This window comes from Lygodium microphyllum, chromosome 1 (genome assembly GCF_053477565.2).
Source record: "Lygodium microphyllum isolate KBCC chromosome 1, Lygodium_microphyllum_v1.1.10, whole genome shotgun sequence".
NCBI classification, from domain to species: Eukaryota; Viridiplantae; Streptophyta; class Polypodiopsida; order Schizaeales; family Lygodiaceae; genus Lygodium; species Lygodium microphyllum.
The window spans coordinates 9714501-9786589 of record NC_141135.1 but is presented as its reverse complement, the minus strand read 5'-3'; the positions used below and the strand labels follow the sequence as shown (position 1 = coordinate 9786589).

The 72089-nt window shown below is 41.0% G+C and overlaps 1 protein-coding gene across 3 annotated transcripts; it reads right to left on the bottom strand.

The window, feature by feature from the left end:
- Nucleotides 1-43509: 43509 nt before the first annotated feature.
- LOC148040829 (uncharacterized) lies at nucleotides 43510-69874 on the bottom strand. Of its 3 annotated transcripts, none has more exons than XM_087667971.1 (12): nucleotides 69568-69874; nucleotides 68475-69093; nucleotides 68334-68381; nucleotides 68195-68248; nucleotides 47243-47347; nucleotides 46937-47140; nucleotides 46681-46766; nucleotides 44770-46592; nucleotides 44644-44693; nucleotides 44121-44542; nucleotides 43931-44024; nucleotides 43510-43850 (listed from the first exon to the last, which is right to left on the bottom strand). In XM_087667971.1, the coding sequence occupies exons 2-10, from the start codon at nucleotides 69060-69062 to the stop codon at nucleotides 44291-44293; spliced, it is 3210 nt and encodes a 1069-aa protein (XP_087524097.1). In that variant the 5' UTR covers nucleotides 69063-69093; nucleotides 69568-69874; the 3' UTR covers nucleotides 43510-43850; nucleotides 43931-44024; nucleotides 44121-44290. The 3 variants fall into 3 exon arrangements, with proteins under 3 accessions (XP_087524097.1, XP_087524043.1, XP_087524005.1); XM_087667917.1 differs by having other exon boundaries at nucleotides 43510-43844; XM_087667879.1 differs by having other exon boundaries at nucleotides 43510-43834.
- Nucleotides 69875-72089: the final 2215 nt, after the last annotated feature.

Here is a 72089-nt window from a genome sequence, read left to right as displayed (position 1 = left end):
ATATTGCATGTATGTCAAGTGAAGATGATAAGTATCCTTTCTGCAGACAATAACCAGCAAAAAAATAGTCCAAACTTTGGACTTTTAGCACTCACAATATCCAAAAAGCATTGACCACTCAAGTGGTATGATCCAAGCATTTGTCAGTAGCAAATAAGCATCACAGATACTTCAACCCTGTAGGTATATTGTTTCCAAATTCAGAACAGCAACCAGTTCACTGTTTCCAACCTGCAAATAAGCGCCGAAATTGAGCATTTAACACTCCAGTATCATGCTCAAATGCATGATAATAAGGGCATATACATTGCTAGGATGAAAGCCACTAGTGCCTTAGAATCACCTGTTGTTTACTGCAATAAATAGCCAATCTGCAAATGTCTCTGCTGAATATCTCATAATCTGTGATGAATTTGACAAAACTTTCTTTTGCAAAGTTGTAGATCATGTCAAAATGGTTAGATACAATGAGCCGTTTCTCCAAAAATCATTTTTGTAGCAAGATATAGCTTCTGCAAAGAAATGGGCTAGAGGCACAATCTTCGTTGATGATGTTTTCTTTAGATCTAATGTCTTGATGTCAAATGACCACTACTAAGCCTTCAGGCTTCAAGCGTTCAAGATCTGATACTATGTTGGAAGAGAGGGAGAGAGACAGAGTGGAGCAAAAGATGAGCCTCAACTCATTGTTGTTCTTCTTCCAATATTCTTCCATCATACTAACTGAAAGAGACTTACACACATAGGTATGACTAACCAAGACTAACTGTGGTTAAGTCACTGACTACATCGACTTATTGAATGTCACACACGTGTACAGCTAAATCCGGTCACACACATAAAGATAGACTAACTAAAGAGTAATGGGAGCTTGATATTCTAACAATACGGCTATGTGAGAGGTAGCCATTAGCATTTGGCTTGAAACGTTTGAGCAATAAATGGTCAGTGGGTCTTGGCAATCGAGCGAAGTCTCCCACAGCAACATTGCCATGGTACATCAAAAACGGAAATAGTTTGGCATTACAAGAAGCTAAGAACCATATACAATTAGAGTTCTATGTTGTAGGAACATATGAGACTAATACACAAGCACATGTCCAAGATTCACATGATCTTCTTTAAGTAAACGAATCTTAGAAAAGGAGAGCACATTTGAGGATATATTTTGGCAAACTTTTGATTTTCAAGAGAAGGACTTGGAGGATAGCTCTTAGTAATCTACTTGTTGGCATAAGTTATTTTTTGGACAATCACAAATTGTTGTTCCTTTAGAGCTACAAGTCTAGACTAATGAAAAATATTGGCTGCCTGGGCCTATGGCTCTCTATACTATTGTTTTGAGTCACTTTACGTTCCCACACAACTTTATTTGGGAGAAGGACAAGCTTGTTGGAAGAGAGGGAGAGAGACAGAGTGGAGCGAAGATGAGCCTCAACTCATTGTTGTTCTTCTTCCATTATTCTTCCATCATACTAACTGAAAGAGACTTGCACACATAGGTATGAGTAACTAATACTAACTGTGGTTAAGTCACTAACTACACCAACTTATTGAATGTCACACACATGTACAGCTGTATCCAGCTAATGTCAGCCACACACATAAAGATAGACTACTGACTGAAGAGTAATGGGAGCTTGATGTTCTAAAACTCTCCGCAAGCTCAAGTTGCTTGCTAAGGCCTTGTAGAGTTTCTCACTTTAAATTCCGTTTATAAACACTATGGAGACCGCTCTTTTGTTGGGTCATTCATTAGATGGCATTCTCTTAAAGAGACTCTGCACATGGGTAATGCAATCCCTAATGTCCTCCTTGTTCTTCTGCCTTGACATTCATCAGTCGCACTATGAGATTGTCGAAATACCCATCCTTGGAGAACCTCTTAGTGAAGAGATCCTTGAGGTCATTGAAGTTATTCCGTTCCACTGTATCTAAGCTAGTGTACAATGCCCTACCCTTGTCGCCTAGGCAAAGGACGAAGGCTTGTGAGTGTAGGACAAGATCCATGAGACCGTTGGCCTCGCAGACTTGCTCAAACTGCTCTATGAAGCTATATGGATCATTACTGTCGGATTGGTATTTTTCTAACTGCTTTGCGATTGTGGGGATCTTTGATTGGCTCTTGGAGCCTTGGTTGATTCCTAGCCCTACGAGCAACGAGGTTGCTAGGGTTGCTGCATTCTGCCCTGAGGCCATATTATCTATGAGCCACTTCGTGAGAAGCTTGCTCAACATCAAGTCTGCTTCTAGCGCTCTCTCCCTTTTTGCGTTAGGTCTTGTCCGATTCCTATTGGCTAGACCTAGCACACATTGGACTTCCCACATCTCTATATCTTGCTACAAATTCCTAGCCTATTAATCGTGGTTATACGTTGTTGTGTGTTATAGTGCTTGCCATGCTAATCTCCTCTCCTCCTCGAGATCTGCTATGATGTCCTCTGCTAGTCTACCATGATGCTCCATCTTGGTTTGTAAGTTGTAGCAATTTATCATTTGTTGGATATTGGTCGGAAATTCTCCCACATTGAGCTAGTCACTATCATTGTTAGTGCTTGGTCGTGACATCTTGTCAACCTCTTGGTCTTATAGGTCATTGATCAAACTGGTCGACTCATGTAGGGTCGAATCCCTAATCGCGCTAGTCTTCTCACTCTTTTGCGATTTGAGGGTTTACTCCTATCAGTGGGTTCATTAAAGTCACTTATCTTTCATGTGAATTCCTTATTAGTTCAACCACTCCTTAAATTTAAGTTCACCCAAGTGTTCGTGGGGTGCTTCTCTTCGTGTGCAATATAATCAAGCTTTCTACTTTTTGAGTGCACTTTAAGTGATTATCCCATGCAGTGTGTGACCATGACAAAAATAATGTGATGCAATGCATGGGGCTTTTTCAAGGTTGCTTCCTAAACAACTTAATCATGATCTTGACACTTGGAGGCTCTATGAGCCGTTCAACAACGTGTCTTGGTGCCTACAGGGGGGGTGTTGCCTTCCTCGGGACTGAGATCAACCTGGCTTGGGGAGTGCTAGATAAGTCAGTTTTTGGGTTTTGGTTAGTGAGTCTGATTCTCAGAGGTCTGAGTCCTAGAATCTGATGTCCAATTCTGGGCTTGTCCGATTGCAAAAATTGAATGGTCCTGAGGTGCTCAAATTGGCTTTCCAAATTGGCCGTCCGAATCGACTATCCAACTCAGACATTTCAATCTTGGCTATCTAAGTCTAAGTTTGAGTCGGGGACCAACCAATGATGTCCAATCAGACGTATATTATGGGTGTCTATCTGAGTTTGAGTGTCTACCTCTGGGAATTGGACTGCGCGATGATGGGTGTCCGATTCTGGTAGTGCAAACGACCCACGAGGCGCAATTTTGATTTGTATGGCTCCTGTGGTTGCCACCAAATGTTAAAAACTTCTACAATCAATGCTTAGATGCAGAGAAAGGTTTGTATATACTTGGAATAGCTAAAAACCTTTGAATCAATGTGCTCGATCTCTTCTTCACCTTGAAGCTCAAACACATATACACTCTCTCTCTCTCTCAAAGTTCAAAAACTGAAAATGAGCTCATTTCTCCCTTCCTCAGGGTTTTAGACCCTCTCCAACACTCCTTATATGTCTTTTCCTCTTCTTTTCCAGATTACAACGCCGCTTTCATTTGATTTAGGCCCATTGTTACACAAAACCCTGCTGTGGTTTTCTTCCTTTCCTTTATTTTTCCTACCTAAATGCCTACAAATCCCTACAAATCACAAGCAAATGCTAATGCTAATCAAACCAACTCATTCAAACTTCAAAAATCCAAAACACTTGCTTGCATCGAAGATCAAATGACCTTTCTTCCTACCTATCCACCTCAAGCACCGATTTGGGGGAAAATCCTCCAATGCTCGATTCAGAGCACGCAAGCACTCAAGGCTCAAATTTGTTGGTCCCGGCAATGAAACCAAAATGTGCGAGCCTTCATTCAACCACCAAGACCCACGGACCGCTTATTGCTCAAGCATTTCAAGCCGATTGCTAATGGCTACCTCTCACATAGCCGTACGCGCTCTCAAGCCTAGGAATGTAGTGAGCTTACTCTGATGCTTGAATGAGTAGCCTCCTCTCTCAAGCACTCTAGTAGCTCCATGTTAGGGGCACTTTTACATTTCAAAATGCGCATTTGCCTTCGCCTAGACTTTCAAGGCTACCCTTGTACTTTTGGCCTCTTCTTTTCTTATTCTTCAATCGGTCGAGGCCGCCTTGCTTCGTATTTTTGAGTTTTCTTGAATTTTCTTTTGCTTCCTTTTTCTCTTTCTTACATTGGGATTAATAGTTGTTTTGTTGATTGTCCTTTCACTCGAGGCTTCTTGCTAGTGAGTGATGCACTCAATTTCTTTCTCCTTAGCAACTTGTTCTACTTTCTTTTGCTGATCTTTTGTTGAATTCTTCCTCCCCCTGCTCTTCTATTGACAATGAAACAGAAGGGCTCATTGGAGTGGGGAGCGATGATTCTCTTGGATTGGTGATGGTTTAGGGGTTTCCTCTACTATTCCTTCTCTTTTCACCTCCCCCATGGCTTCCTAGATTATAGCTATTAATACCACTCCAAACCCTATGATTCGTGCCTTCGATACTAGTTTTTTTCTTTTTGACTCCACTGTGCTGGCTGGAGACTCTCCCCTTACAACCCTTGGTGTTGTTGCTAGTACCTTTACTGACACCTGGATTGTTTTTCAGTAGGCATAAGCATTCTAGTTCACCTCATCCAGTGCATTTGTTGTAAGGCTCTCAAGCAATAGCACTCCAATTCTATTCATGAGAACTTTATTCCTTTGACTTGAGAAGAGGGTGTGGACCATCTTCACTTGCAATCGGATGGTGGGATTGAGGATATCAACCAAGCTGATTCTGTCAACCATATAGACTTTCTTCTTGTCCATTTCTAGCATCCTATAAGCAGGGTAGCCTCTCCTTGTCTATTTATTATCGTGCCATTGTTATTCTAGGCATCAAAGGTCTTTAGGGACTCTGTGCATTTGCTATGGTCGATGTCCTACCCACCTTCTCTAGGTACTTGGCAAGATTGTGTAGTTCTATTGTCTGCCTAACTACCTCTTCAGATGTCACCAACCCCGCAGGTTGTGGATATTGTGGTATTTTAGTTGGTTGAATGCACATATCTCCATGGCTAAGCCGTATCTTCTATGTTCCTCCTTTGAGAATGGGATCCTATTGACTTTATCCTACTACCTTGCTATCTGGGTTATTGTCACCTCACAACAATCCACAATTAGTTCTCCTTAAAGGACGCTTATTGCACAGAAGGTAAAGTGACAAGAAAGATCAGTATATCTGATGATGAAAGATATAAATCACGAAATGAAAATTTCCACATCAACCAATCTCTACATTTTACACAAGAACTTCATGGAGCATGTTTACTAAAAGAAGAAGAACCATTCATCCTTTTCTTTGAAGTTCAACTCCTATTTTGATTTTTCATTCATCTTTCCCTTTATCCCCACCCCCTTGGAAATGATGAAAATTCTTCCTAGGATTGTGAAAGTAAAGGTGTAAGGGCCTTTAATGCATTCTTGGTGCACCTTATTGGTTCAAGAGCTAGTCATAAAACTTTGGACTATACTCCAATGTCACATGACAGTCCATATCTTGTGGACGAATGTCCACTTGTGTGATGTAAGTCAATACGTCGATCAAGAGGTCATCTGAGTTGATTTGGCTTGCAATGTGGAGTTCCTCCTCGGTTAGGATTCTATCCAAGTATGGATGTAGCATGATATTGACGTCTAACGGCCGATTTCTTGTCATGGCTAATACCCTAAATGAAGTTGGGGCCACATATGTCTAGTCATACTCGAAAGTCTTGATGAGACATCATTGCTCCGCATTGGTTATGATCTGACCTTGTTGTACCCATTGAATGTGCAGAGTATACCACTTGCGTAAGAAATTGGACTCAGACTCAACTAATCATTAAAGCTCAACACGTTCCTATGGTGGTAGGGAAATTTTACTCTTTTTGTAGGATGTGACTAAGCATTGGCTTAAGGCCTGTTCTCTCAAAATTTCATTAGCAATCATCTCTTCTACAATAATGAAAGCCTTAGTGAAGATTAATTCATATTTTTTCCAATAACGTGGCAAGGAACATACCTCGTTTACTATGGGTTCATCAAGTAGACCAAGGTCCAAATGTTTGTAACTTCTAGCAAACAATGTGAAAGTTGATTCCAATCATCGGATGCATATTACTAAGTCATCCCTTGTGTCCATGGCCATGTTGGGAGCCGCTTCAAGAATGGATCATTGTAACTGCAATGGCTCAAGTTTTGTTGGTGGCTTTGGTTTAGTTGGATTGGACAAGTTGGTACATGGTATTTCCACCTTGGGATTCTCATTGGGTTTGGTGAGCTTGGGTTGAGAAGTTTGGGGTTCGGTTGGACTCTATGTTGTTGATTTTTGTAGAGGTGATCATATCAAAGTCATTATGCCAGAGCTCATTAACAACTGGGAGCACATTGGGGCTTGGTTGAGGTTTTGGTCGATAGACCATTGGAGCACTCATAGATTGAGCACCCTATCTCTTAGTATTTCTCCTACCCCATTTTGATTTGCATTTACGGACCTTAGTTTTTAGAGTATGAGATTGAGGATCATACATGCCACTTGAGAGCTTAGGCAGCCACACCTAGGTGTTACCTTCTTCATACTAACCTTGGGCACATAATAATGCTTTGGGACCCAGTGTAGCCTAGTCACTTTTGAGTTAAAGGAGTGCCAACTCCTCCATTTAGATCTATAGCGTGAGGCATGGAAACTATGAGTCCCAAATGATTGACCTTTGTAAGGTTGTGGTCTATGATTGGAAATCCACGTGAGTGTTTGGTCCATAGCTTTGGGTGTGGTTTCTATATGGTGATGGGACTTTGCAATGGGTGTACATTGTGGTGCACTACCCCCTCCTTAGGGTTGACACTAGGTTTAACTATTGGTGGCATTACAGGCTCTTAGATGGCCATGGTGCCTTTGCTAAAAGTCATTTCTAACATTGCATGTAGCAAGGTGGATGCACTGTGAGTCATAGTCAACATTACAGTGAACTTGTTTTTTGAATGCACGACCCAATAGTGATTCCTTAACAACACTTTGCTTATTAGATAGCACATAAAAAATGATTGGTAGGCTCTCAATCTCGATAGAAACCATTAGACTACATTCCCCAAGAGTAGTTAGAACTGCCTCCCAAATGGGCTAAGTTTTGCATTAGTTGGTTACAATTGGGGTTGACCCATAACGATCCAGTGTTCACATACATTTAAGATGTTAGAGTCAGCTCCCTCATCAATTAGTGTGTCAAAGGTATATGCCTTTTTAGTGGTCACTATTATACACAGGTAGGGTAGTGCTATTGCTTCCTCATCCTCATCCTCTAATTCAGTGATGATTGCAATGCTTCATGGAGTGGATGTGACAGAGGTTAATATTTTTTTATGTGACTTCCATTGAAGAAACCTATGCCCTCCCCCTCTAGGGTTTTGAGTTTAGCATTGCCTACTCTGCTAATATTGTGAACCTTGAAAGGCCCCAATTCCCTAAATTTCATCTTCTGCTTGTGTCCCTTAACAGAGTATAGCAAGACTAGGTCTCCTTGCTTGAAGTCTCATTGTTTGACATTCTTGTCAAACCAACTCTTGCATTGCACCTTCTCATAGATCATCAGGGCATGGGTTGCAATGAGATGAGTCTTAGATAGAGGAATTCTAGCTCTATCAACCGATTTGTCCATGCTTCCTAGCCCTCCCATCTTTCTTAGAATGCTCTTCTCAAGCTTGGAAAAAAGAATTCTATTGGTTGAATTGCTTCAGTTCTGTAGGTCAACTTGAATGGGTTCTATCCTATGGTCATTTTGTAGGCCATCATATATGCCCATAAAGATGTCATGAGCTTGTTGTCCTAGTCACTATGTGAAGTAGAGAGTACCTTTATTGGGACATTCACCAAGATCTTGTTCATGGATTCAGCTTGACCATTAGTTTGAGGATCATATGGTGAGGATTTTCTGTGGATTGCCAAGAAGGTGGATAACAAGTGAGCAATCACCTCATTGATGAAGTCTGTGCCTTGGTCACTAACCAACTCTATGGGACAACCATTATTTTCTCCCAAAAAAAATTAGTTGTGGTCCTAGCATCATTTTTGCGAGTTGCTCAACCTTCTGCCCACTTAGTGAGATAGTCTGCAGCAACAATGATGTACTTGGCTTGTGAGCATTATACCGCAACACTAATTGGACCAATGAAGTCAATTTTCTATTTCTCAAATGGTTGGTGTGCAATCACTAGGGTCAACTCCATTTTGTCCTTACGAATAGGAACTTTGGTCTCTTAAAACTCCTCACAATGTTTCACAAACTTAGATGCATCGCAGAATAGCATTAGCCACCACAATTGAGACTAGAGCACCTTGCATGTTGTAGTATCTCCATTGAAATTTCCTCTAGCAATCTCGCTATATGTTTCTATGAGCACATCATGCATTTCATGTTCATAGACACATCTCCTTAAGACTCCATCCTGTCCTAATTGATATAATTGACCGGCAATCAATTGATAGGGTTGGATCTTCAAGATTAGTATTTTTAGTCGAGCTTTTTCTATGGGTCATTCAGGCAATCCATTCTCTAGGATGTAACGATAACATCCACCCAATATAGTGCGAGGTCTGCTCTAAACAAGTCTCATTTGCTAGACATTCTAAAAAGATGTGTATCTAGTAGGTCATCAATGATGCCCTATCTAGCTACTTCACCTATGGGTTGTTGAGATATCGAGCTCCACTCGTGATATGCTAGGGTGACCGTTGTTCATTTATGTCACCGACTTGTCAGTTGCAGATGCGGTTGATACACTGCCCATGAATAATAGCTACATGACAGCTATCCTTATCTACTCTAGTTCGTGGCTCAGTTAGTATGCCACCTTAGTTAGTTGAGTTTGGTTTGAGACCCATATATAGGGTTCTTCTATTTCTTTGTATGAGAGTTCTTTTGGCTTATACAACTAAGAAGAGGAAAACTGTTTTCAGCCTCCACCTCTATGTGTATTCCCCCATTGTGCAAGCAAGAAAGCTACAAGTGAGACTCCTTCCTTCTCTCCCACAATCTTGACATGGTATCAGAGCCTTGTTCGTGGTAAGGAGATCAAGAAAGCAAGCCAAGCTCGCAGTGTTCTGGTAAGAGGAGCAGTGTTGCTTTCATTTTTTCTGGTTTGGGAGCAAGTCTCTGCAGGTAGCACAGCTGGAAAGTGCAGGAGTGCATTGTCTCAGGTTGAGATGCCCTTCGCGGTGAAGCAAGAGGGCGGTATATGCTGTGGGCAAGGGCTTTAGCCCTTGGTGACCCTGTTTTTTTTATTTGAGGCCATTTCGGGGCCTATTTTGGAGGCGGAAGTTGTATGCATGCACTCAGGAAAAGGCCCTGTTTTATGCTGTGCGACCACTGTTCTATAGGTCGGTGAAAAGTTACCACAAAAATTGCATCATATGCTTGTGTGCAGAGACATTGGGAGTTAAAGAATCATCTTTGGTTCCTGTTTATGCAAAATCGTCACTAGGAAGTGACTGTGTGGTCAAATACCACTTTCCCCAGTTTTGCAGATTTGCCCTTGTGAGAGTGAAGCTGTGTTTTTTGCAGTGACAGAATTTTTTGTAGTGTTCTGTAATGGCGTCTGATTCTCTTTCACAGATTGTAACTGAAAAGATTGACAAGAACGACTTCCAAGCATGGAAGTTTAGAATGACGAATTTCCTTATGGGAAAAGGATATTGGAAATTTGTTGCAGGAAATGAAGAAGAACCAGTTCTTCCTGATGTGCCCAATCAACAGCAAATGCAGGCATTTAAAGCATGGCATGAGAGAGCCAGGAAAGTTATGTATTGGCTGTCTATCAGCATTTCAGACTCTATGATTGTGCATATTCAGGATGCAAGTACGCCAAAGGAGACATGGGATACTTTGTCAAAAATGTATAGCACAAATACACAAGCCAAGAAAATGCAGCTCAGGCAAGAGTTGCACAATGTGCAAAGAGAAAATATGAGCATCAATGACTACCACATGAAGGTGAAGAAGATTGCAGATGCACTTGTTTTCATTGGGTCGCCAGTGGAAGATGATGATTTAGTTTCTGTGACCTTGAATGGTCTAGGAAAGGATTATGCACAGTTCCGAACATCCATTTCCATCCGTGAAAGATTTTCTGATTTTGAGGAGTTGATTGCTCTTCTAATTTCTGAGGAGCAGAGAAATGGTGGTGCATCTTCTTTAGGAGGAACTTCAAAAGAAGCTGTCTTCTACTCAAATGCTGGAAGAGGTAGAGGCAGAGGTAGAGGAGGCCGATCTGGAGGCCGTGGTAGAAATCAGAATATGCAGCAAACTCAAGAAAACCAGTCCTATGGAGGAGGACGTGGTAACTCTAGAGGTAGAGGGAGCCAAAGAGGACATGGTGGATGGCAAAGAGGCCAAAATGCAAACAGCAATGTTGAATGCTACTACTGTGGTAAAATGGGTCATATGGCTAAAGACTGCTATAAAAAGCAGAATGACATCATGAATGGAAAACTGCAAGAAGGGAATTATGCATCTTCTAGTAGACAGGGTGATGACAGAAATGAGCATTTGTTTATGGTGCAGCACATGAATAATTTAGTGACAAGTGCAGAAGAAAGCAATGATGTATGGTATGTTGACTCAGGTGCATCAAACCACATGACAGGTCATGTAGAATGGATGGAGGATGCAAGGAAAATGGAAAAACCAGGATTTGTGGAGACTAGTGATGATACTGCACATCCTATTGTGCAGATTGGAAAAATCCCTTTGTCTATGCAGGATGGGAAAAAGAAATACTTGTCTGATGTATTTCATGTCCCGAATATCACCAAGAATCTGGTTTCTGTTGGTCAAATGGTTGAGCAGGGCTTGCAGGTCAGATTTAATCCTCATGGATGCTTTGTTGAGGATATGAAAAATAAAGATCGCTTGATAGCAAAAGGAAAGAAGAAGGGCAGAATGTTTACGTTGGATACAAACATGTCTGAATTGAGTGCAGCAATGTTTGCACATGGGACCGGTGTAGTTGCAGATATTGATATCTGGCATAAACGCATTGGTCATGTTAATGTACAGCAACCTAAATCAATGCAGGCCCAAAATATTGTTGCAGGATTGCCTAAATTCAAGGTTTCAGAAATGCGTAAGGTATGTGAAGCCTTTCAGTTTGGAAAACAGGCAAGGAAACCATTTCCTAGACATGTTCAAGAGAGTAAGAAGCCATTGGAATTAATCCACTCTGATGTGTGGACTACTAAAGCTGCATCTCTTGCAGGCTGTCATTATTTTGTCACTTTTATTGATGACTATAACAGAAAAGTTTGGGTGTATTTTATGAAAAAGAAAAGTGACGTTTTTGGGCATTTCAAAACTCTTAAAGCTATGGTTGAAAAAGAAACAGGCCTGCAAATAAAATGCCTAAGGTCAGATGGAGGGGGAGAGTACCTCTCAAATGAGTTTACAAGGTTCCTGCAAGAGCATGGCATAAAGCAGTAATATTCATGCAGTCATACCCCACAGCAAAATGGAATTGTAGAAAGGAAAAACAAGCATATTGGAGAGGTATCTCGTGCCATGCTCAACGAAAAAGACTTGCCAGATTTTTACTGGGCTAAAGCAGTTGCTACAGCAGTCTACATAATGAACAGGACTCCCACTGCAGCAATACATGGCATGACTCCAGAGGAGAGGTATACTGGTAGGAAACCAGATATTTCTCATTTAAAGATTTTTGGTTGTATTGCCTATGTTCATGTGCCAGATGAGTTGAGATCCAAGTTGGATCCAAAAGCTGAGAAGTGCATCTTTATTGGTTATTCTCTACAGCAAAAAGGGTATAGATGCTATAACCCTTCTACTCGTAAGTTTACAGTGAGCAGAGATGTTTTTGATGAGATGAGTACCTGGTATAAACCAGTAAATATGATTGATAATGTAGATGCACAAAATGGTAAAGCTGCACAGAATCCACAGCAGCAGTCACAAGATATTAGTGGACCTGGAGCGTCCTCTAGCAGTGGTTCACATTCTTCGCCATGGACAGGCAGATTGAAATTTGTAACTACCTTACAATATATCCCTTAAATCATTAATTTATCACTAGCGAAAAAAAATCCTTTTGTTTTAAGAATTTATAAGCAAGGACTAGGTGCCATCACTCATGAGATGGTAATTTCTATTTGAATTTCCTCTTAAGCATCTATAACTTCTTATCTATCTACTTGAGACTTCAAGTATCCACAAGGATCCCACAACACTCAATAGTTGTGATCTAGATTATCGACATTGTTTATCAAATTTCCTATCATTAATTCATCAAGATTGCTTTGAAATATGAAGAAAAAACTTGAAGTTGGAGTTGCACGAGAAGGATGTCAACCATATCTACTATCTCTCATTGAGCTCCAATGTTTCTTTGTTTTGGGGCCATCTTGTCAATGGTATGTTTCTTACTTTCCTTCTCCCTTCAATCTTCATCACACTTGTATTCCTCAAGCTGAGTCTCATTGAGGTATAAGAACAAGTTCAAAGTGTTTATAGGTTGGGTTGGATAGAGAGAAGTTCAACTAAAGAGAGTAGGCTTATGGGCAAGGTGAGAGGGGGTATATGGGGTTTCTATGGAGAGACGAGGTATAAGAGTAGCCTGTAGGGTTTAATCTTGGAGTGCGTAAAGTGAGATGTGGCAAAAGAGTTCTTATTAAAAGAGACTGATGAAGGCTCCAAGAACACGACTCTCTCTCTCTCTCTCTCTCTCTACAGACACACCCCTCGCTCTCTCTCTCTCTACACACTCTCCTTCTATATCTCACTCTCTCGTCCTATTTTAATCTCTCTCTCTTCTTACTTTCTCCTTCTATATATCACTCTCTCGTTCTCTCTATCTCACTCTCTCGTTCTTTCTTCTCTCTCACTCTCTCCCCCTCTATCTCTTACGCTGCTTGTGTCTGATCTGCATGATCATGAGCGTTTCGTCACAGACTAATCTCGATGCGAGCTTTGTGGATGCAAATGCTGCTTGGAGATCAACGTGCCTTTCGCAACAAAGATGATGACCGGATGCCGGCGACGTTTCGGGCTGACAGACGAGATGAGGATGACGAGGATGACATCTTGAGCACGGTGGATTAATCAGATGACGGCCATGCGATAAAAGCTTTTAAGCTTTTTTGAAAAGAAAATCTGAGGTTATTTATTTTCAAGGTTAAGCCATTACACTTTCTAATGGAGTAGATGCACAAATCCATTAGATACACAAACATTCACCTTAATTAGCAAGTAGTTTTTCTAAGGATTTAATACAAATTGATTGGTACAGTAGATGTTTTCTAAGGATTTAATACAAATTGATTGGTGCAGTAGATGAGGTGATACCAACTTGGATTGGTTTCTTCCATGAGTAAATTGTCAATAGAAAGATCAAAGGCATAAACAACTTGGATTGATTTCTTGCATGATCGCACTATTAATAGAAAGATCAAAAGCATCAACAAAAATATGAAATTCTTTCTTCTAGCCAAGGGGAATCAAATGGGGTGGTGGTGACATTAGCTAGAGTCATTAGTAGGGAAGCTTACATTTATCAGACTACTAGAACACATTCTCCAATGAATGGACTATCTGATTTAGGTATATTGTGTTTGGAGCAAGGCAATAAAGATACCAATGAATTTGATTTAAGAATTGGGCCACTGTCATTGGTGACAAAGGAAAAGGCACCTACATGTGACTTTGTTGGTGGCAAAGGAAAAGGGGCCTAATGAGCATGACCTAAGAATTGGGCCACTATCATTAGTGATAAAGGAAAATGTAATGTGCATGTTCAGACACGCTTTTAGCAGCCATACCGCACTTAGTGTAAAGAGAATGGAAAACGAGAGGGATGTGCCACTCAGCCTCTCTGCCTATAGGACATAGTCCCATTTCGATCCCCTAAAACGATATGAATCGGGTTCTAACTTAACAATACCTAAAGTCAAACAGTGATAAATCCTTGTGAGAAGCCTCCCAGTTCTCTGGGACCACCCTACTATAAGACGAACCTGTCGGGGATTCCATCCATGCGCTTTTCTTGATAGTTTTAGTTTTCTAATTAGATCCTATCACATTTGTGTGCAACATTTAAAATCAACTTCATTCATTAAGCATAGACATGAAAACAAAACAAGTAGTCCTTTTGACAAACAAGTTCCTTAACTTATCTTCAAGTTAATCTTTGTCTCCTACCCATACAGGAGAATTATATATCCCTTCTGTCCAACATAAGTACTCGGTCCAAATCACATAGCACCTAAATTTTCATCATTTATCTAGAATAGGATCTTCCAACGTCCCAGACGTTAGGCTCACGGCAGTCTACAATTCCGTTCCGGTCTAGCAAGGGATGTCTAGAGCTCCACTAACCCCAAGTGACCTAGGAGTGAGACACAACTTCCATGGTTGGCCTTTTTACCACTCGACCTTCAGCCCGTGAACCGAGTAGTACCCTCTCAGGGTAATCCGTGGTGCGATCTTGGAGATGATCCACTTGTGCAAAATATCCTTCCTTAATTAATCCAATTAAAAATCAAGCATAATCGGACAATCAGTCTAATATCATCTTCCAATGAAACATTCCTTTCTTTTCCATGGCTACTTGTCATTACTGACCTTTGCCATGCTTTTACCATCAAACACAAGCACTTGGAGTATTTATCCAAATCATAATGCAACAATCAGTTGATTGTAAAAAGCATTGTTGTTTAATCAACCAACAAAACTAATTGTATTTTTTTTCCAAACAATACAAGAATAGACGTGATAATAATTCCATCGTATATTCGCTTTCCCCTTTGGGATCAAAGAGTGATTCTATACAAAATTTAATTAATACATGTATGCACAATTCTTAATGTTATTCTTTTTTTATGCTAGGAGGCATATTCCACGGTGGATTTCGTGAGGTTTTGCGGTGGATTCCGTAAAATTTTATTACCGGGGCTCATACACAAGGTGGATTCTTTGTGCGAAAAGTCGATGATGGTAATTTAATGTGTAAATGGGTAATTCCATAGCGGGTGATTCCGCAAAATACATATTTAAATTAATAAACTTTTATGAGTTTAAAGTGCTCACTTGTAATAGATTAAGGTCAGGATTGATTTCTAACCAATTTATTTTTGTAGCTGAAAATTGCTAGGTATTCACTTTTGTCGGTTTAATTGTATTATTTTTCTAACAATTGTGAATGCTTCAGTTGATGTGTAGAGCAAGGAGCGGTGGCATTGGGAAGCATTGGAGGATAGCGTGTATTCAAATTATCATCAATTTTTTATGGGCGCATATCTTAGGCATGGTGTCTATATTTTATCGCGCTTATTTACTAAAGCGCTTGATATTTATTTATTATTTTTGTATGCGCATGGGAGCACGATTTAAATATTTGTATTGGACATTGTATTTGGGTACCGCCTGACTTCTTGGGCGCCCAATAGCTTTAATTCTTTAGTAGCACAAAAGCAAACACAAAAGCTAAAGCGTGCTAATTGTAAATTGGAATATTTCTTGAGCTTGAAGATGAATAATATTTAAAATACATACTTTTTGGAGTGCTCACACAAGGCATGGGGGAAGATTGCACCCAATTAGTCTCTTATTCATATCGTGCAAGCTTTCTTCATTGTTTTTTGTGCAAAAAAAGTAGAGTTATTTTGTTCTTGGGGACCTTCTGACGCTCACTACACATGCATACGGTGTCCGATCTGTGCACCAGTGGTATTAGAGCGAAGCTGAGATCGAGAGCTTCCAATTGCTTACCATCTCGCGCAAAGGCGGAGCTCCTGGAACAATCGAGCTCTACAATCAGTCTCGTGATAAACGGTCGATATCAGCATATTCCTGGCAGTCAAGAACCCCCTGTTGTACACTCAGATCGCGAGGGACCGGCCTCTGCAGGCGGAGGACCACGCGGGAAGATCCTTGAAGAAGTCGTTGGTTTTCTCTTCTCATATAAGAAAATTTTTACCATAGCTTTTCAAGCTTAAAGGATAAGCAATAAAGCTTCAAAAGAAGCTTAACTAAAAGCTTCCCTAATCGAATTCATCAAACGGCGGTAGCAACATGAACTGGTCGACGCCGAATCGAGCGAGAAGATATTGAGGTCCTTTAAATCCAAGCTAAGTCATAAAGACTTAAAACTCCAAGTCCTTCAAGTTCCTCAAGTCACTAAAGTCATAAAAGTCATCTTTAACAACTATCATAAAGGCAGTTCATACTTAGCAGCACACGACTCAGTTTACTACTCTCTGGAAGCCCCTGTTCACACCTGTGAACTGACAGAAGCAGATTATAGCAATCAATCATCAATACGCAGACTATACACAGTCTATACGGACAATTATTTTCTTGGAAGACGATTGTGACAACAAATTTTGCAATTGTAAAGGAGAATTATTACAAAAGCCAAACTAAAAAAAATGCAAGCCTTGTAAACCCGCCTTTGAGCTACGCTCATCCCGCTAACAAGGTTTTGCGTGTATGAGGTCTTTTGGAATTTTGCAGGATGACTGATTAAAACATGGACGATCTTATGGGCTGAAGGTGATCTACCCGAACCAACAATGGAGCAAAAGTTGGATTTGATTATGATGCAGCTACAAGAGAAACGAAGAGCACGACAAGCTTTGCAAGCTCAATTGGCCAATCTGCAACGATCTACCACCGACCAAGATGGATCGCAACCTGAAGATCTTATACGACGTACCATCGATGCCACAATTGAAGCCCGATCTATTCTCAAAGAAACAAAGATAAGTAAAAGAAACTTCAAATTTCGTACTTTCAATGGATCATGTGATGGAAAGACGTTCTTACTTTTATCAATCAATTTGATGATTATTTCCATGAAGAAACATATGCTGAGAAAGAAAAAATTAAATGTGCCACTAACCATTTAGTTGACCGAGCATCCTTATGGTGAACTGTAGTCCGCAAAAGTGTTGATTATCCCACTACTTGGGAGACTTTCCAAAAGAAATTTTTGCTGAATTTCCTTCCTCCCCAATTCCATGAAAAAGCAATCAAGCAATGGGATCTTCTACAACAAAGGGATCGCGAACCTATTTCCCAATACACTCAGTGTTTCTGGAATGCCCTATTGCAACTACGAATGCTCGAAGATGTACCTGAAGCAACTCATAAATGCAAGTTTATGTCTGGCCTACTTGGACATTTCTATGCGAAAGTCAATATGTTCAAGCCAACAACCCTTGAAGATGTAATTTCCTTGGCCCATGACACTGAAGACGAAATTCGCGGACGAGACAAGCGACCACAACAATTCCCAACTAATGGTAACTTTTGTTCCAAACAATTCAATTCAAATTTTCGAAGATTCAATCAAAGTCGTTTTCTTCCATCTTCATTCCGTAAATCTTGGGCACAACCACCTGCCTTGCCATCAAACACAAATCCAAACCCTAAGTCATCCCCATAGTCAAATCCCAACATTCCTAAACTTCCTGTCATTACCAATAATGTATCCAAAGCAAAATCCATAGTTTGTTACAAATGCCATCAATCTGGACATCTAGCAGCCAATTGTCAATCCAAAAAGTCATCCGTCCATATCAACTATCTGGGAACAATAGAAGATGAAGAACGTGAGGAAATGCCGGACTTTACGGAAGAGGATGATGACATTGGTACTACTTCTGATACTTTGCCAGGTATGCCAACTCCCCATTCTTTATTAACAATGAAATGTTTTGTGCATGGTAAAGAAAAGACTATTTTACATGATGATGGGAGCACACATGACTTTATTTCTGTAAAATTGGTCAAAGAATTGAATTTACATACTGTTTCTACACATTATCACATCAAGGCTACATTCCTAAGTACGAGATATAATGAAACACAAGAGATGCATAATTTAGAAATTAAAATTAGTGATTATATTGAACGAAGAAATTTCTTAGTTGTACCTTTGCAGTCTAGTGACATTATCTTAGGAATGCCTTGGCGTCATCCATACAATCCTGATATAGATTATTCTATGCATTCAATTAAAATTTATTTTCAAGAAAAATAAATCACACTGCATGGTATGCACGCTTCCAATAATTTTTCATTGCTTACTCATACTCAAGCTAAACATGCATTACGTAAAAGTAGCAAATCCTATTTAATATGGGTGATGAAATTCAAGCTAAAGAAAAACAAATGCATCCTAGGCATGCACAATTTCTTGCCCAATTCCAAGATTGTTTTGCTGCTGATCTACCACACCTGGATTACCACCTTCACGTCCTGAAGATCATAAGATAGATTTAATTCCTGGAACACAACCACCATATGTAAAGCACCATATAGACATAACCAAATTAAACAGAAAGAAATTCAAAACCAAATAGAAGAATTGTGTAATAGAGGATTAATTAGACCTAGTAGTTCTCCATTTGGTGCACATGTCTTATTAGTGAAAAAGAAAAATAATACTTATCGCATGTACATTGATTATCGTGCCCTAAATAAAATTACCGTTAAGAATAGATACCTGATTCCTAGGGTAGATAATCTTATGGATAAGCTACAAGGATCTGCCATATTCAGTAAAATAGATCTTAAATCTAGATATCATCAAGTAAGATTGGACAAATCTGATATATTCAAAACTGCATTTAGAACACAATTTGGACACTATGAATTTCTGGTTATGCCTTTCGGTTTAACTAATGCACCAGCCACATTCAGTCGTATGATGAATCGCATATTTCTGAAACATCAGTATTGTGTCATTGTTTTCTTTGATGACATATTAGTTTTCAGTAAAAATGAGAATGAGCATTATGAACATTTGTCTTTATTTTTTTAAGTTATTAAAAGACAATCAATTATATGCTAATCCAAAAAAGAGTGAATTCTTCCAAACAGAAATTGAATATCTAGGACATATTATTTCATCAGAAGGTATTAGAGTCGACCCTAAAAAGATAGAAGCAATTTTAAATTGGTCGATACCCAAAAATGTGCATGAATTACGTTCTTTTCTAGGTCTTGCTAGCTTTTACAGAAAATTTGTGAGGAATTTCTCATTACTTGCATTACCTTTGACAAAACTCTTAAAGAAGGGTATTGTGTATAATTGGTCTGACAATCAACAAAAGTCCTTTGATTTGCTGAAACATGCTTTAACTCATGCTCCTGTATTACAATTACCTGACTTCAATAGACCATTCTTCTTAGTTTACTAATGCTAGTGGATCTGGAATAGGAGCAGTCCTTATGCAAGATTCTCATCCCATAGCTTACTCTAGCTCCAAACTCAAACCATCTGAACTTAAATATTCTACCTATGACAAGGAATTGCTAGCCGTAGTACAAGCCTTACGTCAATGGAAATATTATTTAATGGGATCTGAATTTATGATCAAAACTGACCAACAAAGCATTAAACATCTCCTTAGTCAACCACAAATATCTGACCGACACATTAAATGGGCTGCTTTTATTCAAATTTTTCATCCCCTTATACAATATCAACCTGGAAAAGAGAATGTTGTTGTTGATGCTTTGAATAGAAGACCGACAATTCAAAAAAGCTGCTCAATTGTTTTTGAAAACAGTTTTTACTAACCATGGTTTACCAAAAGTCATTATTTCTGATCGTCATTCTAGATTCTGCAATATTTTTTGGATTACTTTGTTTGCTAACTTAGGAACAAATATTGATTTTTCATCTGCATTTCTTCCTGAAACAAATGGTCAAACAAAAGCTACTAACAGTACTATTTTAGATCTTTTGCGTGCTTACACCATTTCAAAACCACATACATGGGATACATATCTACATTTACTTCAGTTTGCATATAATAACACACCACATACAGCTACAAAGAAAGGACCATTTGAAATTATTTATAGATATCGATTGCCTATACCTGTTACATCATTATCAAACAAAATTCAGACTGCTGATGATATTGCTAACATGCATACTACTATTTTTTATGAAGTTAAAGATATGATTGCCAAAGCCCAGCAATCATACACAAAACAAGCAAACAAGAAAAGACAGGCTATGAATTTTAAAGTTGATGACTATGTTTGGTTATGAATTGAAAAACGAAGATTACAAAGTGTAGATAAGCACCCCGTTGTCAAATTAGCACCTAGATTTTATGGACCATTCAAAATCATACACAAAATCAATGACAATGCATTTAAACTAGAATTACCACAACATTGGAAAATCCACAACACCTTCCATAGCAGTTTATTACGACCCTTTAGAGGACAACTACTTGTACACCCTGTCTATGAAAACCCTCCTTTGCTAGATGAAGAAACTAAAATCCTTGAGCCTGAAACTATTATAGATACTGACTTTATGACCACTAGAACTGGCCATAGATATTCTAGATATTTGGTCAAGTTTAAAAATCATCATGTTGAAGAGGCCTAATGGATGCATGCTAGAGACCTAAGTGCTTTTCCCACAATGCTAACTCCACATTGAGCTAATAGCAATTGAGGATAATTGCTATCCCACCCCAGGAGTATGATGCCAGGAGGCATATTCCACAGTGGATTCCGTGAGGTTTTGCGGTGGATTCCGTAAAATTTTATTATCGGGGCTCATACACAAGGTGGATTCTTTGTGCGAAAAGTCGATGGGGAGGCCTATCTTTTTCGAGTGTTTTGTTAATTTAATGTGTAAGTGGATGATTCCATAGCGGGTGATTCTGCAAAATACATATTTAAATTAATAAACGTTTATGAGTTTAGAGTGCGCATTCATAATAAATTAAGGTTAGGATTGATTTCTAACCAATTTATTTTTGTAGCTGAAGATTGCTAGGTATTCATTTTTGTCGGTTTAATTATATTATTTTTCTAACAATTGTGAATGCTTCAGTTGATGTGTAGAGCAAGCAACGGTGGCATTGGGAAGCATTGGAGGATAGCGTGTATTCAAATTATCATCAATTTTTAATGGGGCGCATCTTAGGCATGGCGTCTATATTTTGTTGCGCTTATTTACTAAAGCGCTTGATATTTATTTATTATTTTTGTATGCACATGGATGCAGGATTGAAATATTTATATTGGACATTGTATTTGGGTACCGCCTGACTTCTTGGGCGCCCAATAACTTTAATTCTTTAGTGGCACAAAAGCAAACAGTCCATCGCACCTGCTCTGAACAAACCACCCAAAAGCTAAAGCATACTAATTGTAAATTGGGCTATTTCTTGAGCTTGAAGATGAATAATATTTAAAATACATGCTTTGTGGAGCGCTCACACAAGGCATGGGGGGAGATTGCACCCAATTGGTCTCTTGTTCATATCGTGCAAGCACTCTAGCGGTTTTACATGGGTAGCAATGGGAGTCGGCTTTCTTATTGATGTTCTTTGACGTCCGTGCAAGGACTCTTTGTTTACTCTCCTTGTCACTGCATTCAGGTTCAGCCTTGATTCCTTCATCCTTCTTCGTGATATTCTTCTTCAGTTGTACTATTTTCTCTCTCTTTGCATTCGTTGCTTCCTTATTCTGCACTCGCATGGTATCATCAGCAACAACTGTTGTTGTACACAGAGAGACCTTCAATCTACCATATCTCAAATCCTATTGTTGCATTTTCCTTCTTCCCAGCCTTTGCTCAGCAAGCATATGTGAGGAGAACAGTCTCTAGAGTTGACCTTACAGAGAGACTCAAAAATAGAAAGCACAAAGTGTAGAGTGAAGGAACAAGCACGAACTAAATGATCCCTCGCATGTCCGATACAACAGAGGAAAACTCAAACCACTGTCTATCAAGGAGCGGGAGGCGAGCAAAGGGAGTTGATGAAGATGGCACGTAGAAGATCCCGAAGCTCAAATGTGAGAGTGACCAGTAGCACACGTAGCCTTTGGAGGAGAAAACATAATTGAGGAGAACTCTAGGAAGCCCGATAGCAGTAGCTCTGATGAACATGCAACCAGTATACTATCAAAGACGATGACATCAGCTAGGTGTCCTAATCACCAACATAGGTAGCTATGGTAGGTGGTAGAAAGATTGAAAGACGATTGGAAACAAGTCGCCAACTAACACATGATGACAAGGCAGCTCAGTAGTAGTTAGGAGTAGTTAGGTGGTCTATTGTGTGTCCTGTTATGCAAAAACAAAAACACAATGACCAATAGTAGTCGATGATGACATGATAGCAACTCAAGGCAGTAGGTGGAGCAGTTGCCAACATCAGGAGATGGCACATAAGCCAGGGTGATGGCAGCAACTGTGTGGGTTGTAGAGTGGCTGGACAGATCCCCAATTTATAGGCAGATGAGCCAACCAAATGTCTCACTAGATTGTCTAGGGTGTCCGCCAAACACTTTAGGTATATTTAATAATACAGTTTCAGACTTCTTAATGAGAAAAAAAATAATGCTTAATATTAATTGATTCTTTATTTTCTATATTCCTCTCAACCCAAAAGCTCAAGCTAAGAGGGACCGCAATGCATAGCTCACCCAAGAGATCTCGCCCCAAAGCAACCAAGGAATCAAATAGAGGGTGCACATTACTTGCCTAATGGCCTACCAAGACTGTAGAGACCATGAGGAAGTGCCCTTATTTCGCCCCAAGAGGTCCCACCCCAAAGAAACTAGGGCATCAGTCAATGGGTACACATCACCTACCCAAGAACTTACCATATCTATAGAGGTGATGGTTACCCAAGTATTTTATTTTTTGTGGGCTTTCCTTTGTGTTTTCTTTTGATGTTTTATCCCCAAATTTTGTTTATTGAGTTTCCAATAGAGAAGGGAAAGTTAGCCCACATGCCTATTGATAGGGACAAGTATCCAACCACCTACTAGGATATCAAAGATAACTAACGAAATGGTGAGGATTGTGGCAAGCTAGTGGTGACAATCAAAGATCAATGGATGCTACTTGGAGTTTACACTCAAGCATGTAAAAGGATATAGCATGCTACACATTGCATGGTGTTTCACTTGAGTAGGGACTCACAAATACAAGAGTCACACTTCCAAGAGCGAAAGAAACGTAAATAAAATGCGTATGCAAAGATAGTATGCAAGCACACACATGATCATACAACTAGATTCACTCAAGCAATGCCCATGCAGGGATCTCATGCAATCAGAGGCCTTATACAATAAGTATGAGTCATCCATGGACTCATCCATGGACAAACAAGAGGGAAAGTCCATGAAGAGGCATACACAAATGACAAACCAACCCTAAAAGTACAGTGCAGAAGAGGCAATCCTCCTCCTGCCAAGCTGATGCTAATTGTGCAAGAGGAGCTAAGACCTACCCCCTTAATTCAAAGTTGAGGGGAAAGGACCGTTAGTCCAAGAAAGGAAAGAACTACACCTAATAGGAAATCGGTGTTGTGATGTTATGAGAACACAGTGTGAAAAAGTATGGAATGCATCATCATCCCACTTCTTTATTAATCTAGATTCAATGTGATCTGAGCCATTAGTACTAGTGTGAGTTTCATGGATTATCCAAAAATACTAGATTTTTGGATAATTTTAGCCTATTTTTTATATTATTTATTGTTTAAATATCTAAAAAAGTTAGAAAAAACTTCTAGATTAGGATGGCATGCAAAAAGCTAGTAACACAATATTAGTGAGTTTGGGAATCTCCCAATTCCCATTTTTTGAATACTAAAAATGTGGCACCCGGATAACATGCCCATAAGTTTCTCAAAACCATATGATGTGACCTATCATTGGAAAGCGCTTGAAAAATAGAATCTATTGAGCTATAGAGCGCTCGATTTAGAGTTATAGTGTTAAAGTTATAACAAATCCAAAGATTTGACCACGTGTCCCAAACTTATGGGAAATTCCCATATTCCCCAATATGGTGTTTAGTTGCTTTTTCAGTCAATTATGGGATTTTCACATGGGGGACTGATTGACGAAATGGTGCGGGTCGTGATCGTTGTAAACAGGCTAGAAACTACAAACTGAACTGAAAGAAAAAGGAGTGATCTAGGGGATCCATGATCGGGTGTCTTGCAGTTTTACCCCCCTTTTGGAGCCAACGGAGCCATCAGATTTGGGTTCTGAGCAGCAGAGAAGGAGCTGTAATTTTGATGCATGTATTGTTCTACAAAGAAGCTCCAAGAGATCTAATGCCTGGAGATTGCTTCTGAGTAGTGTGAAGATTCCAAGTTCTAATTTCAATACATATTGATTCAATTCATTGTGCTTTGTCTTTGTGGTGTTTACCACTTGTGTATTCTCTATCTTCTCTTCCATCTCCTATCTCTACTTCCTTCTACTTCTGATCCTCAATGGATTCAACCTTTCGACAAAAACCCCTCTGACATTGGTGAACCTGACATGAAAGGTCGTCAGGAAGAAGGAAAGACAAGATGGGAGAATCTTCAAATACATACTCCAGTGATGTTTTGCAACAGTTGGTGCAAAATATGAATATGCTTATGCAGATACAACAACAACAACAAGTGATGCAAGCTTCAGCTCAAACAGAAAGTGTTGTGATGAATGCTTTGCAAGCAGTTGAGCGTGATGTGAAGTTATTCAATGGCAGGAATATATCTACATATGTACATACATATGCTCAGAAGATGGAATTCTTTGGGATGGCTCAATCTACATGGAGCCGGTATTTTGTATGTGCTACTATTCATGAACTGAAAGCACCTTCAAGAGGACACTCAAGGAAGAATTTTACATTGAAGACACCAGTTTGATTAAGTGCAAGACTTTTCAAGAGTGGGTTTTATAACCCAATAAGGATCTTGTGGCTACGAAATTGTTAAGAGAATTTGAAAGTCGATTTGAGCAGTTGGATCTTGCAAAACAACAAGCTTTTGCAAGTAAGAAAATTTAATTGTTTCTACATGCAACTGATCCTGAGCTTCAAGAGAAGCTTGATGATTTGTTGGAGGATCAGACTACAGAGACAGGTTTGAAAATAGAGTGGAGACATGTCAAGGAAGCTGTTACTGCACTTGTCAAAAAGCATAGAAGAAGAGAAAGATTGCATGTCTCTAGCTTGCCCACTGTTACGAGTAAGACAATTGAAGTATCTAGTAAGCTATCTACTTCTGTGGCTAAGCCTATGGCTATACTTGCTATTGTTCTCTCTATTAGGGAAGATGTCTTAGATGAATTGGTCAAAGGAATACGGGATCTTCAATTGAAGGTTGCAAAATTGGACGAAAAAAGACAAGAGGAAAGGGGATGGGCAACAGTTCCTAAGCCTGGAAAAAGATGTATGTGGTGTGACAGTTTATAGCACGAGAGAAAGGATTGTGCTACCTATCAAGAGGCCTTGGCACAACAGCTTATCTTTTGGAAAGATGGCAAGATCCATGCACAAGAAACGGGATTGTCTCTTGCTTTGAATTTTGGAAAGGGAGGTATGCAGAAGTTGGTGGGAGACTGGCCATAACTTTTGCATACGATATCAGATTTAGGCATTCTATAGCTAAAAACAAAGATGTGATGAGAGCTACAGATTTGAGCACCCATAGAGTTGCTTTTGTGTAGTTTTTGTTCTCTATTTCACACAAAACATAACAATTCTGGTTTGACAGCAAACAATAAATTCCATAATGCATGTTTGATGCTTCGAGAATGCTATTTTGGTATCCAAGTAGTATGGTTATGCTTTTGGGATTAATTTAAGCTTGAAATAGATCAAATTTCACAAACATTTCAAAGCTATAATAATAGGGCAGCAAGCACTTATCAGTGAAAAGATTATGCGCCTAATGCTCATTGATGCTTTATGGGATACTCAGTGGATGTACTGCTACTTCAGTTGTTATGTATATTGCCTGATATGCTTTTGAGCTAAGATCTCGGCTCCGTTATATTAATCTTGGCTATGATTACATGCCTTGGTTAGTTTAGTGGCTTATGCAGTTACGAGCTTGAAGAACCTATTGGATTTTTTGCTCTGGTCTTATGCTTCATGTGTCTTGGATGCAGTTACCCTATAGTGGCCTTACTTGATCACTTACTCTCTAGACCTAGCACTTATGTATGTCAGTGTGTTGTCAATGATATTTATGTGATTCTAGATTATGCATTGAGGTTTGTTTAGTGGGTTATGCATTTGGCAGCTCCCCTCTCCTTACCTTGAGATCTCTTATGTGCATGATATCTATGCCTATCGTATGTATGGTTACTGGCACACTGCAGTTGTGACAACCTTCAGTGTTGGTTGTTTCTGGTCTTTATTCCTTAATTGCTCACCCTTGGTTGTTGGCATATTATCGTAGTTTATTACAATAGCCTCTCATCTCAATACATTCTATCTAAGGATAGTCGCCGATTTGACAGTTACTGATTAAAGGTAGTGGATAACTCATCCCTATAGCAATTTCTATTTGCTTAGCCCTTGATTTGGCTATGACTTTGGGGTTGTTTTTCTATCATTTGCAATAGCCTTTTTGTCTTGGATTGTGCTTTCATATCTTGCATTATGGCTGGTGGGCCAAATGATAGTGTAATCTTTAACATTGAAAAGTTGGATGGCATAAATTACAGTTATTAGAAGGCATAGATTTGGCAAGTTCTAGTGCAAAAATTACAAATTAAGCCATTGAGACATGAAGGTGTAAAGCCTGAATGCTTTGATACAAAGGGTTGAACTGGATGAGTTATGTAAGTCTACAATCACTTTGTCACTCTCTAAGCAGGTCTACTATAATGTTGTCTCTTATGGGAAGACAGCATATGAGTTATGGGACAAGATTCACAATGTCTATGATAAGCAAAGCCCTACCTCTCAAATATATTGGCTCAATCAACTCATGGACCTTTGTATGAAAGAGGGGACTTCCATGTCCACCCACTTAAATGAGTTTCATTCTATTTTCAATCACTTTTCTTCGCAGAGAATTGAATTTAAAGACAATCTTTCTCTCTTATTCTTACTAGTTACATTGTCTGAGTCATGGGACACATTCCATACTACTATGTATACAAATATGCCTATTGATGGGCCAATGAAGAGGTTAATAGAAAGAATGTAGATGCTTTGCATACATCTCATGCTTTGACATGTAGAGGCAATAATGGTAGGAGCAATAATAACCACCATGGGAGAGACTCTTGTAAGTCTCGTCCTCAATCACATGGACAATCTTGCAAGTCATCTAGCCATAAGTCCACATTGACTTGCCACTATTGTGGAAACAAAGTCATATTCAACCACAATGCCATAAAATGTGTGATGACAAGCGCAAAGAAAAGGAAAATGATAAAATGCAAGAAAAGAATGATGATCACGGCATTGTCCCTAGCAAGTCTAGTGTCAAGTTTGATGTCGTGCAGATTGATTCTGATGATGACTACATACTTACAGCTTCTTCTCTTGGTACTTCATAGCTAATCGATGCCTCATCTACCTATGATTAGTGTCAGTTGCTTGATTCAGGGGCTTCATTTTGTGTAACCCCTCATCAAGAGTGGTTCCACTCCAATTGCAGCATGACACGATCTATCAGATTGGATAATGACCTGGCCTTGGATATTGTTGGTATTAGAGATGTCTAGCTGCAGTTTTCTTCAAGCAGTATGTTTACTTTGCATGATGTATGCCATGTTCTGACTTTGATCAAAAGCCTGCATTCGGCTGGACAATTGGATGATGTATGTTATGTTGTATCTTTTGGTGATTTCTCATGGAAGCTTACACTTGGGAATCTTGTCATAGCACAAGGTGACAAGTCTAGTACTCTTTATCCCTTACTTGTATGTGGGTCTATCGACCATGTTTTAGCAATTCCTGCCACTACATGTATCATTATAGCATTGTCGCCTTAAACACATGGCATTAAAGGGAATGAAAATTCTTACCTATTTGCAGTATCTTTGCTCCTTCTATAAGTGTTTTAATTCTTATGATCATTGTCTTTATGGCACGAAGACTTGTCACTCGCACAAGAAGTTACGCATTACATGCATGGGTGAGCCTCTAGCTCTTGTTCATTCTAATGTTTGTGGACCTATGTCCTACAAGTCATTATAGTGGTGCAAAGTAAAGCATTACTTTCATTGATGATTGCTCGCATAAGGTTTGGGCATACCCCATAAAGAAAAAATCAAAAGTCTTGGATGGCTACCTTTCATCGTTGGCTTGCTTTTGTTGAGAACCAGTCTAGGTATAGGCTAAAATACCTATGATTTGATAATGGGAGCAAGTTTGTATCTAAATCCTTTGAGCACTTTTGTGATGATAGGGGTATTAAGCATCAATTGAATGTCTCATATAACCCACCCTAGAATGATATGGCTGAGCGCATCAATAGGATGATTCAGGAGTGAGTATGCTTAGCCAAGCAAGCTTACCACAACAATTTTGGGCTAAGGCAATTACTACTTTTGTACATTTGATTAATCGATCCCTGTAGAGGCAACATTAAGCTCTGCCAAGACCCATTGACCACTTATTTTTCAATTGTTTCAAGCCAAGCACTAATGGCTATCTCTCACATAGTTGACACGCTATCTCCCTCTACGAGTGTAGTGAGCTTACCTCCATGCCCAATCGAGTTGCCTCCTCTCCCGAGCACTCCGTAGCTCCATGATCCAAGTGCAAACTTCAAGCGATCTCGATCCTTAAGCTCCACACTCCAAGCTCCATTGCCGCCAAGTAGCGCTCAACAGAGAGACTTCCCACGGCGGGTTCGGTCCACCTTCCCAGCGCGGTTAACAACCCCCTTGGTTAGGGTTAGGCAGGCAGTTGGGGGTAAATGAAGCTGTCTCTCCCTTCAGGCCTTCAACCTGAAGTATTAGATATCCATTTATCCTTTAATTCATTGATCAAAAAAAGCGAAATAGTGCTCTTAAATCTGTAACAAGCACAAACATTTCCATTGGTCGTTTATTGTTGGCCAACTGCTAAGGAGTGAATTCTTCTTTTCGAATGTATCCAGCACTCGATCTGGGATGAATTGCGGTTTGGCAAGATCCCCTATGATTTTAGCGATTGATCTGCTTCGCGGGGGTCCTCTTAATGGCGTCCGTACCGCTATTAGGGTCGGGGACCAAAGGCTTTGATCGGTTTTCTAGTTAATATGTACTCATTTATTCAGATCTACTTTGTCATACACCGCGAGGAGGGGGATGCCGAAGGCAGGGCTAGTGACTGGAGTGAAGCAAGACAAAAGAAGAGAATAGAATAGAAGAAGAGAGGAAAAGATGGAGAGCTTCTCCACCACGGACCCTCACCCTTATACACTCACTCCCTCACACCCTCACACACTCTCTCTCAAGCACAAGCTCAAGCAAGCAAGAACAAGAAGAAGATGAAGATGAGGAGAGCTACTTTTGGCCACACACAAGAATGAGCTCCTCATTCACTTCTCAACTTTATATACAAAACCCTAACCCTAATTCCCTTTAAGCGGTCATCCCCTTTTTGGTCCAGGCGGCTTGGCCCATTCCTCCAATCCTTCTCTTCCTTTTCCCTATTGACATGGCCTCAACCCATGCATCTAACCATTTACAATTTGCATGGGTGAGAGCATGCGACGCTCTTTTTTTTTAATAAATCATGATGCACCTTGCGCTCTTTCACTTTTCTTGTGCACCTCTCTCCTTGATTTAGGACTTTTTGGCACTTCTTGTGTTTTCAAATTTTTCTTGGCGCGCCTTTATGTTCCTTTCACTTTTGCCTTGGTCTTCTCTTCTACTTTAGATTTTCTGGATATTCTACCTTGTCTGTGTCTAATGGTTAACATTACCCCCTCCTAAACGAGTGCCACTCCCATGGCACTCTCAGTCGTAGGTAGTAGGCTTTGGCATGTACTAAAGGCGTGGGTGGAAGGGACTATTGTGGTTTGCCATGGAGGAGTTTTGGTGGTGGTGCAAATGAAGGTCTAGTGGTACTTTGTTGGCTTGATTGGCTAGTGATAGGGTTGTTGTAGTTGGTGATAGGGATGTTCTTTGTTGGGAGTTACATTCCTCCTTGGCACAGGTGTTGGATTTTGGGAATTCTCCGCGTGACGTGGGCTTGCATGGCAATGTGTGGATAAAGCGAGGGTCCAATGGGGTGGAAAAATTTGTCAATGTTGAGAAGAAGTTCACTTGAAGACTTCTTGAGACATCATTTGTGATTTTGACAACACGATGTAGCATAATTAAGCTCTTGACACCTTGGCTTTTGGTAGCTAGTGGCTACTTGTAGTGTTTGAAGAATACGGTGTACTTTGGACATTGAATGCTTTCATACAAAGAGTTGTGTCATCCTGCATTCACTTCGCAACTTGTGAGAGTACATGCAAGTCATATGCTTCAACCATAATAAACAAGTGCAACTCAAAAAGACATCACTTATCTAAATCCCATAGTGTTAACTTTGATACATATCACCTGCACTTGATTATCATTGCTTGTGTGTGTGTGTTGGCTTTGTTTCTTTTGGTATTATTTATACACAGTCACAAAACACATTGTTTATTTATATACACGTTTATGAATCCATGTCACTTCGTGAGGATAAAAACCACTTATAAAACTCAGGATTGTATTGGAGTAGGGCATGTATATCCAATAATCGTAGCAGCCTACTCAGTAACAACAGATATTTTCCAACATCGAGTAGCATGGTACCTTGTCTGAGTCTATTGGCAACATGCAACTCCTCCTCGGTGAAAATTTTATCAATCAAAGAGTTCTCTTGGCTAGTTCCAGCTAAGTCCATACCCCAAATGGTAGTCAATACTCGAAAGGAAGTTGGCACCACACATACGTCAGGTCTCTTTGAGACTACCATTGGGCCAGTCGCTCCTCTGAGACTGTGATGCCAGGAGGCATATTTCACGGTGGATTCCGTGCCACGGTGGATTTCGTGAGGTTTTACGGTGGATTCCGTAAACTTTGATGACCGAGGCTCATACACAAAGTGGATTCTTTGTGCGAGAAGTTGATGGGGACGCCTGTCCTTTTCGGGCATTTCATTAATTTAGTGTGTACATGGGTGATTCCATAGCGGGTGATTCCGCAAAATGCATATTAAATTAATAAACGTTTATGAGTTTTGAGTGCGCACTCGTAATAAATTAAGGTTAGGATTTATTTCTAACCAGTTGATTTATTTATGTAGCTGAAGACTTCTAGGTATTCACTTTTGTCGGTTTAATTGTATTATTTTACTAACGATTGTAAATGCTTCAGTTGATGTGTAGAGATAGCAGCAGTGGCGGAGGAAAGCATTGGAGGATAGCGAGTATTCGATCTATGGATTATATTTTGATAGGCGCCACGCCTATATTTTGTCATGCCTATTTATTGAGGCATCGATTATTTATTATTATTTTGTATGCGCCCATGCGCACAGTTATGTTATTTCTATTTGGACATTGTATTGGGCGTGCCAGACTCTTTGGGCACCATCCTTTAGCTTTATTCCTATTTTTTGTGTAAAAGCAAACTCAAAAGCTAAAAGCTTGTTATATTTTTGTAAAGTGGGCTATTATTGAGCATGAAGATGAAATATACATAAAATACATGCTTTGTGGAGCGCTCACACAAGGCATGGGGGGAGATTGCACCCAATTGGTCTCTTGCTCTTGTCGTTCATGCTTTTTACCTTGTAACTTGTGCAAAAAGTAGAGTTCATTGTTCTTGGGGACCTTCCGGCATTCACTACGCGAGCATACAGCGTCCGATGTGCGCACCAGACTGTCATAATCTAGGCTCCAAGCTCGGCCATTGTAGCACGGTTTTCAAACCAGCATTTTTCAAATTGACTTCAACCCTCTAATTGTCACTTTATTTGCTTTATCTCTAAGAGATTTTGTTGGCAAAGTGCTTCGTTGAATGTCACAGTTAAGCATAGTTCATCAACTTCCTCGTCAAAGATGAGTTGCATGCGTTCATATAGAAGTTTTTCATAGTGCTCATTAAGATGTTCTTGCTCTTCCCAAGATAGTGGATATGACAAATATTCCTCAAGCTGCTCCCTAAGGAATGTGCCCATGTCCGCAAGGATGTAGGCACCTATGAATAGTTTGAGTTTAGCCTCCAACTCGTTCAAGTACTGTGACACTTTTATGTTCGATGCAAGCTTGCTCAGTTGCCATCTCATGCAAGGTTTTGGGAGTTTTCCTAGGCTTTAGCATAGCTGAGGGCTTAGGCCTAGATGAGCAAGATTGGTCAATGCTAGGACTGCTTATGTCCTCGGGGTTTTCATGTTTCTCCTATGGCTTTGTTGCTATTGTGTCATGGTTCTCCTTGGATGTGACTGGTATAGTTTTGTCAACTTGTTGTGACAGTGTTGTATCCACTCTTGATTGGCCAATGTAAGTTTTGTTTGTCGGTGGATTGAGTGTTGCAAGCAATCGGTGATGGTAATGGTTTCTTTGATTTATCAGAGCACGCGAATGTGTCTAAGGTTTCACCGCTGTTAGGAGAATTGGCAATGGGTTCATTCATGGGTGGACTCGATGCTTTATTCCTCAACTCTTCAGCACTCTTAGTCTCAATCTTCTTGGCGTCTATAGCCACTTGCAACTATTGTTGTTTTCTCCTCTTTTTCTTGGGCAATCGAGGTGTATCCTTTAAAGACTCTGGATCTTGAACTAGGTCAGCCACCGTTGATGTGCTTGGTTGGGCCTCAGCATTCTCTTTTTCTGGTGTGTCCTCATGGGACATAGTCGCGGCCTGTTGAATAGCCTCGGTAAGTTGTGAGGGTACAACTGCCTCTCTTTTTGGAGAGTCTAGCTCTTTAGCCAATTTCCCTTCATTTAGCTCCTCATTTGATTGCATTGGAAGTTGCTCCTAGTCAAGCATTATTTCTAGACTCTTGTTCTTACCCATTTGAATGTGTGCTTTAGACTTTCTAGGCATTGGCACTTCATCTCTGGCTCATTGGTCAAATGCGCTATCTCTTTGTCCACATCTTCGAGAGATTTCTCCTCGAGCCTAGGCTTTAGGTGCCTTGGAAGTGCTGGAGGTGTCAAGGATGTTGGTTGCGAAATCTGTTCCACATGTGAATTGCTAAGGACATGTTCCGCGAGGGGCATCATCATGGCCAAAGGCTGTGACTATTATGATTCTTGATTAGAAGTAGTAGCGGCTAGTTCAATGGACTGGCTATAGTTGGTAGATTGCGATGTCAAGTCCTTAGGTAGGTCAGAAGTGGTCGTGTCTTTTGTTGCCCTTTGCGCATTCACTTGTGCAGATCAAGCTAGTCACGCAGATTGCACAGGCATATCCTTAGGTTGAGAATTAGGGGTGGTGTCATATCCTGCACCTTCGACATTTGGAAGCTTAGATGGAGATAGAGATTGGGATTGAGCAGTTGTACTTGACGGCTGTTGTTGTGCTTCCTATGTTCATTTAGAAAAAGAGGGTGTAGGAGACTTGGGACTCCTAGGTGGCCTTGGCACTGGCTTGAAGAGTTGCTCGTGGTGCTATTAGATGATTCTGTCATTTGAGCAATCACCCTTACATGAGCAGCGTTGCGCCTGTGGTGCTCATTATTTTCTTGGAAAGTCAAAGGCTCCTTGGGCACTACTAGTCTTTGTGCACACTTAACTGTTACATCTAACATCCGCTTGCTAAGCATGCTAGCTGAGAATCTACCTTTTGAATTGTCATGTTTTGTTTCTTAATTTCAATCATGAGGGGCTTACTCACTCCAATGTTGCTGACTCTCGACTTGGATTTTTGTTTAGATTTCCTCATGCGCTTCTTTGCTTTTGATATGGTCTGGCCTTCAGCTGACAAAGGTGGTTTAGTAGGGGGCTTTGGTACCCAAAGCCATTGGTTACCTACATGATACCCTTGAGCACGTGGTAGTAACATTCGGATATCCATCACGGCATTGTGGTGGCTTTCCATCGATACCTTTGTCTATAAGGCATGGGCTTCTTTTGTGGTCTTCTACAATATTTGTAAGTCCAAAGCCTATCCTTGGCATCGTCTCCTAACCTTCTTGTTTCAAGCATGGCCTCGCTCACTGGTTCTCTCTGTTCAACATGCACTTGTATCAACTCTTTCAGCAAGTCCTTACTCTCATTATTGGGCTTGCCTGGCATGTTAGAATATTCCTTGTCTTTCCCTCGAGGTTTGATGAGGTCACCCTTGCTAAAGGTTGTGATTATCCTCACACCTAGGAGTGTCAAGTGTATCCTCTGTGCTACATAATCAGTCTCACAGTTCGTCGCCCTTTTGAAGGGTCTTCCTAGGAGGGTTTCCTTTCCACAATTTGCACTATTTGAACGAACATGGAATAGGATAGGTAAGCTTCTTGTTTCAATAGTCACAAGGATTATGCACCTCCCTATTATAAGTGCTTGTGGGTATCCCGTGAGGATTAAGAATTGCATTAGTCGGTGTGAGCTCTAGTTGGCCTAGTAGGGTCCATGCTTCATAGGTCAAGATATTCAAATCAGCTCCTTCATTGATGAGAGTATCAACATAGTGCTCCCTTTTTGCGGTGAGTTTGACCCCAAGATAAGCAAGCGGTACTATGTCTTCATCTTCCAAGTCTTGGCTTATAAGTTCAAGCCTTTTGATACATGCCTTTGAGTCCCCAAGTGCACAACGAGATATGGATTCTCTACTGATGTCTTGGGTCGTCTGTGCAATGCCGTTCAAAGGTACATCTATCATCAGGATTGTCATGTAGTCATCCTCGCAATTGTAGCTTAATGTTGTTGCATTACGCTTTGACTAGATGCAGTCCGGATGCAACATATACATGTTTTTGTGGTGTGGCCTTTTTGCCCTTGTTGGCTAGATTGGCCCACTAAGGTTCTAGGGTCTCTATTTTTTTTTGTTTAGGTATGGGCTTTTGGTTGTTGTTTTGCAAGTGAGAATCTATGCTTATATATAGCCATTACTACACTAGGATCTAATTTGGAGGACCTGTCACAGCACATGTTTTCTCTCCAATCTACTTGGGGAAGGTGCAAAGGAGGCAGAGCCCCCTCTACAGAGGTCTGTGGGTTGGGGTTGAACAATCAAGGGCCAAGTTAGGTGAGCCGAATGCAAAGTTAGTCCGAATGGTGAATTCAGCCGGGTTGAATGTCAGCTTGTCGAAGTGGGATTGGGCCAAGTCAGCGGCTAAGAGCTGAATTTTCAAGTATTTGAGTAAGATGGGCCAAATGGTTGATTCGGCCTAAGTGTCAAAATTGTGATGGGCCGAATGGCCGAAGACAAGAGGACCCACGGCCGATTTTGGGGTTCAGCCCAGAATCACCGTTACTCAAGCAGATCGAATGCGGCACAATTTTGGCAGATACGATGACAAATCAATCAAATTGTACGATTTAGGTCACAACATATAGCACGCACCTCCAGATCAAAGCTATGGATAGAGGAGAAGAGTTGTATACACCTCGAATAGCAAATAAACTCCAAAATACAAATCGACAAACAAATCAAACCCTCTTGCCCTGTTGTGACAGCAGAAATCCTAATGCTTGTTTTCCTTCTTTTTTTCTCTATTTTTTCCTACCCTAATGCATCCAAATCACAAAGCAAACACCTACACTACTCCAACTTGCTATTCCAAATCCAAAAAACCAAAAACTTACTTGCTAAGGAGATCAAATACCTCTTCAAACTCCCTCGCTTCCTACCTATCTATCTCAAGTACCGATTCGAGGAAAACCCTACTTCAATGCTCTATGTGGAGCACACAAGTACTCAAGGCTTGAATCCGTTAGTCGCGATAACAACGAAACCAAAATGTAGAGGTGAGCTCAAGCTCAACTGCTGACACACGAAACGCAAGTGTTTCAAGCCGAGCACTAATGGTTATCTCTCACATAGCCAATGCGCTATCTCCCTGTACAAGTGTAGTGAGCTTACCTCCATGCCCGATCGAGTTGCCTCCTCTCGCGAGCACTCCGATGGCTCCACGATCCAAGTGCAAGCTTCAAGCAAGCTCGATCCTCAAGCTCCATGCTCCAAGCTCCATTGCCGTGAGCAAGAGAAGAGAAGAGAAGAGAAGAGAAGAAGAGAGGAGAATATGGAGAGCTTCTCCACCACGGTCCCTCACCCTCACACACTCACTCACTCACACTCCCTCTCTCAAGCACAAGCTCAAGCAAGTAGAACAAGAAGAAGAAGAAGAGGAGGAGAGCTACTTTTGGCCACACACAAGAATAAGTTCCTCGTTCACTTTTCAACTTGATATACAAAACCCTAATCCTAATTCCCTTTGGGCGGTCATCCCCTTTTTGGTCCGAGAAGCTTGGGCTGTTCCTCCAATCCTTCTCCTCCTCTTCCCTATTGGCATGGCCTCAACCCGTGTCTCTAACCATTTACAATTTGCACATGGCTCTCTTTTACAAAATAAATCACGGTGCACCTTGCACTCATTTACAAAAGTATTTCTTGTGCGTCTCTCTCCTTGATTTAGGACTTTTTTGCACTTCTTGTGTTTGCAGATTTTTCTTGGCGTACCTTCGTCTTTCGTTTCACTTTTTCCTTGGCCTTGTCTTTTGCTTTATATTTTTTGGATATTCTGCCTTATCCATCATCTGAGGGTTAACAATCCCCATGCACTTTTCTTGATTATCAGATTTGCAGAGGAGGTATGGTCTGAAAAAGCTCCATCATACGCTCATTTGTGTGTCTTTGGTTGCAAGGCTTTCTGTCGTGTTCCCAAGGACAAGTGCAATAATCTAGATCCTAAGTTCATGAAATATATCTTTCTTAGTTATGGGGATGCAAGTTGAGATGGGCTATCGCCTATGGGATTGATAGACTCGGAATGTTCATCCACAACCATGATGTTGTTTTCCATAAGGAGAAAATGCATAAGGAGTCTAAGCACATAGTTGAGTTATGTAAACTGATATTTCAAGAGGAGCCTCCTGCTACTATACAACCAACTAGACAGCCTACAATAGTTGATGCTCTAGTGGCCCATGACCATAATTTTAAATAGGAGGTACAGACCCCACAGCCTATTTTAGGGTGGTCTACTAGAGATTATGGATCCATATTTATACACAAAGAAGACCCGTGATGGTAGCCTTACGATTTTGGTACTCTATGTTGATGATATGATGATTGCTGGGAGCACTCGTGATGAGCAAGATGCCTTGAAAATTTAGCTCAAGAAGAGCTTTGAGATGAAGGACATGTGATAGGTCTCACATATTCTTGGGATGTGCATCACACGAAATTGCTCTAAGGGTCTCCTTTTGTTGTTGCAAAAGGAGTACATCCGAAAGATTCTTGAGCATTTTCATATGTAGGATGTTGAGCCTATTGGTTGTCCTTTAGCTTCTCATATGAAGGTTACTCATGCCGATTGTCCATAGTCTGATGAGCAAAATGCCGAGATAGCCAAGTTCCCTTATGCATCTATAGTGGACAATTTGATGTATACCATGATAGCCACTCGTCCTGATATACCATTTGCAGTGGGAGTTGTAGTACACTATACGGCTACACCTAGCAGGACTCATTGGGAAGCCGTGAAGGAGGATGTCATGAGGTACCTTAAGGGCACTACAGATTTATACATACGTTATGGAGGCCATGATACAAGAATCGTGGGTTACATTGACTCTGATTATGCAAGACATACAAATAGTAGGAAATCCATCTCTAGCTATGTCTTCACCTTTGCTGGAGGTTCTGTTTCTCGGATGTCTAGGGTGCAGAAATGCAAGGCCCTATCCACTACAAAAGCAAACTTGTATGTTGCAACTATTGAGGATTGCAAGAAGGCGGCTCTCTAGTTAGGTTGTCTAGTCTCACAAACCTTAGTATTTTTTATGTGGTCCCTACCTTGCATTCGGATTTTATGAGTGCTATTCAGTTGGCCAAGAATCTAATCTTCCATGCGAAGACAAAGCACATTGAGGTGCATTACCACTTTATCCGAGAGGTCTTTGAGGACAAGTCCATTGAGCTTGTCAATATCTCAACTGACCAAAATCTTACAAATATACTCACTAAAAGGCTCTTAGTGGAGCGTTTTGCCTTCCTTAGGAAGTTGATGGGCATTGGATAAGACTACATATTTTCTCATCCTGTTGTACTTTATATACGATTATCCTTTGTCACTTTTTTCTTGATCTCTCCTCACTAGGGGCACATTCACCTTTAAGTGAGAGGTTCTGGGGGGTAAAGGCACATGTTCCTAACCGCCCCATTAGGATGGAGAATGCTTCATCAAGTGATACTATTTGGAATGGTCATTAGGAGAGTGGGTTGCCCAAGCTCATTGCCTTGATAGCATATTCTTCATCAAAGTTGGGCTATTGTGGTATGCCCATTACGGTCTTCTAAATTTTGATTGTCTTCAATAGGCTAACTATTAGAGAACTTACCAAACTTTCCTATTCGGCTTTTGTCTCTTTTCCCCAATTGTGTTAAGCGAAATCAACATAGAATTCCTAAGCCAAAGCAAACTTCTCAGTGGTATACTACCCCTTTGGAGCTTTTCCATACAAATTTGTGCAGCCCCCTATATGCTCCTTTGGGAAATGCCATCTACATGATGTTGATTGTGGACCCTTTTTTGAGAGACATGTTTGGGAACTTCTTAGAGATGGGATCGGAAGCTTTCTCTTATTTTCATGAATGAAAGACATTGGTGGAGAATTAGTCCACCTTCAAGGTATGAATTGTTTGTGTTGATCTTGGACACGAGTTTTGCTCCTTAGAGTTTTACAAGTTTTGTAGGCAAGATGGCATTCATACAAGGTTTGCCAATACATGTATGTCATCAAAGAATGGTGTGGTTGAGTGACAAAATTGGATCTCACTACAGATGTCTAAGTCCATGGTTGAGCACAAAGGGCTTCCATATATCCTTTAAGCTAAGGGTGTTACAATTATCGCAATTTGTGATTGGTCCCCTACCATTGATGTGCTTAGGAAGACATCTAATGAGGCCTATTTTGGGGAGAAGCCCTCTATTGCTCATTTTTGAGATTTTGGATATCTAATGACTATGTAGAAGGCAAGAGGGGAAAGTTAAATGCCTAGTCCAAGAGGCGTATTTTCATTGATCATAGCCTTCACACCAAGGGCTATCACCTTTTTGACCCTAACTCACATTTATTCATTCATGAGGTTTCATCATGTCCTCATTTCTTCTCCTTCTTATGCTGCAACATCCAACGATTCTCTGTCCTATTCATCAAATATCCCTCCCTCACTATCTCCTTCTCTACCCTACCCCCTTGCTTGATTATTGATATTTAATGTTTCTACAAGACCAAGTATTTGGTTGATGTGTCCTTGGATATAAGACAAGGCTTGTTGCCAATGGCTTTTCCCTCAATCTCGAATAGCATTATGCAAATGTCAACACCATTTGAATGTATACCATTTGGATGGGGTTGTCCCTTCGTGGCCAATCATCATTGGTCAATATATCAGAAGTGCAAAAGGAAAGGAGAATCATGTTTGTTGTATGCAAAAGGCCATCTTTAGCCTTAACTAAGCACCTAGAGCTTAGTAACCAATGATTTTGAGGACTAATGTGTTCAAGCAATTTCTCTCTTTTTGTAGTAACAATAAAATGGCTAAAGGTATCTCAATGAATATTCAGCAAAAGTAATGTTATTTTGGTGTAGTACATTAACTTAAGTAGTCTAGAGGTTTGAGGTCCCTCTCCATCCTATATTGACAATGATATGAGCCTTTGTAGCAAGTGTTATCGCACGCCTACCACAAGTGTCATGACCTGTTGTAGTGCCGCACTAAGCCACAAGTGTCTAGCATTACACCAAGCCTAATCTGCAATTTGCATTGTCATATGTAAGCAAATGTATGTATAGAATAAGGTCCAAGCATTGGCAAGCTATGAAGTAAATCTCATTGTTTATAAGGCATATATTATTATACTTTTTCTATTTGTGTAGTGTTGAATCATAGCTTTTGCTATTACGATTGGGTAAGTTGTCATGGCACCAAATTGTTCACTAGTAGATTTTGCTCTCACCTTAGTGCTTCATGTATACCTTGGTTGAGCAAATAATAGCTTGATGTGGACCTTTCTACACGTGAAGCCAAGTATGCGGCAACCTTTACACCCTTCATAGTAGCTACAATCAAGTCTATGCAGCTTAATTTGTTACCAACTTGGATATTGTTCAGCCATCTTGTATCAATTGGTGAAATGCTTTGTCCATTGTAAAGAATCCAATCTTCCATGCTCGCACAAAGCACATGGGTGTCTTCATTGAAAGAGAATGTCTTAACAGTTTTCTTCAAGTCCTCACCAATGGTTCCAAAGCTTTTTGTACAAAACTAATTCTTAACAAGCAAGATCAACTTACATTGATGACTTTGCAATTTTATGGGAAAAAACCTTATACTCATAAAATTGATTTTTCATCCCTATACTTGTTCACATGATCACACCTAAGCGGCATTGGTAGCATATACTATGATAGTGTTCTAGGAACACAATAAGGTCTACTCGAGTTATTTTTCTCTTTGAGAGGTTCTTCACACAAGCTTGCACATATACCCTATTCTCTCTTTTAAGGTTGTCTACCTTCCTTTTATTCTATACTTTCTTTTCATTATATTTAACAAAGGAGATGTGGAGCTTTTCACTCCTTGTGCTTGTACATCTCCTACTCATTATCCCATGGTTGTGTACTTCAATTTTGTTCTACTTTATATTATATTTAATAGTAGAGTTGTACACTTCATCTTACTTCATTATTACTTATGATCTTGCTTTGCCCTCTTGTTATTGTTTTTAAATATTTCTACTTGGAAGAAGCAAAGAGATTAGTACTTTGAAACATCAATGACGTCGACAACATTGATATGAAGGGCACAAAAAGGAATACTCTACAACCTATCCTCCAACCTATCATAGAGCATAAACACTTTTGCTGAACAATAAAAACTTTCCCTTTTTTTGAGATTGATAGGAAATAAATCAAAGCATTTAAAAGGTTAATTGAAGAATAAAACTTAACTTGCCCTTCTTTTTTCATTGATTGTGAAGTTTAATCATATTCTTAATTACCAAATATCTAATCCATATCCTACTCTAATAGTTTAAGATCATTTGGTTATCCCTCACCTTACTTCTTCATGATCTTTAAAAATAGAGCTGAGTTCTATCCTCTAGGCTTTACATGTCCTACTCATTAGTTTGAGGTTGTGTGTCATCTTTTGTTCATCTTCATTTTCCTTATCTTTGATTTTAGGGTTGTGATCTTCATCTTAGTCCTCTATTGTTTGTCCATTATTGCTTGTAATCCTATCATAACCTTTTTGAAGAAAGCGCAAAAATTTATTGGACAAAACGTACAAACTTAACTTACCCTCTTTATTAATTGATGGGACAACATATATGGAAAAAAAAGGATTTAAGCATATGAATCACATTCCCATTAAAGGTAAAAGCTTGATTACATTTACCATTGCCAATGCATGATTCTATAATTATGGGGAAAAATACATAATCAAATCAAGAGAGTAAATCATATCTATAAATACCACACTCAAATGATTGAGACAATAAAATGATCACGTAAAGACAATGCACACTCGTGCTCACATATTTACAAATGTCCATGTATGCACATTAAACCAGCTGTACTATTGAAAATAGTCAAAAGAAGTAAAACAAAAACTGCTCTACTACACATAAGAGATTAGAGATACATGGACATACAAATAGTATTGGTTCTTGTCATCACATTGCACGTATAACTTATATATATGTGCAGGCATAAAGATTAGCTAGTGCTCACGTGTAAATAATTTCTCAAGTAAATTCTTATACATACAGCTCACATTTTTACATATTGTTGCATATATTACACATGTTTGTATGCATAATAACTTATGTATGTGCAGGCATATATAGATTAGTCAGTGTTCACGAGTATATAATTTCTTAAATAACTTATTATACATACAACTCACATTTTTACATATTGCTGCATATATAAATAATTACGAGTGTGGACACAATGGCATTAGTCATTTTTAAAGTACAAAAAAAGTGTGCACACATGATAAAAATAATTAACCTGTATGTATGCACACGACATTAAAACATTACTAATCCCAATTATATAGATACCAAGCAATTAAAAATAAAAAAAACTGCTGCATCAGTGGCTGATCGGTCTTCAGGCAATGTATTGTGATGCACAGTGCTTATGTAGACAAGCGAGGTGGCACAGAGGCAGTGTATGTGGAACAAATATGATTCCACTGATGTGTAAAAGTGCCTTGATATTCTTAAGCAATCTTGGCACTTTTTTCAAAGCTTTAGAGGCCTTTTAGTAATGCAGGAGCATATTGACTTTTCAGAAAAAATAGTAAAAAGATCACAGCATCATCAGATAAGTAAAAAGATATTAACCTTTTAGAGTAAAAGGTTGGGCAAAAGATCTTGACTAAAGCTTTTGGGGGACCCAGCATTCCCTGCGGAATGTCACCAATGTTTTGCCTCTACTCATACAACCAAGCTCGATAATAGTCTATGTTCGCCACATTCTGAAAATTCTCCATGCATGCAATCAGCTGCCATGGCATGAAAACTCCAGCAAACTTTTATCCAACATATTAGGCCATTTCCCAATCAGAACAGCTTGCCAATTCATGCTTGTGTGCAAAAAATCTAAGAGAAGCATGGGTGCAAAGCTTAAAATTAACATGTTACAATCTTCTGGAATATCTATATGGATCAAGCCCCAACTCTAGCACTCTCCATGAAACCTTTTTAAGATGCAAACCCTGTGCTTGGCATACCATTTCTGAAAAAAATCAGCTCTGCACTTTCACATTACAAACTATTAATGAAGCAGTGTAGTGGCAAGGGAGTGCAAGAGAAAAATCATAAAGCCCGTACAGTTTGCATGCATGAACAAGTCAACTGTTGCATCCATAATGTCAATGTTCATATTTAATCTCAAGCACTCCTCCACAATTACTCCATCACAAATTTAATCAAACTTACCATAGCCATGTTCAACTTACTATAAATACTAAGCACCGGCATAGTATTAAAGGACGTTTCTCTTGAGCCAGTGAAAGTCAAAGACAAAGCATATGAAACCTATTCTTACAGGTCACTAGTAGTGCTTCTGATCCACACCTTCCAATTGTGTACAGGAAAACAAAGTTACTCTTGAATCAGTGGAGGCAATTGTATAATTTCTCGGTCCTCCATTAATAACCAAGTATATAAAAACCTTTTCTTACAAGTTATTATTCATGCCTATGATCCAAAATTTCCAGTGACCTGGTCGATACATTTGCACTCCAAGACAAGGTCATATGTCCAACTTTATCTCAACGCAAGATCCACATTTTGAGACAGTACAGTTACACTCTTGAAGACAAGGTTACAATGTGTCCCACCTATCGATGTACATACTTCAAAATTACCATCACACAAGACTAACCAGTTACAGCAGACACAAATCTAAAACACAAAGATAGGTTTTCAACTTTCAACATGACCTCACCCGATATTGAAATGCTTCAATTGAATAAGCAACAGTGTGTAAACAAATTGGGAATCTCTGAAAGGGATCAAAGGTAACCAGCAGAAAGAACCAACTGAGTTGTGCCATATTGGCCAATATATATGCCAGGAGGGTGGGCTTCATTTTAACCAGCTCTACACATCTTGCTTGTTATATGTATCCATGGGTGTCAACAGGCAGTCACACTGACATCTTAACAGTACTTGGGGAAGGCCTCAAAGAAATGGATCAATGATGTCCACGCCCACAAGCCTTCATGCCCTGACATGCACCCAAGACCTAGGACAACCTGCCACTATCAGTTCCAGTAACTCAAATATCTCGATATGTGGAATAACACTGGAACTAAAAATCCCCAAAAACAAAGAGACTCACCAGACCCTGAAAACTTTCCGAACAGAGCCAACCAGTCCACTCTCAAATGTGAGTGAAATGCTTGCAGAGTAGCAAACACCAAGTCCTGGTAGGCCTGATGACACAAACAATTAGAGCCCTCAGTGCTACAACTGTTTACACAGACAATAAACACCACCATGTAAAAATTCATCACTAAAGTTGTTCTTACATGATCATGAGAATCCATCCTAGCCAAAAGTGGTTCAGTCAGTGCGAAAATGCTGCCTGCCAGAGACCAAGTGTAGACTGCCTCCTGTCAGTATAATGCCAACCAACATAAGGCTACTCAAAGAGTGAACTCATTTGGACCTTCACATGGCCACCCTGGAATAACACATCTCACTTTGGAACATATTTATAACCACCATTTCCAGCTTTTGAAGTCCAATGCAAGCTCTCTCTTGGCTTGAACCTCACAGGTACACTGAGTCCAGGTCTTGAAAAATTATATCTTGAACCATTTAATGCCACCTTCCCATTTTTCCCATAGGTAGCACGAATGCCAGTCCCTGAATACCAATGCTTGTGTATAATTCTGCTCTCCACTGCTAGGTTGCCCATGTCCTCAACTCTTTCATTGAGGAGCTCTTTCTGAAAACAAAAGATCAAGCTCAGCAAGCAATATCATAAATAACTCTGAGAAAAGATGAAAAACCGAATCTGCAAAAAGGAACTGGGCATTTGAATATTACCTCTTCATGATGTATATCAGAATCAGTTGAGTTGACAGCATCAGCCCACCCTATTCAATACAGGAAAATGTTAATACAAACCAAATCATCAACAATAGATAGCTAAAAACTACAAGAAGCACTCACTCTCGGAGAGAAAATGAGCGATAAAATCAGTTGACCAGAGCTTGGATTGATGATCACATTCGTCAACCAACGTATTCTCAACTGCATCTCCCTGGGTCAATTTGTTGTCTTGCTCAGCCACAGACATGGCAAGCATCTGATCACATGCTTCGACATCTTGACTTACTTCAATGTCACAACTGTCCAATTTCCCACTCAAAAACCCACCATCAGTGTCACAAGTTTTTGAGTGTGCATCACCAGAGGAATCATTTGATTTACCATCTTTAGTGTAGTCATTACTTCCAGGAGTTTCAGCTGTCAAAGGCTCCCTGGTTGAGGCCCCTAGTGAGGCAGCACATATGGGCCGCCATACCTTCAACCTGCCATATTTTCCATACCCACTTGGCCTTGCTATCTTGGAAGGTCTTTCATGAACAATAGCATTGTTGCCATGATTCTCTTTACACTCAGGATCGACATAAAGCCAAGATTTCAAGGATTTGTTGTCCTTTGCAACATCCTTGCAAGACCCACACTGGCTTACACTATTTTCATGTAGTGCTCCAAGTGCCTCAACACCACTCTTTTGTGTTTCTTCCAATTCAGTTCTGCGCCTCTTGTCAGAAGTTGCAACTGTGATCTCTGGCAAGCCGACAAGTGGCTCAACAAATGAAACTCCCAGTGGCACACTCAAAGAACCAATGACAAGAGTATCACAAGCTGCATCACTTTCAGGTTCAATATGGACAGTACCACCCTTCATCTCTTTATCCACTTCGCAGGATTCTGCTAGACCGTGATTCTGAGCCACATCAGAAGAAACAATAATGGAATCCAAATCACCTCCATCTGAAGTGCTACTGGACTCCAAACTTATCAAGGAACTGCACGATTGACTAACTGCACAGTTGGTGCCAATTGTGGCAACAGGCATGGAATGCCCCACAACTTCAGAGATTTTACTGGAGGTTGTAAAATCTTCTGACGACACACTGTCCAAAGAGGTCTGCAGATCCAGAACATCATTAATTGCAGTTGTGCCACTCTGCACTTTTCTAGCCCACACAGCATGCCCAGAACCAGCATTATTATAGTACTGTCTTTTAGATACATATGATCTATCAGCAGAATACTCAGACCGGGAAGCCAAGGATACAGGAATTTCCTGAAAACTTTTCCCATACCTGGTAGAAGGATTTACAGTCCCCTCAGAAGTAGGTGAATAAGACCCCCACTCAACCTGTTTTTGAAAGCTCCTGAAACCATTAGTTCCAGACCATTTCCTCTCTCTCCAAGTATGCCTGAATTTGCGATCAGAAGCATAGCCCTCCCGGAAACAAGCTTTTGATGAGCCAGAACAGGTAGCTTTCTGATCTGATTCAAGCTGGGAACCTTCTGCAGAACCACTATTCAATGGTAAGAATGCCTCGTCGCTACTGATAGGAAAATCCTCTCTGTGTTGAGATTCATTTCCCTGAAAATCTCGTGAATCATCAACTTCGGAATTTGCAGCATTGTCAGATATAGCTAATCTATCATCTGTGTCACTAGCATCCTCTGCCAGCTTGAGAAACATATTCTCAGAAGTGGTGGATGAAGGTCTTGAATGATTGTCAAGATAAGAGGCATCAAATTTAGTATCTGTTTGAGTGGCCAGAGTTGCTGGATGCTCTGATTGCTTCTCAACAAGGTACTCATCTCCCTCCTCACTGCTGAAAGGTGAGCCATCATCCATTGTATCAACTGCCTGCTGCAAACTTGTACCAGGCTTTCTTTCCTTGTCTCTACTTTCCTTTTGCCGTGCCTTCTTTAGACGTTTCTTTTCTTGAATCTCAGCCCGCCTATCAAAAAAACAGGAGCATCTTAGCGGTGACTTATGATCAAAGCCCTTCAGTTTATTAGTGCAAAGAATATATTCGGTAAGCTCACTTTCTTTGTGATGCCTCTTCCTCCTCTACAAGGGCAATCTGGCATCGTAGTGCTTCGGCATCTTTATTATTGATCCACGCTTTCACCTACTCACCGTCAGTTGTTAGTATAAATTCCAGTGCTGGTGCGTTGATTTATAGACACCAAATAAAATTTTTGACCACATGATTTTTGACCACATGAAACAGCACCTTTAGACAGGGCACACACACACACACACATCATCATCAAAAAGACCAATTGTTTGACAACATACCAGGTTCCTCTCCACAAGAAATCCGAGGGCTCCTACAAGATTCTTAATTTCTAGACCTACTTTTCTTGCTTCATTGTCAAAGACATATCGATGCATTGACCCACATGCGAAAGATGGAAATGTTTTTTCGCTGGAGTCATCCAGAACATTGAGTAGGTCAGAAGATGCCGGCAGTGATCTTGTTGACTTGTTTTGAACAAGTTCCTGCATAAAGATCAACTCAGTAACTTCATGATGATAAGGCAGAGATAAAGATTGAACAATGACTCCCGCCATCACAGAAGTCAAATAAGTACTTTGTCTCACCAGGAGTGATGCACCAGCCTTGGCATATGGAAGAGGCAGAGAGAAAAGACTCGGTTGCTGAAGTAGACTAGTGAGAGCCTTCACAAGAGATTCCCCATTCAAGTCCTGATAAGCATTTTTCAAACAGTTGTTAAGAGACCACTATGGACATTTTACCAATAGAGGAGACTATATTGTGACAGCATGTACAAGATCTTCCTGCTGAAACAAAATTATAAAGCAAACCAGATCAAGACAATTTTACAACTACAATTAAGCACCAAATAGTTGTTTCAGAGGCATCCTGGCAAACTTCTGGAAAATTGTCCATTCTTGTAAAGTTCTGAGTCCATTTGGAGGTGACATTTTCTGCGCTTACATGCTTTCAAGTTTCTATAAAAGCAAATACTTCCCAGCTTTCTAAAGTTCTAAGTCCGCATACTGGAAATGTTTTTCCACTGGAGACATCCAGAACATTAAGTAGGCTCAGAAGATGCCAGCAGTGACCTTGACTCTTGACTCGTTAACAAGTTCCTGCATAGGAAAAAACAGAGGTATCTATTGCACACTAACCAGAAACTGACCAGGGATAGTGTGATCAACAGCTTGGAATCCCTAGAAGAGTTTTTGAGCTAAACATCAAAGCCTACACAAGGCCCTGTCAGAATAGCACGAAATAACAGAAATACAACAACACCACAACATAATAATCAAAAAACACAAGATACCCAAGAAGCGATACAATGAGACGGGTTAAGGGATCAACTAGCAGTGATCAATGAGATATAACCAAACAGGACAACATGGCACATGGAATGGGCTCAAGTCTCATTTCTCCCACACAAGTGGTACAAGTTGAGCACATACAATGCAACAAAGGATCATTTTGCACCTTGGATGTCTTCTACAGTGATACCAAGTAACACCATACGATCTCATCAGCTTCATGTGCATTACCACCCAATCCACGGTCCACCACATCAAGATGTGCAAAGAGAAGCACATCAATCTCAAAGATAAAGAGTAGAAAGAAACACTTGAATCATAAAGACAGAGAAATGAGAACAATGCTTTTCTCGGTACTTTAAAAGATGTCATCAACTAAACACATGACAGCATCAACAGGCCAACCAACAACTGTAAGAAACACAAATCAATGAAAGCAAGAAAACGCGACATAAAGAGCAATGACATAAAAACACGAGAACTCAAAGAGTGAATGATGAACGTGTTAGAGCCACTCATATTAGGGTTTGTGCTCAATCATAATTGCGATGCAGTAACCTTTGATTTAGTCTCCTTAAAACAGCCTCAAAAGCAATTGATGCAAAATCACCGGAAAAAGGATTAGTTTTTACGTTAGGACAAATGCACCCATGATATTCTATGAATAGGAGTCTTGTGTTTGTGCATCCTCAATCCCCCCACATTCCATCCAACTACCTGCAGCACTTTCAACTTCCACTATCCACACACCTTCTCAAAGGATATCTTAGTTCATGGAGCCTTCCCCAGAGCTACCCATGCTGTCATGTGGCCTTCTCAGCCTGGCAACCTGCTTTGGAGAGCCCCTTTGACATCAGTATCACCTTTACTACTTTGCATAGCCTTTTGCCAACTGTTGCTACCCAGATTGTTCCAATAGTCTCTACAACTATGTTTACTGCAGTCCAAGCAGACCAAGCATCCTTCACATCTCCTTCAACTGCCACCTTCCACGTCAACTCTGTGTTTATCTACTAGCGGTTGTCATTAAGTTGATGTACCTGTGATTCTTACCTGAACATGCCACCCTAGTGATCGTTCGATATTTGGAGGTCATCAGGTTGCTGATAACATCACCCACACCCAGGTGACATCTATGTTTTCAACCTGGACAGCTGCCTACATTGCTAACTCCATCACTCAAACATCTTCAGACACCTTTAGTTTGCTGCCACTGCATTTCGGGATCCATTCAAATTCGCCCTATCACCTAATACTCATGTCATGACTGCTGCTCACTGGCGTGTGCACCTTTATATATTTGAAAACAGCCCTCGCTTTTGTACATATTCTCATTGTTCCAAGTTTGGTAAAACCAATTGTGGTGGAAATGGATGCATGCAATGCTCCATTAAGAAGGCCATGTCATAGCCTTCAAAAGTCGTCATCTAAATGATGTAGAGAAAAAGTTTGACATTTACCAAAAAAGCTATTGCGCAATGGTTCATTTTTAGGCAACGAATTCTTCATAAAGACTAAACATCAAAGCTTGAAGTATTTCAAAACTCAAAAGCCATGAACCTCCTTATGCAAGACATAATGAGAAGGGGCAGCCACCTTAAGTGCAATTGAGCACTTCTTTTGCTGGCTAACATTACAAAGAGATACACACAACTTCATTGAGGTTTGTCTAGCATATCAAATATCCAAGTATGACAGGCAAAAGACTCCAACACTATTGAAAACTCTTCCCATATACTTAACCATTTTAAAGATTATACTTTTTTCGCAATTCCTACCACAATGGCATTGTTGTTTGATGGCTCTTGGTCCATAGAATCTTGATTTTGGTGATCGAGCTAAGTAATCTAGTAATACCAAAAGATTTGACTAAGCTTCTAAGACATTTTGATGTGCGATACCTTGTCAATATTGTTAGCAATCATGAATATCGTGCCTTGTCATCTCCTCCTTGTGAGCCTTAGTTTAAGTCAAACAAGGACTTTAGGAGCTTTGACATGTCTGTCACTTGTTTTAACGGAGGAGGTACTCATTCTAAAGCAGCCATTTCATTGCCTATCTGTGCGTTTTCTCCTTCAATCGAGCTTCTGTGTGCATTTCCCACGTAGTTTTTGCACTTACCAATCTGCCATTACCTATTGAATTTTATCCATCCTTGTGTTAGCAGATTAGTCAGTTCATGGTTGAGTCTGTATATGTGGTACACCAAGCTAGGCATAGAGATATTTTAGGCATTTTATTTGCCAGCATTTATTGTGTTTTGACATTATTTGCAGCCAGTCTGCCACCATTTAATGCTGGCCGACCAGTCATATTTTTGGCATTTATTTGGCCTACATATTCTCAGGCTCCTTCCTCCACATTCATTCATCACCTAACACTTCTTGGAGAGGAGCATGTGTCAATGCCTCCACAGCAGATGACTCACATTGCTTCTGTATTGTCTCATGTCTTGGTATATGAATTCCATTACTCTGTATTGTGTTTTTTCTTTCCCTTTCTCTTTTGTCTTGTGTTTCAACAATTTATTACAGCTTATGTTTACGTTTCCATTGCACCACTTCTGACATGGTATCAGATTTCAGGATTTGTGTTCCTGCTGCGTTTTCTTGCTGATTTCAGGACTGTTTTCACCCTTGCTGATCAGGCGGCTGCTGCTCCAACCAAGCAACCTGTTTTGCATGTGTTTTTTGCTGACATCAGCATCCGTACAACCTATGCATCTGCTTCAGCCTGCATTTCGGTGCCTCAACATCTCCTCTTAACTGGGCGCTTGCATTATCAGGCTGTTTTTGCTGTTTTTGGCAGTTTTTGATTGATTTCTTAACTTTTTACAGCAGCTTTTGTCTTATTTTGGTCAGATTTTGGGTTATATTGTATGTGAACTCTTGCTTTATGCAATCTGTGCTTGTGTTTTGGTTGTGTTTGTAACCGGCCTGTTCACTGAAAAGGGCGGTAGTGTACAACCAAAATATATAAATGCTTTCGCCCAATTTACAGTCGTCCACTTTACCTGAACTTAAAGACACAGAATCAAGGAGAAATACAGGAAGCTAAAATGCTCCTGTTGCAACACACACACCCAGTTAGCCCCTAAGTTAGGTGCCCCTTGCGGTATTTCTTTATTTTTAAAAAGAGAGAGAGTACAATGGGCTGTCTTTCACCTATTCAGGGTGAAATTTGGCAGCATAACAGTACAATTACTGACTAAAAACACACCGACTAGGAGGGGAAACTCTGCCCAAGTCTGAATCTTCTGGTTGGAGTGCAGAATTGACCATCTCAGCCCACTGTAATTACTGGTTCAGACCTGTTCTGCATCCTGTTTTCAGCTCATACTGTTCAGCCCACTGTAATTACTGGTTCAGACCTGTTCTGAAACCTGTTTTCAGCTCATACTGTTCCCTGCACTGTTCGGCATCATCTGGGCCAAGTGCCCCTTGATTCTGGCATCATTTGGGCTCTGAATTAACTTCTGAACAGTCCAAAATCTGTACTGATTTAGTGCTGTTTCAAACACTTGCTTGGTGAGGTTACCACCCTCACCTGTCCTTGCTGGGAACTGCAAACAACTGCTCCTGTTCCTGAAGAAAGGAGGCTCTTGCCTCATGCAAACAGCATATTCCACACAGCTGTACTTGAATCAGTAGAAAGGCCCTTGATTCTACAACATAACCATACTGTCAGGGAGAGAAAGAGAGAGTAGGAAGCAAGCTCAGCCCTCTGTGCATAATTGACAAGGAAAACCAGCTCTCAAGAGCTCTCCATCTGCAGCAATCCCTCTCAAAATGAGCCCCTTTCACAAAAATGAGCCCCCAATCTGCCCCTCATGCATTGAAACTCGTTTTTGTGTTGCCCTCTCTCTCTCTTTTGGGAATTTATGCCCAAATTGTGACACATGGCATACATGTAACAATTTTCCTGTTTAAACCTTTCGGTCTAAAATTCTCCATGATCGATGCAAAATTTGACCTTGGCACAGACCAGAGAATTAATCCTCGTGCAAAAACGAAGATAATGACGCGAACAGATTCTGGGGTCCAAAAATAGTAACTCCCTAAATTTTAGGAGTTGCTTCCATTGCATCCCACTAGTCTTCTGATAATCTTTGCAGACTATGGCTACATCCAGATTTGCAATGTAGCTCAACTGAAAGTGAATTTCCACTGATGACCCCACATGGACTAATCTCTTGCAGATTTGTCCATCTTCACTTTGAACTAGTCTCTTCCAGGCTAGTTTTTCAACACACTTGTCCATATACACTTTCACAAGTCTCTTCCAGGCTTGTCAATCTACAGTGCCATCAGTCTCTTCTAGACTCGTACTGGACCTTAACTGTCCAGTCTTGACTCACTAGACATTCCTGTCCGTTTCACATACTGGCCATGCAACTTAGGCGTTTAGATTTCAAGAGGAATCCTTCCAAAAAGAAAAACCAAATAAAATATGAAATAAAAAAATCAACAAAAAGGTAATAGTTGTCACAATCTGATGATAGTGTTCCCTCTCCAAATACCTTTTTTTCTCTACTTCTTTTCTAAATCCTCTACAAATGGCTCCTTCGTGCACATCCACTGGGTCAAAAGATGACATACCAACGAGATAGTAGGGTTTGCAGGGAGGAACACAGAGTGAACTCGGCAAACATGGAGAAGAGAAGAGAAGAGAGAAGAAACTCTGATGAATGGAATGATGAAGTTCCGAATCATGGAGTGAATGTGATACAAGGAAACAAGGGTGCCGTAGCACAAGGAAGATAATGAAGACAGCCACAAACCACGAACTGCAATGTCCTCCTAAAGGGGTGTGAGGGTAGTGAAGAGGCTAGAGAGAAGAGGTGACGGACCGAATGAATCAACCGTGAGGAATGAATAAGACAGTGGCCTATAAATAGACACAGTTAGTCTAGGATGGCACTCCTTTTTGGGACTGTAAACCATAAACGCAAACCCTAAACGCCAAACGCAAAAACGCAAAAAACGCAAACTGCGAGTGAAGGGTGAAGGGTTTCTCAACACCCCTTCTCAAGCCCAAAAAGGGGAACAAGAGAAGAGTGAGGTGGAGAGGCAATGCTACATGCTGAAGAATGCTCATGCAACAGGTGCCACTTGGACAATGTCCCTCGTGTGGAAATTGTTCACTTGCCCAAGCGTCCTAGCACATAGATGAGAAAATCATGCAATGCAGAGGAGTGTAAACGCCCCGAACAGCGTAGTATGCTTAACAATTATGATATTCGCTTGATTTCAAGATTTAATATAAAAGAGAATGAACACTCAAAGCTGAAAATGAAAATTACTCACAAAATTACAGCCATGAAAATGTAAAAGTAATGGAGACAAGATTGAGGGTTGAAGATGGGTAACCCCCTCCCCCCCGAAGGAATGTATTTCTGCTCAACCCAAGTCCTTTAGGAAAGGGCTCAGTTACAATCAACCTAAGAGTGAGGAGAAGTAATTCTCACTCTCACAAGATCATGCAAAGATGCACAAACACACATGCATTATCTATTATGCAATGATAAGATCTGATTTCTTTACAGTATGAGAGAAGAAAGAGGGGAAATCAGCCTTTCTCCATCGTTGAACAGTAGTACATGGAGAGGGCTTGCTTCTTGTTTCTAAAATGAAAGAAAGAGCTTGAGAAGGAGGTGCTGTAATGAATTTACAGGCTTGTTGTCCTGTAAAACAGCAGTGATAGAAGAGGGAATATGGAGGAATTTGATAATGGAGAAGTGGGGGATGATGATGGGGATGGATGGGGCCAGTTTTTGGCTATCTGTGGGTGCTGTACATGAGTTTACAGCAAAGAAAAATGATGCTGAATGAAGAAAAACGAGCTCTTATTTATAGGAGAGGGAAGAGCTAGTACATAAGGGGAAAGTGGAGTAGCACAAGACAAGTGTCCAACCACATGTCATGAGATGTGACAAGTGGTGGGACACTTGGAAACTTGTGTGACAAGTGTCTTGACACTTGTCTCTTCTCTATGGCCTTCCTTTTTGGGCTGAATATTCTCAAGAATAGAAACAACCAAATTTAATAAGCACAGTCGGAGTACAAAACTTACTATTTTTAGAATGACATCCCTATTTTTTAGGACTAGCATTTTTAGGCTAATTCAAGGCTCCTAAAATTTAGGGACCTCCTAAAATTTAGGAACCCCCCCAATATGGATGTCATATGAAAGCTTTTTCCGTGTACATCGCAAAAACGGTATCAGAATCTTCATGTGACTTTTCTATGCAAAGAAATGTGCATTTCAAGCTTTCAGCCCACACATGCACATTATACAAGCATTTCATGATCATGCCATCTTGTTGATTGTAACTGTCTGTTCTGGTGGATCTAGCCCACACTTCAAGGCATCAATCTTTTCTGTGTGCGAGTCTAACCCTGATATGCGTGAGTTCTGGTCACAGGCACCCGATCGGGCCATATAGATGGAAGTGTGAACTATCTTTTCTCTAACCCACCGCGTGGGTCTACCATAACCTATGACCACTCATCAGTGGCCAGCTCCAATGCACTTTTCTTTATATCTAATTAGTGCAAAGGAAATAAATTTAATAAGTCATTATATAGACAATTTAATGAAAAAGGATACAAATTCTGTTTCTATAGAGTTGTGACAAGGAGGAATATCGGACTTTGTGTGGTGCCGAGAACCATAAGGATATGCCCATACTCGATCTCGGGAGGTGGCTCCATGCTGACCAAGGGACGAAGGCAAGAAGAAGAGGAGAAAGAAGATGTAGAGGATCCCGAAGATCCAAGATTTCCACCGGAAAGAAAACCTGCAATAAAGACCAGTAAACAAGAGTAAACTAGAGAACCCGAAACACAACCTCGGGAGAGAAGCCACTAGCTCCGTATATCCATGCTGAAAGGAATACGAAGGCCTCGTCACCAAGTCGCAGCTGAACCTCTGAGGACCCAATCTAGGTGGTACCTGAAGATCCCGGGTATCAATAGAAGAGATGACTAGTCGAAAATAACCACCCCAAGAAAGTAGAGGATTGGTGAAGAACTTCATGTGGAGTAGGTTTCCCCTCTGAGGTGGGAGGTGGAGGGGCCCCCGCTAAAGTCAAAGAAGAAGTAGATGCCCCCTCTAAGGGCAAAGAAATAACATCCCCCTCTGAATCCCCCTCTGAATTAGATAGGGAATCCAAAAACTCATGGATCACGGACTTCGAAATGTCTGATGATGAAGGAAGTGTCACCGGTCTTGCTGAAGAAGATATCTGGGATGTCAAAAGCTCCTAGAGGTAGCCTCTCGAACCTGAGTAATCGAGGGTGGGAAAGGGTGGGGCTCAGAATGAGCAAGAGGTGGGCAACAAGTCCCTGTCTCTCAGTGGAGTAGACTGGATAGCCGAAGAAGAGGAAGGAGTCGAGCAACCACTATCTCTAGAAGGAGCAAACTGACGAGGAGACGGTATCAAACAATCACTGTCTCTCGATGGAGTGGACTACAAAACCGCGAGTCCTGGTAGCCACTATACCTGAAAATAGATGAGAAAAGTTTGCCACTGGCATTGCGACGATCTCCAAGAGGTCGTAGCGCCAATCGATCCTCCATGTGCTTGAAAGGACTTAGTGCACATCGGATGTGTCTTATTGCCTTGAGCATAGCACTCTGATAGTCGATGCAGAACAATCTCTGTGGCCCAAAAAGGAGAGGTGGCACAAGGAGTGCCAGGTGGAAGACGCATATACTCCAAGGGGGTGGGGAGCAAAGGTCGAAGTCGACAAGCATCAGTGGTGTGTCCGGTGATGCCACAGTAAGAGTATCCAGTAGTCCGATCATCTATTGGTAAAAAAGCCATGGATACCCTTGTGCCTTGTTGAAGAAGGGAGAGGTCAGCCACCATGAACCACGAACTGCAATGTCCGCCTCAAGGGGTGTGAGGGCAGTGTGAAGCATGAACCGCAATGTCCGCCTCAAGGGGTAGGAGGGCAGTGGAAGGGCTGGATGTGGACTGCCAATGGGAGGAGAATGCGACTAGCAGTGAGAGATTGCAACCAGTAGAAAAACGCAGGTGAGGAGAGAGAAAGACTAAAAACACAAGCAACAGGTGAGAGAAAGACTGAAAATGTAAGCAGGACAGCCTACAAGAGAGAGAAAGACTAAAAACGCAAGCAGCAAGAGAGAAAAATACTAAAAACGCAAGCAGGACAGCCTGCAAGAGAGAGAAAGACTAAAAACGCAAGCAACAAGACTGTGATGACGTGGCACGCTATACAGCAACACGTCTGCACAAGAACAACAGTCGCCTGGCTAGAATCAGCTCCAAACTGCGTGAAGAGGGCTGGAAATCAAGCGCCAAATGATGGAGACAGCAATGGACAGCTTCGAGATGTCCTCCGCGAGCGGGGTGTAGGCAGCAAACTGAAACTCTCGAAATATGCAAAAACGAGATGTTGATGCAGCGTAAGAAGAAGAGAAGTGGATACCGAACCCGCCACCGGTCTTTGCCGTCATTGGAGAGGAGGATCTTTGCCGCCGTTTGAGCAGATCCAACTCTGATACCATATCAAAAGATGACATACCAGCGAGATAGTAGGGTTTGCGAGAAGAGAAGAGAAGAGGACAGCTCCAGCTGAGATGTCCTCCGCGAACGGGGTGTGGACAGCAAGCTGAAACTCCTGAAATATGCAAAGACGAGCTGTTGATGCAGTGGAAGAAGAAGAGAAGTGAATGCCACCACGGGTCTTTGCCGTCATTGGAGTGGAGGATCTTTGCCACTGTTTGAGCAGATCCAACTCTGATCAGTAGGGTTTGCGGGGAGGAACACGGAGTGAACTCGGCAAACATGGAGAGGAGAAGAGAGATTCAATCCATCACCTCTTCTCTCCAACCTCTCCACTACCCTCACACCCCTTCAGGATGACATTGCGGTTCGTGGTTCGTGGCTGTCTTCATTATCTTCCTTGTGCTACGGCACCCTTGTTCCCTTGTATCACATTCACTCCACGATTCGGATCTTCATCATTCCATTCATCAGAGTTTCTTCTCTCTTCTCTTCTCCTCTCCATGTTTGCCAAGTTCACTCTGTGTTCCTCCCCGCAAACCCTACTGTCTCGCTGGTACGTCATCTTTTGACACACTTATGATATGCTACATGAAGATTCCAGTGAGGCTTTTGCAACTTCAGAGAGGGGTTCGAAGACGAAGAAGTCGAAGGCCCAGTGTTACCATTGTGGCAAGAAAGGTCATTTACGAAAGGAATGCAAAGAGTTAGCAGCTTCCAAGAAGAAAGAGGAGCAGAAGATGAAGCGGAATGTGGACTCCTCTAATGAGTCATCGTCTACCTCAGATTCCACCTTAGATCCTCTAGCCAAGGTGAAGTCAAAGGAGCAGAAGGGATCCTCTTCTTCACATCATGGGGAGGGCTTGGTGGCCCCTTCCTCAGCTGCTTTCTAGTCGTGGTGATGCAGTCATCCCTCACGACTCTCCAGTGCCAGAGAGGAAGTGTGAGAGGGTGGTGAGATGGGGCAATCGTGCCTCATCTATATTTCTATACAGATGCACAGGATCCAGAGAGGAACATCCCTGATGCATCGGCCGAAGTCTAGCAAGTATAAATCCTAGAGCTAGGATTGACATCCAAGTTCATAATGGGCCGGTTACGTGACAGAGAGCGGGTGGCTTTTGTCTGGAGCTCACATGAGCGGGTGGCTTGGGTATCCATGGTTCTACTATGATGAACATGTATGTACTATGATGCGACATTATCATTGTATATTGTATTATCAGATAACCCATGATCTGAGAGAGGGTGTTAGCAGATTAGTCAATTCATGGTTGAGTCTGTACATGTGGTACAATAGGCTGGCACATAGGTATTTTAGGACTTTTATTTGCCAACATTTATTGTGTTTTGACATTATTTGAAGCCAGTCTGCCAGCACTTAATGCTTGCCAATCGGTCATATTTCTGGCATTTATTTGGCCTATATATTCTTAGGCTCCCTCCTCCACATTCATTCATCACCTGACAATTCTTGGAGAGAGGGAGCATGTGTCAGTGCCTCCACGGCCGGTGACTCACATTGCTTCTGTACTATCTCATGTCTTGGTATATGGATTCCATTTCTCGAGCATACATCTAAGTTTCATCTGTATTGTGTTCTTTCTTTCCCTTTCTCTTTTGTCTTGTGTTTCAACAGTTTATTACAGCTTATGTTTGCGCTTCCATTGCTGGACCACTTCTGACACCCTGTTGGGATTTTTTCCTATAACATCAGCATTTGCAACTACATTTAATGCAGTCAAACCAACATTAAATGCTGGTCGGCCTTTATTTAGGGCCCTCAAATGCAAATCGGCCAAATTTTTAGATGTTTGGATATATATAGCCCCTACTTGGCTGGTCCTTAGTATGCTTCTATCTTCCCTTTGGCAGGTGCACACTCTTGACTTCAATCTTCCACTCCATTTTCGATGTTGCCGTCATCGTCAACCTGATCTAGTGCGCTCATTGACACTGTGGGCCGTGTACAAGGTCTGATTAGTCCTTATGTATTCAACATTTGTTCCTTGTTCAATGTAGATTCTTTCTTCTTTTCTTGCAATTTCTCTCTTCCTTTGTCTCTATGTTCATGTTCCCTTCTGTTGCGCACTCACATGGTATCATCGCCAAACAAGAGAACAATGTCTGTGGAGCTATAGCAACCCTTTTACTGTTGAGGTGACCACTCCAAGGTGTATGTGACCATCCCAAACTGCTCCAAACACCACACCCATCTACGTTTTGCTGTCATGCAAATAGTTTTTCTACAAGCACCCTATTTCCTTCCCTATTTCCAACGCTTTGCTATCAGCTATTGTCGACATCCAAAAATGCAAACTTTGATGGGACATGCGACTATCCAAATCAACAAGCAATAAGTTTTTGCATCATCGTTTTCAGCAAATTCAAAATTTTATGTGCACACAACAATACATTTTCTCTCTATGGACCCTCTACATCGACTCCATTGTGCTCCTGTATCCGTTTCCTCCTATTTCATAACTGTCTAGAACAAACACACTTTTCTGTGGGTGATTCTCTTGCAAGATAACAAGGATGTCTTATCATCAATGCCACGGCTTTGATGATACAAATGAGGAGCATTCCCATCACTCCTCCAAATGGCACCAAGATTATCACAATGACTATTGCACAAATCATGAAGACCAAAGGTTACCTAGCCCGTTTGTTCCAAATCCCTTTCCTCAACGTTCTCTCCATATTTCACAAAAGGCATGTTCTACTGGCCTCAAAATGCCATCTATGGCACCCCCTGTATAGGTGCCCATACTCCCTTCTTTGCCCCCACAGAAGACCAACTTGATGTTTCAAACTACTACCTTTGGTCGTACAAGGTGGGGTATATCCTTGATACCTTTGATCTTTGGGAGTTTGTTACCCACCCTATTCCCCATCCAATGGATAACCCCACCATTGGATCATCGATGGATCGCGCGACCTTATGGGATCGGCTTAATTCTAAAGCTCGATCTTTCCTCTTTATGAGCTTACAAGATTTTGTCCTAGTGCATGTGCGCACATTGCAAAAACCAGTGGAGATGTGGACAAAGCTTGCTTCTTTGTACCATCAAAAGACATTTGCCCATTTGATTAATCTCGGAAAGAAATTATAGATACTCACAATTGATGACTCTCCTTCGCTAAAGGGATCATATCAACAAGTTGGAGGATATGAAGGGTGGTGAGTTTGCATCCCTTGGCAGGATGATCTCTTCAAAGGACATGGCTATTGAGCTAAAATATGCATTACTTGCTGATTAGCCTCTTAAACAGCCCCAAAACACACTAAAAATGCTTTTTCAGAGTAAAACCCTAAAACGGGGAGCGGTTCGAGAGAGTTCAGTGAAAACCCTAATTTTTGGGGCACCTTTCCACATCCATAAATAGACAGGCTGCCCCCATTCAGCCATCATCCTTGTTTGCAGGTTACATCAGCCCACACACCCTCTACTGCTGTTGGCGCCCAGTTTCCAGCCTGCAGCCCGCCTCCATCTGCTGTCCAGCCATCATCGACTGCAGCCACATTATCTTCAGTCTGTCCATTGCTGTAGGCGATAGCTCTCAGCTGCTGGAGACTGCCCCAAACTGTCCATCATCTCCATGGTCAGCCAGCCTGCTGTCCATCATCTCCGTGGTCAGCCAGCCTGCTGTCCATCATCTCTGTGGTCAGCCAGCCTGCATTTCAGCATTGCAGGTCCTGACACTGTTTCAGCCTGCTGTTTACAGCAGACTATGCACAATTTCCAGCCTCCAGACTGCTGCGTTTTGGTGACTAGCTTGCTGCAATTCACTATTCAGCACTCCTACACTTTGACTGGTGGTCACAGACTTGGGATCCGTCTCTGGTGGACGTCACACTCCGACATTGCTATGCCCTTGAGCACACTATACACTCTTACATTCATTTACAGCATTCATTCCCTTCAGAGTTGTGTTTTCTCTCTCCCTTCTTCTGTTTGTGGAGTTTTTGGGTTTGAGTTTTTGAGTTTTGCGTTTAGGGTTTGAGTTTTGCCCTCTGTGTCTGTGTCGGTCTCTTTGTGTGTCTATCGTGGTCGTACACTCTATGTGTCCTCGGAGCAAACCCTAGCAGTTTCCTTCACATGGTATCAGAGCCGATGCTCTTGTAAAGAGTATCCTGTGGATATTGTGGAGGGCTAGTCTTTGTGTGAGGCACACAATACGACTCGTAACCGAATCACAATATCCCAGACACCTTCTTCTCCAATTCCTATGATGTCTTATCAGGCTTCTCCGTCATTGGAGGCCCTGAGACGGCATTATGGACTCGATGAGAAGGACGACACTCCACCTTCACCAGATTTCACTAACATGTCAGAGGAGGACTTTGAGGAGTACTATCGCAACAAGTATGGTGATGTTTACACCCCTCCTACCAATTTTGCTACCACATCTGGACCAGTTGGTGAGGCTGGCCACCTCTTCGATCATGGAGGACATATGGCATTCGGAACGTCTAGCGATCCATCTTTATCATCTCAGCCAAGTCCAATGTCAAGTTTGTACAATTCTTTTGTGTTGCATGAATCAAAACCCTCGCCTGTTTCTTCTTTTGAGGTGCAAGATCTAGATGGCTTTGCGTATGTGAACTTCAATAGAGGGGGCTCACGAACCAGACGAAATTCAAGTACATCTACTTCTGTTTCATTTGAGCATATCACACACACTTCTCACTTCCCTCCCATCCCACCCTCTTCTATATCACACCTATCATCATCACCTTCCTCTCCACCTCGTCAGGCATTTCCTTGCCAAATCCTTGCTACTCGATGTACGTGATGGTGGCCACCTTCTTCAACTTGCATGCCTCTAGGTCCTTTCGGATACCCTAGGTCAATCTAGCATTCATTTTTCGCACTCTTAGAGTCGGGCCCATAGGATTCATTGTCTTTAGTTTTTCCATTTTTTTGTTCTTCCACTGCATTTACTCACACATATACACATTCATTGCATTTATTTTGAGTTAGATTTTCTTTCTGTTCTCTTTTGCTTTGGAGCATCTCACCACTAACCTCTGTGTTTGCAAATTCTCATCTCTTTTGCAAGGTTTTGTCTTTCAATGTAGAACTAACTTGCAGATTGCTTTGGTCCTACCTGGGCTAAAGACATGGGGAAGCGCACCATTCCTTTCATGGTTTCATCATCCTAGGAGTGCTTACTTTTCTTTCAGCATGGCGGTTTCCCCTCCGGAGGCAGATCGTGCAGCATCTCTCTCGATGCTATCATGGCGGTGACTTCTACCTTGCTCTTCTAGCGGGGTGCTTCATCCACTTCATCTTCTTTCATTCCTTATGGTTCTCGGCACCATATGAGGACCGACATCAAGCTCTTCTTCCTTCTTCGGCATCTACATCCAGGTTGAGAGGAGGTTCCTACCCTTCTTGGTATTCTACAAGCTTCAGCACTTTATCTTCGACATCGGCTTCTTCCCCCTATTGTACCTTACCCTTTGCATTGCATGATTACATCATCCTTGTACTAGGGTGCTTGGGCAAGTGAACAATTTCCCCACGAGGAACACTATCCAAGTGACACCTGCTGCATGAGCATTCTTCAAAATGTAGTATACTTTGCATCTCATTGAGCAGAGCACCACTTGCGCGGATCCTAGGTTGTTTCCACCGGCGGTTGTTGTTCCCACACCACCATCCTTCTTCGTCACATGGATACCTCATCACCTATTTTTCCTCGTCATCGACACCCTGAGTGGATGGGTTAGCTTGTACTGTTTTGTGATGTATTGGATGTACCCTTCCTACTCCCATCTTCTAGGTCACTTTTACTCAATCAGCCGCATCCCATCAAAATTACTTCACTTATTCCAAAAAAAAAAAAAAATCCATGTAGTTTCATCCACTTTTGTAGGGCTTGGTAGGCCATTGGGCAGCCAACGTGCACCCTTTGTTCGATGCCCTGTCCCCTCTGGGGGGTGACTACTTAGATTTCCTCCATAAGATAACCATCGCCTCTGTAGTCTTGGTAGGCCACAGGGCAGCCGACGTGCACCCTTTGTCCGATGCCTTGGCTGCTTTGGGATGGGACGCCTTAGGGTACATAAACATCACAATGGCTGGCCTAACCTTTCAGCTCAGTTTTGGGCTTGAGGGGGAATATTGAGCTGAAATATGCATTACTTGCTGATTAGCCTCTTAAACAGCCCCAAAACACACTAAAAATGCTCTTTTAGAGTAAAACCCTAAAATGGGAAACAGTTTGAGAGAGTTCAGTGGAAACCCTAAAATGGGGAGCAGTTCGAGAGAGTTCAGTGGAAACCCTAATTTTTGGGGCGCCCTTCCACATCCATATATAGACAGGTTGCCCCCATTCAGCCATCATCCTTGTTTGCAGGTTGCACTAGCCCACACACCCTGTGCTGCTGTTGGCGCCCAATTTCCAGCTTGCAGCCCGCCTCCATCTGCTGTCCAGCCATCATCAACTGCAGCCACATTATCTTCAGCCTGTCCATAGCTGTAGGCGACAGCTCTCAGCTGCTAGCGACTGCTCCAGACTGTCCCAAACTGCTGTTCAGCCTGCTGTCCATCATCTCCAAGGTCAGCCAGCTTGCATTTTCAACATTGCAAGCCCTGACACTCTTAGACACTATTTCAGCTTGCTGTTTACAGCAGACTGTGCACAGTTTCCAACCTCCGATCGGTGGTACACTGCTGCGTTTACCAGTTTCCAGCCTCTAGACTGCTGCATTTTGGTGACCAGCCTGCTGCCATTCACTATTCAGCACTCCTACACTCCGACTAGTGGTCACAGACTTGGGATCCGTCTTCGATGGACGTCACACTCCAACATTGCTATGCCCTTGAGCAAACTGTACACTCTTACATTCATTTACAGCATTCATTCACTTCAGAGTTGTATTCTCTCTCTCCCTTCTTCTGTTTGTGTTTGAGTTTTTGTGTCTGAGTTTTGAGTTTTGTGTTTAGGATTTGAGTTTTTGAGTTTTGTGTATAGGGTTTGAGTTTTGCACTCTGTGTCTGTGTCCGTCTCTTTGTGTTTCTGTCGTCGTCGTACACTCTGTGTATCCTCCATGCAAACCCTAGCAATTTCCTTCACAATGGCCATAATTCTTTTAACTCAACTGCCATCTCCCTAGTTTGATGTCTTCTACGCCAGCCTTCTTATATCAAAGACCTATGAGACACTTCTATGGGAGGTGCTTGCACTACTTGTTTTGAAGTATAACGAGCATGCTAAAGAGGTTGCTAGTGGATCCACCTCCACCAATGCTTTTGTTGCAAGTTCAAGAGGGGAGAATGAGAAGAAAGGGAAGCCAAAGGCTAAATGACAAGAGAGTTCTTCAAGCTTAACTCTGACTCAGAGAAGCCTCAATGCCCACACTGTGGGAAGGAGACACATCCAAGGAAAAAGTAACCACACCTTCATCAAGGAGAGAAGGATGGAATTACAATATCCGAGCCTTCTACCTCTACTCTTACGATTACCCATGAGTCTGTGTTCCTTCATCTTGTTGAGTTGGAGGAGCCTTCTTCAATGGTTGCCTCATCTTCTAGGAGACCTTGGTTGGTTGAAAGTGGAGCTTCTAGTCATGCGACTCCACGCAGTGATTTGTTGTAGAATCTGCATCCTTCTGAGGGTTATCACTATTGGTGCAATTGTTTTGATGCGTATTAGTGGTGTTAGCACTTTGCCTTTATTTCCCAACTGTGTGTCAGGCTCCCTTATACAAGCCCTTTATGTTCCAAACTTGAGATTTCCACTCCTCTCAGTTTATGGCCTTTCTACGCTTGGTAACTAGGTTGTCTTCACCGAGTAGGCCATTTGTATCGAGGATTCCTCCATAGGAGCTATTATTGTGACAAGTTGGCAAAAGAGTGGGCTCTACAAGCTCCATTCCCCTTCTCTTTTGCAAAATCCTCCACAACGGTTGTCTATTGCTACATCCATTTCCACGTGTGTACCATCCATTCACAAGTTCCTTTCCATCCCCCGCCCTCTCCTCCACTAGTTCCCTCATATCCCCCATATATTTCAAAGAGGGTTGATCTCAATGATGCGGCTATGGTTTTCCCAGTGATCTCAATGATGCGGCTATGGTTTTCCCAGCTTCTAGTGTTTGAGAGGGGGCTTTCCAAGATCTATTTTCTTCTTTGGCCTTCCACCACATCCAAGATCAAAGAGGGGATATTAGCAATCATTATTGTCATGCCTTGTCAACACCTACCTATGAGTCTCAATCTGAGTTAGACCAAGACTTTAAGAGCTCTAACATGTCTGTCACTTGTTTTAATAGAGGAGGTAGCTCATTCTAGAGCAACCATTTCATTGCATATCTGTGCATTTTTTGGGCAGTTTTTGCATTTATCAATTTGCCATCGCCTGTTGAATTTTATCCATCCCTACTGGGATTTTTTTCCTACCACGTCATCATTTGCAATTGCATTTAATGCAGTGACCAATATTAAACACTAGTCAACCCATATTTTGGCCCTCAAATGCAAACCGACCGATTTCAAAGGGTTTGGCTATAAATAGCCCCCACCTAGCTGGTCCTTGGCATTTTTCTATCTTTCCTTTGGCAAGTACACACTCCAACTTTAGTCTTCTCCATCTCCAATGTTATCATCATCATCAACCTGATCTAGAACCTTCACTAACATCATGGGATGTGTACTTGGATTGATCAATGCTCCTTTTATATTTAACATTTTTTTATTGTTTTGTGCAGATTTATTTCTTCTTTTCTTGCACACTCTCTCTATTCCTTTGGCTCTATCTTTGTGTTCCCTTGTGTTGCGAACTCTCACAAGTATACCACACTATATTTAGAGATTCAATTGCATATCAAAAATATAAGTTCATATCCATAGTTTTCTTTTATTTCCTGTGTTTGCATTAGTGTAAAACTATGCTAGAATATTGAGTAATTCATATTGGTATAACTAAGTCCACAAAATATCACTATACATTATTGGAGTATCGCTAGAAGACTTTTATGTACACGAGTTTAAAAATTTTCAAGGAGTGCTAGCAACGATAAAGTAAGAAAAGATCAAGAAGAAAAAACACATTAAAGAATCACAAGAACAATTGCAAGGTATAAAGAAGGAACAACAAAAGCAAAGGAGAAGCCCATAACAAAGTTGCCGCAAGCAAAATCTGCCAACCAAATACAAAAAGTGAACTCATTTAATTCAACACACGTTTATACAGAGGTGATATCAATAATCAAGGAGAACAAGAGGATTGAGAGTAAGAGAGAAATAAGGGAAAAAAAATGACACAATTGGTGTTTCAAAGTCTTAGCTAGCTTTGGAAACAAGGCGAGGATGTTTTGATTTTATCCTAAAATAAATTCATAGGTATCCAGATGTATCAATGCCTAGAACAATATCTCCTGAAGATTAACACAAAACTTCAAGTCTTAATATCACATCATCAAATTCATAAAGCTTGAAGTTGAACATGTTACAACTTATATCAGACATCATACATATATACCTATTATTGACTTACAAGTTAAGACTAAAAACAACAAGATGTTAAAACTTAGGACTCAATTTTCAAAACAACAAGATGGATAATGGGTCATGATCATGAATCATCTAAAGACTAACATTATGAATTATGAGTCGTGACTCTATTCATATGAAGACTGAACTATAAGTATTAAGAAGGAAGGAATGAAGGAAGAAAAGAAGAAGACGAAAAAGAAGGATGGAAGGAAGGAGGAGGAAGAGAAAAAAGAAGAAAAAGAAGGAAGGAGGAGGAGGAAGGGAGGATAGAGAGGGAGGAGGAGGAGGGTAAGGAGAGCTTGTCAATTGTGAGCAAGCAAGAGAAGGAGATAAGCAAGAAACGAAGCTAACTCCACAAAGAAGTCGGAAAGAAAAGGCATGAAAACTCCCTAGTTAACCTATTTCCCCATAGGATGTACTACCCAAAATAGCATTTCGGTGTTCCTGTTTTAGGCTACTCGAAACACCACTTTAGGATACTATGAAGAGAAATAAGGATTGGTAGTCTCTCCCAAGACTCCAAAGTTGAAACAAGTTTCTTCCTATCCTAGCCCGGTTTAGGATTGAGTTAACCTCATTTCAGCTCAAAAATCAGTCGACAAAAATAGCTATAGCCAAAGGAGCATGCAAAAATTGTGAATGGGCAATGTATGGAGGAGGATAAACAATCAAGGAGTTCCACAACCCAGTTTCCTAGAAGAAGATATAACTTGCAATGGGATTTCGCTACCCTCTATATCTGTAATGGAACCTAATGTTGTAATTAAAGCTCTTATGATTTCTTAAGAGCTTAGAGTTTATTCTATCTAATTTTCTTTTCCTTTTTCATTTCATGTGAATTTTGTTAGCAGAGTATTTGTCAGCTCATGTGTAAGTCTGAGCTTGATCTGGGCTTGGCATTTTTATTAGGTATTTTTAGGTATTTTTCTAGTGTGGCATTTCATGCCAGTGGAGCATTTTTATGCACCAGTCGGCCAGCATTAAATGCTGTCCGACCAGCATTATTGCTGCCCACTTTTTCAGCCTATTTATACTCAGTGCTCCTCCTCAATCAGTGTCATCATTATCATCTTCACCATCTGCAGACTCTGTGGAGAGAGGAGCCAGAGCGAGTGCCAGTGCCAGTGCTCACGCAGCCAGTGACTCACTGTTGTATGCGACTGTCTCGTGTTCAGATATTTGGATTCCATTTCCCGTGCATACATCTGAGTTCTCATCTGTATCGTGTTCTTTTCTTTTCTCTTTTTGACTTGTGTTTCAGCAGTTTATTTCAGCACATATTTATGCTTCCACCGTTGCTCCACTTCTGACAAATTTATGGCCCTGATAGCCGAATTGGAATGTAACATAACTATCTGATTTGCCCTATAGGTCAATTTCGGTCTCCAAATGACATTAATCTCTCTCTCTCTCTCTCTCTCTCTCTCTCTCTCTCTCTCTCTCTCTCTCTCTCTCTCTCTCTCTCTCTCTCTCTCATATATATGTAAGAGCAAAAGCAAGTGTGTCAAAAACCCAAATTTCCAATTCAAAAAGTCTATGTGAATTAAACAAACTTTCAAAAGGCCAAGCACATTGTCTATAATTTAATCCATACACAAACTAGGCAATCAATATTATGGGCTATCAATGTTAGCTCGAGTATGAAATTTGGTATTAAGTTGATTCCCTACATGATAAGAAGCTTTTAAAAATACATCATAGTTGCTTGTACTCTGAGCAAGAAGTCTCATTAATGACTTATCTATAGACTCACACATAACTTGCATCTATTGGATATAAGAAAGTGATATACCATGACATAATGTATATGAAACCACACTTCAAAGGCTACCCTCTTTTCAACTGCTCCAAAGCACAAACATAGTAGCTATTTCCATCGACTTGCCATATTTAAAGTCCTCTATAGCACAACTACAACTAGCTCCCTATCTTTTTGAATACAATTATTGTACTATCTTCATCTACTTGCTCTACCTAAAGTCTTTTAGATACAACTACACTTAGCTTAATCTCTTTTTAGTATAGAGTCATTCATCTTAAAGAAAGCTTAGTACATGTCAACGTTGCTTGCAATTAACATAAGAAACAGCTCACTATGAGAATACAAGAATATAGCATATTTTATAAAGTCAATGAGCTCACATGGAAAATGGTAACCAAATGCCCAATATGAAATCAAGTTACCAAAACAAGAACAGCATATACCTCCAAGACCAGATTGTTCTGCCTGACAATGTCCCGAGCGGCTTCAGGAGCTAGCTGTTTACCAGAAGTCAAAACAGCTCTCAACCATGCAAGAAAAGCACACAAAAAGAAAAAGTTCCAGCAAGATCCACCCACTTACATTATCCCAAAAGACTGCAAGCTGCTGCCTCTGTGCACTAAAGTCATCCTGCCACATATGGATGAGTTATGAAATGTTCAATGATTATCTCTGCCTGTTTAGAAAAAGCAGATTACAACAGCAACAGGCACCCAAGAATACCTTTTCAGCATTTGATGGACGGCGATGGACCATGCGTACATGCCTTTTGTAGTTCAAAGGCGAGCAGAACTCCATGGAGCATTTCTCACATTTCATCATCGGCACTTTTGCAGCTGGAATCAATGGCCAGCCCGATAGATCTGTTGACCCTCCAAACAGCGAACCCCCTGTGGCCTTGGCTGCTACTTGAGCAAGAGCCACTACTGCTTCAGGCAATTTGAGTAAGGGTATTTTCTCTCCACCAAAGGCCGGAGAACCCTTTGTAGAACCCTTTCCACCTTTTCCATTGACTTTTATGGTTTCACTGTTGATGCCAGAAGAGGAGGCATTTTCAAGGCTAGAAGTAGTCTTCTGGCCTGTGTCAGTCCTCAAACCCTTGCTAACATCATGTTGATCAAAAGGATCGAGCAAATGGATCCAATGGATAGGATTCTCAGTTGTCCTTGTAAATGAGAAAAGAGGCTCCTTTGACATCGTTTTTCTGAAAAGATTCTCCCAAGATTCATAATTCTCTTTGGTTTTCTGACCCAAATTAAGGGGCGTCTCATACGTCTTCCTACCAAATGTTTTGCCAGTAGAAGATTCCATGCTAAGTATATGATGGGCAGCCTTTGACTTCCTGCACCAATGAATGCAGACAAGACTGAAAGGTTAACCCACTAAATAATCCACAACTGTGAATTCAGACCAAGCTCAATCACATGTTAGACCAAGCTCTGAATGCTTTCGTTCTGCCGACGTTTTTCTCAGTTTAGAGGCATCCATATTGAGATAGCTAAACCATTCAAAAAGACGAGTTGTTCAAAATAACTGTTACGGCCATGCATGGATGAACAGAGCCAGGTTAGGAGGCAATTGATATGAGACAACGCTCCAAATGAAGTTACGCTCCCGCTTAGCTGCAAAAAATGCACTATGCTTGGGAAAAAGATGCCCTGGCACGGTATACGTGAGCAACCTAACTACACAAAGCTATGGTGTAATGGTCTTTTGTCGAATTCAAGCTGCGGCTTGTTGCAGTGCAGGCTCTCTCTCTCTCTCTCTCTCTCTCTCTCTCTCTCTCTCTCTCTCTCTCTGTGCAGCTGCTACAAACCTCGCGAATCAGTCGCCGGAGAAGTTTAGCCTGAGTAGCTGCCAGTAACCTTGCAACAGAAGCCTGTTGTGTGAGAGCGAGCAAGAGGGAAGTAAGTGCTAGGGTTTAAGCCCTGATGTCGATGGAGGAGTGATGGAGAAGAATCCAGAGATCTGGCAGAAAAGCGGGGCCAAAAAGTGGAGGATGAAACCCTAGGCGGACGACGAGCTGCAAGAGAGCTTGATGTAAGAGACAGGCGTGAAGTAAGCGTTCCCGAAAAAAATCGAAGAGGGCGAAAAGATCTGAAGATGGGCTGGATGGATGGAGCTTCGTTAATGGTGGTGCCTCCATTCGCCATGGTCCTTCTAGCTGGGCAGTGGGCAACGTCTTTTTAGGTATTTTCCTTTTCAAAAATCTACCATGATAATCTGTGAAATTTCTCAAAATACTTCAAATTTTAGAATTTACCAAAAGGACTCGCAAATTATGATGTACTACCTGGCATGGCCAGCTACACCCGCCATCGCGCTTTGCAGCGTTGGCATCATTGCGAAGCTCGCAAGGTTACACTTCACGCGCTTCGTATTTTTTTCACAAATTAGATTTTTATTTATAAGCATACTGCACACATAAATATATAAATTTCAAGATTTAAATTTTCCAAATAAAGCAACATGAGTTACTATTCGCACAACCTAGCTCTATGACTTCTTTCAATTAGTTATCTGCATGCTCAATAAATTGTAGATGTGCTCTCAAAACACATGGCAAAGTACACATCGGTGACCAATGTCATAGATGGATAGAACAATTAAAAGGTGAAAGTGCATTTGCCCAAAGCAACAAGTAGTTGACTACAAAATAGCTAATGAAGGAAACCTAAAAGTACACCAAAAATTATAAAACCATTCAAAATAGTTTTCTTTTTCTCAAAGGGGCCTTGTTAGAGAGCATCCATGACACTATGTAGTGGCAATGCTCCTATGTTTTTTCTACGTGAATGGTTGTGACGATTGCACTCTCTAAACTTCCTTTTACTAGAAATGAACACGTTAATCACCTATCAATGGAGATTTGTATCAAAGATGAAATTGAAACGAAATAGAAATTGTAGTTCCAATCACCTAAATTAGAAGAAGTTGTGTGAATCTCAGCTCCATCGTACACAATAACATCAACGTGCATTTGATGCACCCTAATCAAGCATGAAAGATCCATGAATTCATGATGCTCCCAACATTGTGGGATGCGCAAAGAATGTATTTTCTAAATCAATATTGCTTCCAATGGGCGAAAACATAAAAACACTCGACATATGAAAGAGACAGAGAGAGAGAGAAGGGGGGGTTTGAGATGGTAATGATTAAAGTTACATGGCCTTTATGCCTCCCAAATGTAGGGGGCTTCAAGACGATGCTAATTGACATCCTAGTTGCTACACATCACAGAGAGAGAGAGAGAGAGAGAGAGAGAGGTTGTGAAACAGTAATCATTGGAGCTAAGTTCTATTTAGGGATAATGTTTGCATAGGGTTGCATGGCCTTCATGCCTCCCAATGGTAGGGGACTCCAAGACAATCCACGTGGAGAAGTATATCGAGCTACATAGAGATAGGAAGTAAGAGAGCAACTACAGACTACATCTTGCATCTAGCTACTCTCCTTCCCTCTCTTTCTATAAGCATTGTAAACAATGCGTACATTCACATGTAATCTCTACCTATAGCTTGTGGGAAATGAGAGTACTTTAAAAGCCTACATTTATACTTTATTTTCAAATTTGTGAAATTTGATAGGATAGGAATAAATCCTATGAAAAGGCATGTAGGATAGGTATCAAGTTGAAAAGATCTCTCCATGATATATCATGTACATGTAGACTTGTGTATTTATACATTTACTTAGCGTATGTGTCTACTAATCTTTATAGCCTAGAGAGAGAGAGAGAGGGGAGGTTGTGATTGGGTAATCATTGGAGCTAAGTTCTATTTAGGGATAATATTTGCATAGGGTTGCATGGTCTTCATGCCAAAGGTAAGGGACTTTAAGACGATCCATGTGTAGAAGTACATCGATCTACACATAGATATGAAGCAAGAGTGCAACTATAGACCGTGTCTTGCATCTAGCTACTCTCTCTCTCTCTCTCTCTCTCTCTCTCTCTCTCTCTCTCTCTCTCTCTCTCTCTCTCTCTCTCTCTCTCTCTCTCTCTCTCTCTCTCTCTCTCTCTCTCTCTCTCTCTCTCTCTCTCTCTCTCTCTCTCTCTCTCTCTCTCTCTCTCTCTCTCTCTCTCAAAATTGTAAAAGCATGCATTTATACTTTATTTTCAAATTTGCAAAAAAAGATAGGATAGGAATAATCCTATGAAGAGTCATGTAGGATAAGTATCAAGTTGGAAAGATCTCTTCATGAGAGAGGCTGTGATATAGTAATCATTGAAGCTAAGTTCTATCTAGGGATAATGTTTGCAAAGTGTTGCATGGTCTTCGTGCCTCCCAAAGGCAAAGGACTTCAAGACAATCCATCTGTAGAAGTACATTGATC

Bases quoted from the DNA above. Each gene is read 5' to 3' on its own strand.
- LOC148040829 (XM_087667971.1), bottom strand. From the start codon at position 69,062: ATGGAATCTTCTACTGGCAAAACATTTGGTAGGAAGACGTATGAGACG. The intron at 68,382-68,474 runs GTATTCTTGGGT...CATATGTGGCAG, and splicing joins GTCCATCAAATGCTGAAAAG to GATGACTTTAGTGCACAGAG. The intron at 44,694-44,769 runs GTGAGTGCTTCT...TGTATTGAATAG, and splicing joins CGCTCATTTTCTCTCCGAGA to GGTGGGCTGATGCTGTCAAC.